Genomic DNA, 72089 nt, shown 5'->3' with positions numbered 1-72089 from the left:
CAAACAATATACATTCACACATGTGTCCAGGACATATTTCCCTTCTTGGGGTATTTTTGTCTCTCTTGAGGTCTTTGGGCCACATGTAGCTTGGAGCCTCAAGTTGTAGATTTGTGTTGTAGGCCCATAGGTATATAAGTAAAAAGACAGGTTGAAATGTTCACTGAGGGGCATTGGATGAAGGATTAGATCTTGTCATGCCCTTGGTGGCATTTAACATTGGACAGTAAGAATGCCATATCAACTTAATAAATTTGATAATTGAAATAAGAAGAGAAGTCTTGAATATTTCAGAGCCCCATCTTGACTCTGACTGATTTCTCAGCACTAAGAAAAAAAAGAGCATAATATTAAGAGGTGAAGGCCAATGGATTTAAGTGTAAATGTAATGTTCCCTTTTGCAAATGAATCATTGCTGATACCTATTGTTCTTGATAACTATTTTTAAAATTCCATAGTGTACCAGCTGCTACCCTGGACACAGAAGTGATATATTTTCTGTCCAATGGGAAAAAATGTAATTTAGCATAGAACCAGCAGAGATGTTCACATCTATGAACGAAATTTGTTCTTTCTACAATAAATTTATTTCCAATGAATATAACAAATTTTTTATTTGACTTCAAGGTTACATTTTTGGAGCATATTTTTCTTTAATATATTTTATTCTGAGGGCTCAAAATGCAATGTATTGTATTTCAGGAAATATGATACTGGTTTAGATTTATTTTAGTGGCTTATTTTTAAAACAGAAAGATAAGTACTTGTCTCATGTAGTTCAACTTTTAAATTGGAGTGCTATTGTAGTGACATTTAAAATAGGGGGTCTAATTCCACAATAACAATATTCTCCTGTTTAGTTCTTTACAGTAACAATATTTAGATTAACTTAAGATGTATTCTTAAATTATCCAGTTTGATGGCACTCTATATTATAATGCTCTCTGATTTATAATACAATAGCAGAGTTGGAAGGGACCTTGGAGGTCTTCTAGTCCAATCCCCTGCCTAGGCAGGAAATCCTATATCCTTTCAGACAGATGGCTATCCAATATCTTCTTAAAGACTTCCATTGTTGGGGTTTTCACAACTTCTGGAGGCAAGCTGTTCCACTGATTAATTGTTCTAACTGTCAGGAAATTTCTCCTCAGTTCTAAGTTGCTTCTCTCTTTGATTAGTTTCCACCCATTGCTTCTTGTTCTACCCTCCGGTGCCTTGGAGAGTAGTCTGACTCCCTCTTCTTTGTGGCAACCCCGAGATATTGGAACACTGCTATCATGTCTCCTCTAGTCCTTCTTTCTCTTAAACTAAACATACCCAGTTCCTGCAACCGTTCTTCATACATTTTAATCTCCAGTCCCCTAATCATCTTTGTTGCTCTTCTCTGCACTCTTTCCAGAGTCCCCACATCTTTTCTACATCATGGCAACCAGAACTGAATGCAGTATTCCAAGTGTGGCCTTACCAAGGCATTAAAAAGTGGTATTAACACTTCACATGATCTTGATTCTATCCCTCTATTTATGCAGCCTAGAACTGTGTTGGCTTTTTTGGCAGCTGCTGCACACTGCTGGCTCATATTTAAATGGTTGCCCACTAGGATTCCAAGATTCCTCTCACAGTTGCTACTATTGAGCAAGGTACCATCTATACTGTACCTGTGCATTTCATTTTTCTTACCTAAATGTAGAACCTTACCCTTTTCACCACTGAAGTTCATTTTATTAGATAGTGCTCAATGTTCAAGTTTGTCAAGATCCTTCTGTATTTTAAGCCTATCTTCTGGAGTGTTGGCTATTCCTGCCAGCTTGGTGTCATCTGCAAATTTGATGAGTTCCCCATTTATTCCCTCATTCAAATAATTGATGAAGATGTTAAAGAGTACTGGGCCTAAAACAGAGCCTTGGGGTACTCTACTGCATACTTCCCTCCATGTAGATGCAGTTCCATTGAGGACTACATGTTGAGTGCAGTTGGTCAGCCAGTTACGAATCCATCTGGTGGTGATGCTGTCTAACCCACATTCTTCTACTTTATCTAGTAGTAGGTTATGGTCTACCTTATCAAATGCCTTACTGAAGTCCAAGTAAACTGTATCGACGGCATTCCTCTGGTCCATTAATTTTGTCACATTATCAAAGAATGCAATAAGATTAGTCTGCCGTGATCTGTTTTTGTCAAACCCATGTTGGCTTTTACTTTGTTTGCTTCTAGGTGTTTGCTAATTCATTGCTTGATTATTTTTTCCAGAATCTTTCCTGGTATTGAGGTCAGGCTGATAGGTCTGTGGTTTCCTGGATCTATTTTTTTTCCCTTTTTTGAAGATGGGAACCACATCAGCTCTTTTCCAGTTCCCTGGTGCTCCAGGATCTCTGAAAGATATAGTTCAGTGGTTCTGAGATCTCGTCTGCCAGATTATTTATTTATTTATTTATTTATTTATTTATTTATTTATTTATTTATTTATTTATTTATTTATTATTTATTATTTATTATTTATTATTTATTATTTATTATTTATTATTTATTATTTATTATTTATTATTTATTATTTATTATTTATTATTTATTATTTATTATTTATTATTTATTATTTATTATTTATTATTTATTATTTATTATTTATTTATTATTTATTATTTATTATTTATTATTTATTATTTATTATTTATTATTTATTTATTATTATTTATTATTTATTATTTATTTATTATTTATTATTTATTATTTATTTATTTATTGTTTATTTATGCAGTTTTAAATTTGAATTCACTCCTATTCTAATATATTTTTTGTGCACTTTATTTCTCATGTCTCCCAGTAAACATGGGAGCTCAAAAGACATTCTTTGGAAAGAAAAGGGCCAAATGATGTCATTTGTATCATGATGCAAAAGATATAAAATACGTACTTGCATCAGATATCATAGTATCATTGCGTAATTTGTGTGATGTCTTAATGTACATATCATTGCATCTTACTACAGATGCCTCTATTAGAAATAATAAATTTTAAATGCATGTGTACAAAAACACACAAACACATAAAAGTGCATTTCAAGATATGCATAAATATAGAACCAGTTCAGTCCAGTGCTTAAAGCACCAGGTCAAAAAGTGGGGACCCTGAGTTCAAGTCCTACCTTACTTGTGAAAGCCAGCTGGGTGACCTTAGATTGATCACTCTCTCTCAGACCAGTGTACCTCAGAGGGTTGTTGTCATGGGGAAAATGAGAGGATATCCTGCATATGTATGTTGCCTTCAGTTATTTCTAAAATAATAAATAATAATACAAACAAACAAATAAAAATATGTTTCAATCTACGCATTAGTAAAAAAAAAGGGGGGGGGATTTCTTAAGCCTAAATATCCCTATAGACTTCAGTCATAGTCTGTTGAAGCATCCTGTTTATTTATTTTATTTACTTACTAGCTGATAACCTGCAGTTGCCCGGATATTATTTATCTTAATCCTGTATTAAACAGGAGAAGCCCTGATTTTTTTAAAATGTCCAGACCCAATGTAATTTCTAATGTTGGATTTTCCCAGTTACCAGAGGGAGACCCCTTGTGGAATACTGTGAAGCTGTTACCATGGCAAGTCCACTGCGCTGTATAGTAGAAGCCGTTTTACGGCAGTATGGTACAAGCCATTTTTAGGCAGAACAGGCTGTATCTTAACAGAACACATACCCTGAGGGGTGTTAGGGGTGTCTTACCACCACAGTATTTGTTTCCAGAGAGTAAGTCATCTGTGTACCAAGTGGGTGAGATTGCTCAAGGCATTCCAGAGTTATGCTGGAACACACACAGACACAAACACACACACACACACACACACACACGTGTGTGTGTGTGTGTGTGTGTGTGTGTGTGTGTGTGTATCAGGGGTGAGTTCCTGCCAGTTCTAACCTCTTCTATAGAAGAGGTTCCACAAATCTACCTTGCCATTTAGAACCTGTTCCAGCTCCCTCCCCCCACCCGTACGCACCACACTTGCCCCACCCGCCACTCACTGATTGGCTGGCTCACCAATCACCCTGCACACCTCTAAGAGTCCTTTCTAAACCTTAAAGTCCTAAAGCTGTCAAGTTTGAACATTCCTGGTTTTTTTTTCCCTAAAGGGTTAGGGGTGCAAGGGTCTTGTAACTTGACAGCTTTAAGACTTGCACGCTTCAATGCCAGAGTTCCTGAGCCAACATTACTGGAGGATGAATTCTGGTAGTTGAAGTCCACAAGTCTTAAAGCAGTCAATTTTTAACACCCCTGGTTTTTTTTTCTAAAGGGTTAGGAGTGCAAGGGTCTTGTAACTTGACAGCTTTAAGATTTGTGTGCTTCAAATGCCAGAGTTTCTGAGCCAACAATTTGGTTGCTAAGCAAGAGCGTTGTTAAGTGAGTTTCACCACATTTTACAAAATGGCTATGCCCACCCAGTCACGTGACTGCCAAGCCACTCCCGCTCGGTCATATGGCTGGTAAGCCACTCCCACCTGGTCACATGGCAGCAAGTCACTCCCACAAAGCAGGCCACACCTACTCCCACAAAGCAGGCCACACCTACAGAAGAGGTTCTAAAAAAAATTGAAATCCACCACTGATGTGTGTGTGTGTGTCTGTGTGTGTGTGTATGTGTGTGTGTGTGTGTGTGTGTGTGTGTGTGTGTGTGTGTGTGTAACAAAGGGAATCCTAAGCCAAGGGCAGACTGGAAACTAAATTCATCAAACCATGCTTTAAATCTTGGCCTAATTTCACAGCAAAGTCAGCATCTCTTCATCTGTGCTATATAAGTTGTGCTTGGAAAGAGATTGTACTTCATGCACCATATGGCTTGCATTTTAACTTTCCTATTCTGATCTTCCAAAAGCTTCCAAAGACTGAAGAAGTATTTTTAATGCTATCCTTAGGAAGATAATCATGACTTACAAAGAGTACAATTCACTAAGTGGTTTGTCATTTATTAGATTTTTTTTTCCCTGTAGAGAAGTGGACACAGGGTCTCTCCCTTGGAAAGAAATCTTTACTCTGCCAAGGAAATTCACTCAGAGAGCTCCAGACACACAAATTCAGAAATGCCTATAAATAAATAAGAGACATGGATTACAGCCATTATGTTATGTGTGGGATCAGTCTAATGAGTCTCTCTCTTGGAGAGAGAGAACCATTTGCTATAAATACAAATAATAATAACAACTCATTTCACATGTACAACACTTCTGAAGATGTGAGAATAATTCATAATGAATAATTTGCCTGGGCGATTGGAATTTCCTTTCCTGTCGTACAAATGTTTTAAAAGGCGATCACATTTTCCCAAGATGAATTTGCATGGTAGATTTCTTTTTTTCACAATCTGAATAAAGGGGAGAATTTCCATACAGTTGCTTTTGTCAACGTTTATTTTCATCGACTCAGAAATAAGAACATGGGCACTTGTAAAGCTTGAGCATCATGACCCTGTAATTCACCTCTCCTGTGGATTTTAATAGGAGCTAAGAAAGGAGTGGGCTAAGAAAGAACGCTAAAAAAGACAGCATTTTTTTCCTGCTTTCTCATTTCTTTTTTATCCTGCGCCTGTTTTTTTTTCTTTTCTCATCCAGATGTCTTGTTATCACTCATAAAAGCCATCACCATTCGTATCTCATTCAGCATATGAAAATAAATCACACCTTTTCTTTGTTACTGCTGGCCCAGAGGAGAAAGTACTTACTAAATTAAACATAATGAAGCACTTTGATTTTTTTCTGATAACATTTTTCCACGGTAGAGGCAAATAATCTGCAAGAATTCCTGAACTACAAAATACAAACAATCCCAAGCACTGTAAACTGTTAGTTACATAACATTTGGCAGCCTCTGTTTAATCCTTTATATATAGATCTCGAGAAAGAATGATTCTAAATCTTATAATGAGTTACAGCAGGTTATCAACCTATTCATAAAGGTTGATCTTTTCAAAAGTCCAAGAGAAGGATGTAATTAAAAGGAAACATTTGTTTCTTGTACTAGCCTGATTTTAGTGGCTAAAATCAAACTCTTAAAGCTTTCTGTCTACTTTTAATAGGTGAGATTCAATCAACTGCAGAGTCTGATATTTGCTTCCTGACATGTTTAACACCAGTGAAAAATATTTGTTCTTTTGGTTAGGTTTATATGGCTCCATTTCAAAGGAGTCAATTTATAATGCTGGGAAGCATCAGTGGGATGATTTGATTTGAGAAAGGTTTGATTAAATCATGCCCTTTGCAGCAAATTTGTGAATGAAAATGGAGACTTGCTTTGAAAGAACAAATTGAATCAAAAGTGTTTGGAGATATCATGGGAATTCTGGTACAATACACCTTGCTGAAGCTTCAGATCAGTGGTGAAATTCATTTTTTTTTACTACCAGTTCTGTGGGCATGGCTTGGTGGGCATGGCAGGGGAAGGATACTACAAAATCCCCATTCCTCCCCACTCCTAGGAGAAGGATATTGCAAAATCTCCATTCCCTCCAAATCAGTTGGGACTCGGGAGGCAGAGAATAGATAGGGGTGGGGCCAGCCAGAGGTGGTATTTGCCTGTTCTCTGAATTACTCAAAATTTCCACTACCGGTTGTCCAGAACCTGTCAGAACCTGCTGAATCTCACTTCTGCTTCAGATCCACTTATGAAGAACACCCCGGAGGAGGGATTGATCGATACAATGGACTCTGATTTGACCACTTGATTTCCCTCACCCCACTGAACAGAACAAATAACAACATAAAGTTAAAAAAAGAAGGAAAGTGGAAAAGAGTGGATGAGGAAAAAAATATCAGTAAATTAACAAAGGATTTACCATTCTTAAATTTAAAACTCATTATTTTGTTAATTAAATGTATAGAACTAGGTTCATCATATCATCTTAAGAAATAATTAAAATTCTATATTAAAGACTTAAACAGTAATATTATTATCACCCATTTTTGTCACTGCTCCAAAAATAAATTCACATAATCACGTAGAGTAAAGGGAAATAATACATCAAGGCAAACTCAGACACTATGGTTTTTGAAAGAGGAAAATTGAAATAAAAAACAGTTATTAGAAGCAATCTCAATGCTTATAAATATTTTGAGGCAATTACCAGTCAAGTACGCTGAAAAGTAATTTAGAATTTAATGTTGTTTTACTTACTTTTCATTTGATTTTTCCCCTCTTCACTTTCTTTCCTTTCTTTCCTTTCCCCCCTCCCTTTTCCCAGCTCTTTTAGATTGGAAAACCTAACTCACTTTGGGGTTCATTCACTTTCTCAACTCAATTCCTTCAATGTGACCAGACACAAACCTTATCTCTGTTCTTTCTTCTCTCCTCTCTTATGCTAATGGAATGTTACTCTTTTGTATTAAGTCTGCTGAAGAAATTGAATTCAGCTTAGGTTTCTGAATGGCCAGTTGGCTATACCGAGCTCTACATATTTAACACTTTTTGGAAGAAAGTCTATGGGCAACATTAGTCCAGTCCCACCAAAGCTGGTTTTGTTACCTCTAAGAACAGGAAGCCATGGCTACTTTTTCCTTTTTCTGCCTATTTACATGCTTACTCTCTCTGTGCCCCAGTGCCAAGGCTCAGGTGAGCTATTAGCAATAGCAGTTAGACTTATATACCACTTCATAGGGCTTTCAGCCCTCTCTAAGCAGTTTACAGAGTCAGCATATCGCCCCCACAGTTTGGGTCCTCATTTCACCCACCTCGGAAGGATGGAAGTCAACCTTGAGCCGGTGAGATTAGAACCACTGAACTGCAGATAACAATCAGCTGAAGTGGCCTGGAGTACTGCACCCTAACCACTGCGCCACCTTGGCTCTCAGCTATTGACTTCAATGTTCCTGTAAATAAATAGAATACAGAATAACAGAGTTGGAGATCTTCTAGTCAATTCCCATGATCAAGTAGGAGACCCTACACCATTCTGGATAAATAACTGTCCAATCCCTTCATATGTGCCACCTTTTGCTTCTCAAATGCACTCTGACAAGACTATTTCATCTGAATATTTTATTTCAACATTGACAAATTACTGTCAACTTCAAAATGGATGTAGGCTGCCGAAGCCATCTTTTTGTTTCTCAGATTGTCACATAGTATTGGGGGGGGGGAAGGGAAGAGGTTTGGGATGTCAGCCCAGACAATAACAACTCGCCATTCCATGGAAACCAAGGTAATCTTAACAGGTGCTGGCCAGAGATTGGAAGGAGTTGCTAGGGAGAAACCTAATTGGACAATGTGACAAGGGGGGGGGGTGACATCTATTATTTAATTTTACTAAAACTGGGGGAAATGGTTAGAGTTGGTTTTGCTTTCATGAGTGCCAAAATGATGTACTCAATGAAAAAAGTTCTTTGGTAAATCTAAATGTCTCGAAGTGCTGACTTGGTTGGATGGGTCAGTTGGAACCTTGACAATTACTTCTTTATGTGCTATATGGTCCATTCTGCCAAAGTCTGCTAGCCTGTTAGAATTTATAGCTTCTATCTGCATTCCCGCCTTTAAAGTTACTAAGAGAATAAATCATCTCAGAAGGGCATTGTTTCAAATCACTAAATTGAGGAGTCACAACTTTGGATGGTTATGTTATACTAAGACTTGTAATTGGTCACCTTCTGAAGTCATAAACACAAGGAACAATGTTCGTCACATGTAGGGAGGCTATGTCTAGTATGAAAGTCAATAAAATCAGTGGTCAGGGGACAGATAGTGGATTCATTTAATGTATCTTAGATGCAGAAACTCTAGGAAATGCATCTTCCACAGCAGTCATCCAAGGCTGGTCTTAGGATTTGTCACACTAGTTTGGGCTAATATCAGATGATTGGAGAACCTGTGAGAGCTGGAGTTTCCTAAGGCTGGAATGTAGAGATTGTAAATAAGCAGTTGTACTTTGTAGTATCTCTGATTCTTGGAAGTTCAAGCCATGGAAAAAATGGATTTTTTAAAAAAATATTGAAATTAAACATTTAGAACAAATGTCAGATAATTTATTATTCCACAGTTTTCACCCAAAATTGATGAGAGGCTAAACTAAGGTGGAACTGTGAAGGAGAGAGAAGCAAAGCAACATGATCACATTATTTCACTCTGAAATGGGAAAGTAATGTGGAAAATGTTACTTCAAGGAGTACTTTGCTCAGAATTTTCTACAGCCATTGTATGTTTCTTGACAACACTATAGAAATGTTTTGGTATTTTCTTGCTTTCAGATTCCAACTTATTTCTTTGAGAAAATCTAAGTGGTGTTAATGGCTACCTCCAGGCTTGTATTATCTGAGGCATAATTTGATATTAGAACAATACACAAGTATCTAAACTTTCACAGCTGTATTCAAAAGCATGCTTTGATTTTTACATATCAGAAGCCTCAGATTTTATCATTACATCAGTTAGATTTTATAATTGTATAAACAAAGAGCTGTATAATTCATCTAGACCTGTGATGGAGAACCAATGGCACACATGCCATTGCATGCAGCCCCTTCTCTGTGGACATATGAACCGTCGCCCCAGTTCAGTTCTGCCATTCATATGTGCACACCTCCCACTGGTCATCTGGTCTTTGAGTCTCTTCTGTGCATGGATGGGGGGTGGAGCGCATGTGGGAGTGCATGCATTCATGGGGTGTATATACAGGGGGCCACATGCACATTACATTTGTGAGTTTGGGTGCATGTATGCTTTGGGCTTTTGGTCCAGAAAATGTTAGCCATCACTGATCTAGACACTGCCAATTGTAAATTTGTAAATTCATTTTTCTCAGTTAACTTGTGACCCAACTGTGTGGAGTAAGACAATCTGGAGAATGATCTCTGTCTCTATAAATTGCTGTTGTCCTGTAATGGCTTCAAAGTAAGCACTATCTTCTGAATAAAATGGAGAATGAAGAACCTTGGAAATACTGTTATAGTAGAAACAAGATAAGTCTATGGTTGCTCATTGTCATCTACAGTGCTTCAGAAGACCACTGAGGATCAGACCTTGGCCCAAGGCATAGTATCTGTTTCTATAAGAAGAAGAAGGTAGATAAGGGTCTCTTTAGTAAAAGAGAATTGTCTGAAATGGAATCACACACACACACACACACAAAGTTGGATGATGTGGTTTCCCTAGCAACTGTGCCTTCACAAAAAATATACGAGGACATGATGACAAAATAATTCAGTTTCACATTATATTTCAGCTGTTATCCAGTTAGGATATTGATTCTTGAATGTGACTCAGAATGATATTAGTGTAATTCATTAATCGTTGTTATTAGGCTGCCCTTTTGCATGACAATCTGCAGACCTTGAATCTTCTTACATGTTCAAATTTATGTAACATGGAAAAGTCTTTATCTGAAAAGAGAAGCACTTATAGTTAATACTCCTATATGTGCACAAATAGATCCAATTCATATACTAATCAGAGGAGATCTATACAAGAGAATGGGGAAGAAATATGAATACTTAGCCTTTTCACACTTGGAAGTGTCTGTGTGTGTTTGTGTGTGTTTGTGTGTGTGTGTGTGTGTGTGTGTGTGTGTGTGTGACATGCCTACATGCAGAGGAAATTTACACCAGAAAACAGCAAGCTGTATTTTTTCTAAAGGATTCCATCCAGCCTGATAGTAGATGAGCAGCAATGGCATTAAAAACAACAACAACAACAAGGTGCACTCTCCACTTCCTCCTGCTTCTTCTGTCTTCCCAAACTGCACACAATCAGGTTAAGAGTTAGATAAATAATGCCAAGAGCTCCATGTTGGCATCATATTCTTATGTGTTACCCTTTACTGTGTCATCTGTCTCACTATACAGCACTGTGACCCCAGGGCATCATGGCATCCAGTGTCCTATTCACACAACAGAATAAACCTGTGTCCTGACGCATTGCAGAATCAGACAATAAGCAGCAAAATGAGCACATAAGGAGTCAATTTGCACCATCAGAATAAGCCTGGTATGATGCACTGTATATATTCAGCTTTAACCAAAGATGTTTCTTCTGCTCTGTGATTGTATCCATTCCTATAATTCCATTCTTGTACTCTAAATGGCAGCTATCATCCATCCATCCATCCATCCATCCATCCATCCATCCATCCATCCATCTATCTACCTACCTACCTACCTACCTACCTATCTTAATTATTAATGATTAATGATGAATTATTGTAACTATGATTTATGGTCTTTGACGTATTACTTGTTGCTTGCATGTACACTGATAACTTATGCACCAGAGAGAAATTCCTTCTGTATCCAATCACACACTATTAGAATTCTTCTAATAAAGAATTCTATTCTATTCTATTCTATTCCTATTCCTATTCCTATTCCTATTCCTATTCCTATTCCTATTCCTATTCCTATTCCTATTCCTATTCATCATCATCTTCCTTCCTTCCTTCCTTCCTTCCTTCCTTCCTTCCTTCCTTCCTCCTTCCCCCTTTCTCTCCCTCCCCCCCTCTCTCCATGTGGGACCCACAAACAAAGAGCGAGCGTGAGAGAAAAAGTTGGCAGTATATATAAAAAAGCATGATAAATGGGAAAATCCGGTCTAATCCAAATGAAGGGGTTCATTTTGTTTTGAAGCATTCTCTAGCCTTTTCTTCTATATATTTACCTCTGAATGGATGGCAGGCTCAGACCTGCACTCAGAAGGGACCAGTAATATTGTTTTAAGGTTATTGATTCTAAAGATGGCAAGGGAGAAATTCAGGGTCATTATGCCGCAGGCATCTGAAGTGAGAAAATCTGTGACAAGGAAATAGGCTTCTGGGAAGATATGAAAGGACTTTGGGATTGAAGGAGAGAAACGTTGCTCTGGCTAGGTATGCACTAGAGAGTTTGCAACATTACAGTTCAGTGAGCTCAAACTGTGAACCCAAAACCCAGCATTATCTTTAATAGCTTGAAGAAATGAAAATATTCCAGCCCAGGTGTCAAATCAACATTCCATAAAGGCAACTATGGACTAATTCCAGATGTTTAAGTTGCTTTGCCTCAATGCAATTCATAAAACAATATCAGCTTCTCTGCATTTAGGAGTAAAGCACTGCATTGGGACTCCCAAGCTTTCACTTGACATCATTAATGTGGTTTAAACTATAGCCTATCTTGCTCAGTGTATGTTTTCTGTGTTGTCTTTTTTTTTAGAAAAAAAATAAGAAAAAGGAAAACAAGAGCTGAAAAATTAAGTGATTCCTTTCTACATTTATGACCAAATATTGTGGAATAAATGTTTATGGGTATATGATTGTTCATTTCATACAATTATTTTAAATATTAACCATATGATTAATTAATAAATAAAATAGTTAATTTATTAATATTATTAATATATATTATTAATATATTTCTTGCTTTATTTTCATCTTGGAAAGGACTTAGGGTTTGGGTCACATAGAACTAGACATTTGAAGCCACCCAATCAAAGCTTCATAAATGTGAACAGCTATTTCTAAAGGTGATTGAGATATCCTGAAAAAATTATTTCTTGAACTAATCTGAAGTCAGATGATTCTGAAAGTTGGAATTTATCTATATGCCCACAAGGGACTTCTTGCATCTCTATTACTTTTGCTTTCAAATTATCAGACAAATTTTGATTTCAAATTATCAGACAAATTTAGGGAGGGATATTCCTCTGCAGTCATATGAGCATGAAAATAGAGAGAGTTGCTACTTCAATTAGTCAAAGACAAACACTCTATTCACCCTCCTGCAAATTGGAAAGTATCATTTTCCATTTAAATACAAACAATTAACAACCTTATTAATAATATAGTGATAATTAGGGGACTTGTAAGCCCATAAATCAAATCCCTTGCTCAGTATCAGAATCCAGATCATCCAATAAAGAGAAACCCATCATTTCTCTAGATAACTGATCCCATGTTGAAGTGGAATCACTTCAACTTACACATTAAATTTAAGCATGAAAAAAATCATTTGTAATCAAGACTTGACAGTTTAAACAATTTTTGAATGGACTTTACTTATAAATATGTTTTCAAGATCATTTTAATAGTCATCACAGACAGAGGCAACGCTTTACCTTTTGGGAAGAGATGGATCATAACCAGCTCTTACCTAACTAAGTTCTGAAGATGTTCTGAAACCACTGGCAGATTAATTCAAGTGCAAATATCTTAGACCCTAGACCCAAAGTCTTGGACATGAGGAATTACATTGAAAGCAAAATTATGGAGGCTGAGTAGGAAGAAGGGAATCACTTCATATATTCAGTCTTCTTAAATTACTAAACCACCCTTGTCCATCAGCATTCTGATATTGGTCCTTTCATCTGATTCCTTATCACATGATAATTTCTTTCTTTTTCTTTCCTTCTTTCTTTCTTTCTTTCTTTCTTTCTTTCTTTCTTTCTTTCTTTCTATCTATCTATCTATCTATCTATCTATCTGTCATCTATCTATCTATCTATCTATCTATCTATCTATCTATCTATCTATCATCTATCTATCTATCATCTATTTGGTGCATGGCAGCTGATAAAGCCTAGATAAAAAATAAACAGGCTTAAATTTAATCTTACCAAGGCAGAGAGGTTAGGAAATCTGAAACTGAATCCAGCAACAGTCTGTTTTGACTCTGGATGGTATAGTGATCCACCAGAGAGAATTGTAGAGTCTCCTAGACCTCTGAAGAACAGGCTATAACCAGGAAGGCCACTGCACAATTTCATCTTGTATCTTGGTTGCAGCTTTTCCTGGTTCAGGAGGAAAAATGTACTTACAATCTTTCATGGCCTTGTGACTTCACAACTATGGTTATTGGAAAGTGTTCTATAGAGAGCTGTCCTTGAAAACTACACAGAAGCTTAATTTAGTATAACATGGAACAGCTCAGATAATCAAAGAACATCAAGGGCTGCCAGTGTAGCAGAAGCACTATGGAAACTGTAAAGGCTGTGAGTTTAACTTCCTTGTGCAATTAAGAGCTGATTGTTACTTTTACAGATCTACATGGATAAGGACTGAAATGTTCATGACCACCTTCCCTCAGATTTGGGTGGTCCCAACCCAGTTAGCCTTTGGAAAGCCTACTCACTGCCCCCCCCCTGACATTGTTTGTTAAGGTGCTAGCTGAGCCTTTCTGAGGCATTGTTTTCGAATGTTAATGTGTTGTGATTTGGCCTCGGTTATGTTACAATGTGATGCGGTTGTGAGCTTTTGATGTACTTAGATTATTTTCTTCTGTGTTTTTAATTATGCCAGCCACCCAAGTTCTTAATTTACAAGTTGGGCGGCCATATAAATTGCCCCAACAAATTACCTAACAAGCAAGAGAATTAAATGTAGAGTTGGAGAAACATGAAAAATGGAGCACATCTGGATGTCAGATCTCTTGAGCTATTCTGCTGAATGCTTCTATTGTCTAACTAAATGAAGCCTCACAGGGGTAAAAATACAGATAGGTCACCCTGATCTTTTGGATTACAGTTCTAAAAAAGCAAAATGAATGGAAAAGGATTGTGGTAGATACAATCCAAAATATGTATAGATTACCAAATAGGACAGAGACTGATACCTAACACCACATCCAGGTTATCAGTATCAGGGCTATAGAGGCCTAATAGAGATTAATCTAGCAACCTCTATTTCCATGGCTCATACTTTCTGGAAAGGTATGTCTGAATCAGAGGTGGGTTCCTACCAGTTCGCACCTATTCGGTAGAACCGGTTCGTCAAATCTACTGAACCGGTTAGGAGAGGTTCCACCAGTGGACCCAGAAAGCAAGCCACAGCTACAGAAGAGGTTCCAAAATTTTTTGAAACCCACCACTGACACACAGACAGACAGACAGACAGACAGACAGACAGACACAGAGACAGAGAGAAAGAGAAAGAAAGGAAGAAATAAATAAAGAAAAAAGAAAAAAGAAAGAAAAAGAGTGTGTGAGAGAGAGATGAAAGAAAAAAAGAAAAACGGGACAGAGAGACAAAAGGAAGGAAAGACAGAGACAGAGAGAGAGAGAAAGAGAGAGAGAGAGAGAGAGAGAACACATGGTCAGCAAGCCCCTCCCACCAGGTCACATGGCCGGCAAGCCACTCCCACAAAGGAGGCCACACCCAGAGAGTAGGTTCCAAAAAATTTTGAAACCCACCACTGGTCTGAATGGTCCATAGATTATATGGTCCACTCCTTTTGTTTTTCTCCCATTGTTTATCTTCTTTGAGTTAAAGGATCTATATCCCTTATGGAGTAATGGGGAAATATCAGTACATATGCTAAAGACTAAGCACCAAAACATGAAACTACTATACAATTTGGAAGCAAAAAGAAATCTATTTTCATCCACCAACAAATCAGTGGTAGAAGTAATTTCTTTCTTCCTAAGAGAAAAGCATTTTATTTCATATCTATCTGAATGAGAATAATTTCTCTGACACATCATTGTACTATTGCCTTTGTGTTGTCATGGAATATTGTAATTTCGTAACAAATTTAATTTATTATTCATTGCAAAATTAATTATGTTAAAGATACTTAGGACAGATGTTTCTCATCTGTGACAAACTGAACAGGAGACAAGTCGCATTATATAAACATCCTTGTAACCATGTTAAATAGGGTATTTTGAGATTTTGCTTTCTATCATTCTGATAAATGAGAAATGTGTTTTAAATAAGAGCAGGTGTATAGAAAATCTGGAAACTGATTCACATTACAGCAGGAAAAAAAAAAGCAACCCCACCAAAAAAACCCTGAGGTTATTTTCCAGATGGACATAGAGTAACACCTCTTTTTAAAGTTTTCCCAATTTTCCATTTCTTTTTATTTTTCTTTCTAACATTCAGACAGATAAACAGATACTTTCATCATATCATCTTTAAGTAAGTTTAGAAATTTCTCATAAGAAGTGAGTTTTGTGACCATTTCTTGTATTATACTGTTTATCTCCATTTAGAAGGGATCCTCAAAATAACTCCTAATGGCAGAATTTAAATGGTAAAAGCTGCGAGGTCTGTTAGAATAAAGTGACTACATGTGTTTAAAAGGATGTTTGTGTACAGTTGGATAGAGAGGGAAAAATCTGAAACAATATATCCCATCCCTAGATCTAAACATGAAGTATACTTATGGATGCTAAAATAAGAACTTTGATAAGCTTTAAAAAATATATGGAAGGCATATATTGAAGAATAATGCATTGAAAATATATTAGGAAATTATATACCTCAAGATGTATAAGTCACCATTACAAAAGGATAACACTATTAAGGGAATAGAACCAGAGGTGGGCTGCACTTTCTTTAACAAAGGGTTCACTGGTTGTGAGCGCGTGCTCACCCACTTCACTCACATGCACCCTTTTGGGAAAGAAATGGAGCTTCAAAACAGGATCCTAATCAGCTCCGGCCACACAGCAGGGGTGGTGCAAAATACAGCTGGGCTAGCCAATGATCCAGAAAGTAAGTTATAAATGGATAGCATAGAACATGGGCAGGTTGGCAGGCCCAGCCAGCGATCAGACCTAAGCATTGTGACCATGCAGCAGCCCACCATTGAATAGAACTTACAATAACATAGAATAATAGAGTCGAAAGGGACCTTGGAGGTCTTCCAACCCCCCTGCTTAAACAGGAGACCATACAAATGATTACCTAATCTCTTCTTGAAAATCTCTGCAAATCACATCAAAGACTCAAAAGACTTTTTGCTTGCCAAAAGTTTTTTTTCCTGGTTGTGAATTTCACACACCAATCAATTATGTCTACAATGTCAGCCCTCAGACTGCCATCCAAGGGGAACCTGTCCATCACCATGCCCACTCGGCCATGCTTACACGCCACTAACGCTGCCACGTTGGTGTTGCCTCTCTGATGTCGATTGAGTCTGTAGCTGCATGTGGCTCTTCTACTCGGCTGCAACTGCCTACTCTGATGTAACTCTTTTGCTCAGGTGCGGCTAACCAGGAAAGAGGCTATGATGACACTGAGTGGGGGTGTGGCTGAGGGTGGGGGTCATGGTGATTGGTGATGGTGGGTGGGTATTTTGTATTTGTATTTGTATTTTATTATTTGTATGCTGCCCTTCTCCGGGAGGACTCAGGGCGGCGAACAATTCAAGGGGGAAAAAGGGGAACATAAAAAGACAAAATACAAATAATAAAAGTAGACAACAATCGCACAACCATACATGTCGAGAGGGGAGGGAACTCATCACCCCCAGGCCTGCCGGCAAAGCCAGGTTTTGACGGCTTTTCGGAAGGCCTGGAGAGAGGTGAGGGTCCGAATCCCTGCGGGGAGTTCATTCCAGAGGGCTGGAGCTGCCACAGAGAAGGCCCTCCCCCTGGTAATAGCCAGGTGGCATTGGCTGGTAGATGGCGCCCGGAGGAGGCCAACCCTGTGAGATCTAATGGGTCTGTGGGAGGTAATTGGCAGCAGGCGGTCTCTCAAGTACCCAGATCCAATACTATGAAGGGCTTTATAAGTTACGACTAGCACCTTGAAGCGTATCCGGAGACTGATCGGTAACCAGTGCAGCTCGCGGAGGATAGGTGTAACGTGGGTGTACCGAGGTGCACCCATAATCGCTCGTGCGGCTGCGTTCTGGACGAGTTGAAGTCTCCGAATACTCTTCAAGGGCTGCCCCATGTAGAGCGCATTGTAGTAGTCCAGTCTTGAGGTCACGAGGGCGTGAGTGACTGTTGCGAGCGCCTCCCGGTCCAGGTAGGGACGCAACTGGTGCACCAGGCAAACCTGGGCAAATGCCCCCCTGGTCACAGCTGACAAATGGTGTTCTAAAGTCAGCTGTGGATCCAGGAGGACCCCCAAGTTGCGAGCCCTGTCTGAGGGGCGTAGATTTTCACCCCCCAGCCTGAGTGATGGAATATTGACCAAGTTTTGGGAGGGAAACACAACAGCCACTCGGTCTTGTCTGGATTGAGTACAAGCTTGTTAAGCTTGTACTCCAGACCCTAACAGCCTCCAGGCACTGGCACATCATGTCAACTGCTTCACTGAGTTGGCACTGGGTGGACTGATACAATTGTGTATCGTCCGCATATTGATGGTGTTTTATCCCGTGCCGTCGAATGATCTCACCCAGTGGCTTCATGTAGATATTAAATAGCAGGGGGGACAGCACCGAACTCTGAGGAACCCCATATTTCAGGGGCCTAGGGGTCGACCTCTCCTCCCCAACTAACACCGACTGCAACCTGTCCGAGAGGTAGGAGGAGAACCACCGAAAAACGGTGCCTCCCATCCCCACCTCTCGCAACCGTCACAGAAGGATACCATGGTCGATGGTATCGAAGGCCGCTGAGAGGTCAAGGAGCACTAGGATGGAGGAATGACCTCCATCCCTGGCTCTCCAGAGATCATCGGTCAGTGTGACCAAAGCGGTTTCCGTGCTGTAGCCAGGCCTGAAACCTGACTGAAAGGAGTCTAGATAATCGGCTTCATCCAAGGACCGCCGGAGTTGCGAGGCCACCACTTTCTCAACAACCTTCCCAATAAAGGGGAGGTTGGAGACTGGACTGTAGTTGTTCAAACTGGCTGGGTCCAGTGATGGCTTCTTCAGGAGGGGTCTCACCACCGCTACCTTCAATGCCGGTGGGAAGAAACCCTCCCGAAGAGAGGCATTCACCATCACCTGGATCCAGCCCCGTGTCACCTCCCTGCTGTTCGCGACCAGCCAGGAGGGGCACGGGTCCAGTACACATGTGGAGGCACTCACCGCTCCCATGGCCTTGTCCACTTCATCAGGAGCAACAGGTTGAAAATCAGTCCAGAGGTGTCGTTCAAGACCTTCCCCCGGTACCTCGGCTGGCTCTGCGCAATTGGAGTCCAGGTCCATCCGAAGCCGAGTAACTTTGTCCGCGAGGAACTGGACATATTCCTCTGCTCTCCCTTGTAAAAGGTTCCCCGCAACCCTTGTGTTTAAGAGGGAGCGGGTCACCCTAAACAAGGCGGCAGGGGGGGACTCAGCGGACGCAATCAGAGTGGCAATGTGGTTGTTCTTGGCTGTCCGTAATGCCATCTGGGTGGAATTGTGGGTGGAACTGGGTGGGGTAATGGTATATATATATATATTTATACCATATATATATATATATATATATATATATATATATATATATATATATATATATATATATATATATATATATATATGTAGTATATATATATATATATATATATATATATATATATATATATATATATATATATATATATATATATATATATATGTAGTATATATATATATATATATATATATATGTAGTATATATAAATATATGGGTGATGGTGTTAACTTGGTTAGAACTGACTTGGATTTGATTACCTTTGTATCATTGTCATTTAGTGCTGGTTATCACGTAGTTTCTTAGATAGAGATAAAAGTTTTTCACCAAACAAACTTCATTTCTGTTTGTATGCAATGTGAACACCAGAACGTGATAGACGTATTTCACCTATCCTGTATTTTTTTCTTAGCAAAATGGTTTAAAGTTCGGTTATCTGTTGCTTACTTCTATGGATTAGTGTACCCACAAGGATATTACATCAATTTGGAAGGCAAAGATGCATTGGGGATGTGATATTTTAATACTAGTGACAGGGGGGGGGGGAAGAAGCAAGAGGAAATTATTATTATTTATTTGAATATGTATAAATTATGAAAAAGGTACCTAAAGTATACCTGAATATTATCTATTTCAAGAATGAATGTGGCTGATATTCTACATACACAATTCTTAATGTGCTACCTCATGAAGAATTGAACATGAAAAATCTCCACATCCAGACGATGCTAACACCTCTCTCTTTCTCTCTCCCTCCCTCCCTCCCTCCCTCCCTCCCTCTTTCTCTTTTCTTCACTCCGTCCCTCTCTCCACACTCACACAAGTTAGTGCCTTCTAACCACAAAGTGCAAAACGAAATCAAAATAACTGTAATATAATGCTAAGGCATCATAACATAAAGTACTCCGAAATTAGTACCTCTATATTGGGCTCAATTAACATCCCCGATCAGTTTCTGGGGGGAAAGCCAGATCTACATAGCCTTATAAAGGCCAAGATGATTTCAGGAGGAGGCAGTTCCATAGGGTATGGAATTTATGTAGGGGACTGTCTCCTATAACCCAACAAATAATATTATTTAATATAGAGAATGGTCCTGTCAGTGATGGTGGGATGGGTAAACATCTACAGGGAGAGCTGATCCTGTAAGCAACTTGGCTGCATGACATGCATAACTTTAAAAGTGAAAACCAGCACATTGCATTGCATCTGGGAGCATCTTGGGAGGCAGTGTAGCTTGCAGAACAGCAGTATAGCAGGTGCGAGGAGTCCATTAGGCCCCAAATTGCACATACTGCTGAATTCTGGATCAACTGAGACTTCTCAGTATTTTTCAAGGGCAGCCTCATGTAAAACACATCTAAGTAGTCAAAGTGGAAAGTGGCTGAAGCATGACTGACCATGGGCAGAGCCTCCCAGTTCAGGAAATTGGACACAATAGGTACATGAGATGGAATTGAGACATAGCTGCCACTTGTTCTTCAAGCACAATCTGTGAGTCCACGAACACTCCCAAGTTGTGCACCAAGCTATGAAGAGTTAAACACAATCCAGGAGGTGCCAAAACCTAATGTTATTTTGTCTTGCTGGGGTTGAGTTGCCTTCTCTTTCTCTCCACTCAGACCCTCACAACCTCCAGGCCTTGGGTAAACACATCAAAAGCATAATTTGTCTGGTCAGGGGTATAAATGTATAACTGAATGTCATTGGCATACTGATGATCTAGTGCTGACAAATGACTTCACCCAGCAGTTTCATCTATATGTTAAATAGGAGTGGAGACAGAATTGAGCCCAGAAGCACCTTGCATAGAAGTCCCCTAGAGTAATGTCCTCTCCCCTCACTGATTCTTATGGGACAGGGAGTTAAGTAATGGCCCAGATTGTTCCTGACTCTTCTCTTCTGAGCCCCCCCCCCCTTCCTGGTCACATGTCCCAGAGCATAATGTACACAATCTGCCTTTGCTTCCTAGCTTCACAAATGCATAGAAATACAGGCAGAGGCAACAGAGGGTGAAAACATGTATACATACACATTCACACACGGTATTGCTATGTTACACAGAAAAAAATATAGAGATGATAAACCCTCTTTTGTAGTCACTGCTGGTAAATGGGGATTAGAGGGAATTTCAGAAGTCAAGCCCAGCATGCTTTCTTTATCTTGTTTCCTTCTGAATTTGAAAACCAGTGCAAATTTATTGGATTGGAATAATTGAAACTGTACATTAATTGGATTGGCATAAACACATGGCTGTGAAGATAAGAAAATGAAAACCATAGCGGGATTTTCATGAATTTATTTTTCTTCTGTTCAATTTTGTCCAGTTCTAGGAAATTGCCTAGACAAATGCAGTTGTCTTGGCAAGTTTTTTTTCAGAATTGTTTTGCCATTACTTCCTTGTTATGGCTGAGAGAGATTGACTGGTCCACGATCATGCAATTTCCCCAAGGTTGGACTAGAACTCACAATCTCCCATAATAATCTCCTAAATAATAATAATAATAATAATAATAATAATAATAATAATAACTCCGCCGTTGCCGGTCCCAAGCCCGGATGAGAAAGGAGGAGGGTTGGGGTCAGGTTGGCATCTGGTCCCGTAAAAAACCCCCCGCCAACCCATACAATATGGTGAAAAAAACGAATAAGAATTCCATACCGCATCGGTCGTCGCGCGGGTTAACAAGGGCCGCGGCGGATGTTGGGGTCCCTGGACATCCGTCGACAAGTGGGCTACAAGTGGACCAGCCAACAAAACGACAAAAATATAGTGCAGATGAAAACCGTGCCATAATGGCCTGTTACTACAACTCAGAGCCAGAAAAAAGAGGCTATTTAAAGCGAATGTATGAATTATGGAAACAACAATATCCAGATTCAAATGTTAGTGAACAACGACTAGCAGATCAAAGGCGATTTATTATACGGAATAAAGTGTTTAGTGAAGTTGAACATGAGGAAATTCAGGCAAATTGCAAAACCCAAAAAACAATATCACAAGCGGAAATACAAGACACAACTAAAGACATTATAGTAGAACTCCCAGAAGAAGCTCTCGGGGAGGAAATAACATCACCACCACTAGAACCAGTTATCACTGAACCAACTGATGAACTAACTCAAAAACAAAAAGAATTGAAGGATAAGATCATGGAGCATTTTCTGCTTAATGAGGAAAGGCAACGTTTACCATCACTAAAAACTGTGCCTAAGAAAATTTTGGCCCCTATCATGAAAATGGTTAATGCAGTGTTTTCAACAATTGAACCGGGATCCATCTTGGAAACAAACCAGTTAATGTACAGCGCAGCTGTAATAGTCACTAATGAACTAGGCATTAAAATTAAAGTACCTAGTCACACAACAGAAAAAGCATCAAAGCCAAAGTGGAAAATCCGTTTAGAACAAAAAATCAAAAATTAAGGGCAGATGCTAGTAACTTAAAGAACATGCATGAGCAACGGCTTAAAAACAACAAAATCATAGATCGGCTAATCAGACGATATAGATTGGATACAAGAAACATCAATGAAGCTGTAGAGATTGTAAAACAGCAGATAACAGCAACAGCTAGAAAAATTGAAAGATATGAGGCACGAATCATCCAATATAAACAAAATCAGCAATTTCGATCAGACCAACGGCGTTTTTATCAAAGTCTTAATGTAAATGGTGACACCAAAAGTGAAAAACCAGAAAAACAGGCCACAGTTGAATTCTGGAAAGAATTGTGGGAAAATGCAAAGGACTACAACAAGGAAGCAAAGTGGATACATGACTTTGAGAAAAGCATTGGCAACAAGCAAATGCAAGTATTAGAAATAACAACTGAGATGGTCAAAAATCGAGTTAAAAAGGTAAAGAATTGGACATCACCTGGAAAGGACCAATTACATGGTTTCTGGCTCAAATATCTGACCAGTTTACATGCAATATTGGCCAGGCAACTGAATGAAATTTTACAAAAGGGCCAAATTGATGAATGGCTGACAACTGGAAAAACATACTTGATTCAGAAAGATGCAGCTAAAGGAACAACACCTGAAAACTACAGACCAATAACATGCTTGCCAACAACCTTCAAATTACTCACAGGCATTATTGCAGATAACATGATGGATTATTTGGAAACAAACAACATCTTGCCAGTAGAGCAAAAAGGCAACAAAAGAAGGAGCAGGGGCACCAAAGATCAGCTTCTAATTGATAAAATGATATTAGAAAATTGTAAGAACAGAAAAACAAACTTGAATATGGTCTGGATTGATTACAAAAAGGCATTTGACTCACTGCCACATAGTTGGATCATAAAATGCTTAGAAACAACTGGTATTAGCAAAAATATTACATCCTTTACTGAAAAGGCGATGAAACAATGGAGAACTGAGTTGGCAGTAAGGAATGAGATCTACGGAATAGTTAATATCAAGCGAGGAATTTTCCAGGGTGATTCACTTTCACCTCTTCTCTTCATCATCGCAATGATCCCACTATCAGTAATCTTAAAAAAAATGAAATTAGGCTACCAAACAGCCAAAGAAGCTGAAAAAATTTCACATTTACTATATATGGATGATTTGAAACTCTATGGAAAGTCAGAAATAGAAATCCAATCATTGACAAACACAGTCCGAGTATTCAGCACCGATATTTCAATGCAGTTTGGCATGGAAAAATGCGCCACTGTATCCATAAAAAGGGGCAAAATCACTGCATGTGAGGGAATTGAAATGCCCAATGGCCAATTAATTAAATGCAAAAAAAATGAAGCCTACAAATACTTAGGCATTCTGCAGTTGGATAACATCAAGCATGGAGAAGTAAAAACTATTGTCAGGCGAGAGTACACCAACAGAGTTAGGAAAATTTTGAAATCTAAATTGAATGGTGGAAATACAATCAAGGCCATAAATACCTGGGCAATACCAGTTATAAGATACACAGCTGGTATAGTTAACTGGACACAAGCTGATTTGGACCTTTTGGACCGAAAAACCAGGAAACTAATGACAATGCACTACAGTTTACATCCACGTGGTGATACTGATAGACTGTACCTGCCCCGAAAATCAGGTGGCAGAGGATTATTACAAGTGAAGCAAACAGTTGAAGAAGAAAAACGTGCACTGGCTGATTATTTAAAAGAAAGTCAAGAACATCTATTAATCGAAGTAAAGAACAAAAATCTACTGAAGGCCCAACAGACGAAACAAGAATACAGAAAAGATGTGATAAAATCAAGAATGGAGAGTTGGCAGAACAAAGCACTGCATGGCCAATTTCTGGAAAAAATAAAAGATAAAGTGGACAGTGAACAAACTTGGTTATGGCTAACAACAGGTACATTAAAGAAAGAAACAGAGTCACTAATCCTGGCTGCGCAAGAACAAGCTATCCGCACAAATGCCATTAAGGCCAAAATCGAAAAATCCTCTGATGATGCCAAATGCAGACTTTGCAAAGAAGCTGATGAAACTTGTTGTGTATTGAAGAAAGTCCTCGCTGTTACGAATGACAGCTCGGAAGCAGCCAGGTGCGTCTTAGCCAATCAGACGTGCCTGTCAGTTGCCGAGCTGTCATCAGCGCGAGCTGTAACACGAGCCAGGTGATTGCAGTATAAAAGGCAAGCCGTTTAAACAGTTAACTGTCTTGTTAAAGCAACAACCTTGCTGATTGCTCTATTGTTTCAGCTGTTCCTGCAGCCGCCCAGCCGGCTTCATTTAATACATTGTTGCGAGTTTTGTTACACTACTTCAGCTACTGAATAAAAGGTTACAGTGTTTTAAAGGACCTGCCTGGTTTTTTCAGTTATAATACTGGCGACGAAGACTGGGGACCTGTAACCTGAAGAAAATCAACTGCAATTTTCTTCTCTCAGTTGTTTAGAGTTCTCCTCACCGTCATGGCTGGTATGCCTACTTTTGCACCTTTTGGAGTCGGAGGTGAGACTTGGGAAGCATTCCTGGAAAGGTTTGAGTGCTTCCTGATCGCAAATAACCGCCAGGGTTATTCTCAAGCGCGAAAGTGCGGATTTTTTCTTACAGCTTGCGGTCCGGAAATGTTTGCAACTGCAAGGTCTTTTGCCGCCCCAAGAGCGGTTTATGACCTCTCGTGGCAAGAGCTCACAGATGGGCTTCAGGCTTACTATGCCCCTACCCCCTCCCAAATAGCAAGACGTTTTGCTTACCGCAGGCGCGTCCAAAAGCCTGCAGAGAATGTCAATCAGTTTTTGCAAGCTTTAAGAGTTGCTGCAGCACAGTGCGATTTCCCTGACTTAGAGGCTAATCTTGCAGAACAATTTGTCTGTGGATTAAAAGACATTTTCCTCAGACGCCGGCTTTTGGGCAAGCCTAAAGTCACGTTAGTTTATGCCATAGATGAGGCTCGTGCTGCGGAGTTGGCAGATTCATCATCCAGCGAGATAGAACGTTACCTCGCGCAGATGACAGTTGCTGGCAGTTTACCAACGGGTCAAGCCTCAACTGCCTTGGTTCCTCCTCCACTACAACAGCCAACGTACATCACCAATTTAATTGATGAGCTTGCCCCTCTTCCAGACTATTTACTTAATTTACAGGTGGACAAGATTGGGGCACAGCCCCGCAGACAGCAACCGCGTCAGCAGCAGTCTATCAGCCGTCCACTTTCTAATTCAAATGCCTGTTTTAGCTGCGGTGGTCCGCATGCCAGGGCTTCCTGCCCCTTTAAGGCTGCAGAGTGCCGCCGTTGCGGAAAAAAAGGACATTTGGCCAAAGTTTGTAGAGCTGCTCAGCCTGCTACAGCTGCATCGTCTGCTCCTCCACCTCCTTATGGGGCAGCTGCTTCAAACAGAAGTCCTCAGCCCCGCGCGTCTGCTCAGCGACAGGATAATTGCTTCAACGTCAAGCAAGCTGGCCTGCCACTTCCTGATGTCTCCATCAATTCTTCCTCAGAGGGTACGAACAAGATAATTGTCACTCCATTGATCGAAGGTCAACCTTGCAACATGGAAGTAGACTCTGGAGCTTCCAAATCCTTGTTATCGTGGGACAAATTTTCTCTTTTGTGCCCCCATGTTAAACGCTGTCACCTTTCTCCTCCTGACTCTATCTTAAAGGACTATCAGGGGTCTAGCATTTCTATTGTTGGTTCCTATAATGTCAGAGTTTCTTATGGGCAGCATTGTACAACTTTGCCTGTTTTAATTGTGCTTAAGCCCTTGCCATCCATTCTAGGTTTGGATTGGTTCAGCCCACTGGGTCTCTCAATACATGGAATTCATTCCATGACAGACACTTCTGCTGATGTGGCATTAGTTTTGTCAGATTACGCTGACATTTTTGATGGCCAGCTGGGCCGGTACAAGGGTAACCCTATCTCTCTCAACTTGGATCCCCAGGTTGCTCCCATCAGACTGAAGGCCCGCAGGGTGCCTTTTGCTTTAAGGCCCAAGGTTGAAGCCGAGCTCGACAAGCTCGTGGCACAGGGCATACTGGAGCCAGTCGACCATTCACCGTGGGAGACCCAATTCCTGGTTTTTTCAGTTATAATAAAACTGTTGATCACATACTCAGCTGCTGTAAAAAAATCGCGCAGACTGATTATAAATTGCGGCACAATTCAGTAGCACAAATGATCCATTGGAATTTGTGCAAAAATTATAATATTAAAACAGCAACAAACTGGTGGGAACATCAGCCTGAAAAAGTCACCGAAAATCAGATGGTCAAGATCTTGTGGGATTTCCGTATACAAACGGACAAAATACTGGCGCATAATACACCAGACATCACACTGGTTGAGAAAAATAAGGTCACAATCATAGACATCGCAATACCAGGTGATAGCAGGGTCGCCGAGAAGGAACATGAAAAAATCGCAAGATACCAGGACTTAAAAATCGAAATTCAACGACTATGGCACAAACCAGCAGTGGTAATTCCAGTGGTAATTGGCACACTGGGTGCTATTCCAAAAGCACTGGAATTACATTTAAAACAGTTAAAAATTGACAAAATCACCATCAGTCAAATGCAAAAAGCCGCACTGCTTGGATCTGCACGCATATTACGAAAATACGTTACGACGTCCTAGGCCCCTGGGTGGGGCCCGACTAGTAACCAATGCCAAATCCGGCGAAACAACTGGCCGCTGTGATACAATTGTACAATAATAATAATAATAATAATAATAATAATAATATCACATCGCAATACCAGGTAATAGCAGGGTCGGCGAGAAGGAACATAAAAAAATCGCAAAATACCAGGACTTAAAAATTGAAATTCAACTACTATGGCACAAACCAGCAGTGGTAATTCCAGTGGTAATTGGCACACTGGGTGCTATTCCAAAAGCACTGGAATTACATTTAAAACAGTTAAAAATTGACAAAATCACCATCAGTCAAATGCAAAAAGCTGCACTGCTTGGATCTGCATGCATATTATGAAAATAAGTTACAACGTCCTAGGCCTCTGGGTGGGGCCCGACTAGTAACCAATGCCAAATCCGGCGAAACAACTGGCCGCTGTGATACAATTGTATAATAATAACAACAACAATAACAACAATCACAATCACAATCATAATGACTATGGCAAAGACAAGCAAGGGTAGTTCCTTGGGTGCAGTCCCTAAACAACTGGAGCACCATTTGAACACCATAGGCCTTGACAGATTTGCCATCAGTCAGTTGCAGAATGTGGCTTTATTTGGAACTGCTTTCATCCTGCAACGATATCTGTAACACCATCCAACATCCAGATTTGCCTATTCTGGTCCTTGGTAATAATAATAGCCTTTATTGTTATTGTACATCATGTATACAACAAAATTGGTTTAGCCTCTGCTGATGCAATCCATAACAGAACATACAAATTCTAGCTTAAGGTATAAATCACTGCACCAAACTGACTGTCACCACATGAATAGAATTTATAACTTTGGCGAATGGGAATGATTTCAATATATGTGAGCTTTAGCCCTACTCATTGCTCAATGTTCCCCTCATTTTTATCCTGAGCAAATAGGGATCTCAGCCATAAAAGAGCCTTCACCATTTGTATAAAGACTTAGGGTGACTTTTAGAAAGGCTGATGTAATTTTGCTAGGGGAACAATGAATTTTTCCATTTTTGCAAAAACACTACAGCACAATCAGTCCATCATGAGTTCAGCATTTTTTATTTAAATAACATCTAAAGCAAACTACTTATAAAAATCTACTGCCTTTATGTTGAGAATGATCAACAGAGTGCTCACCATTGTGTTCCCTCATGTTGTTAATCTTGTATTATGTCTAATTTCTGCCTATTAACGCAATTTGTCATTTCTCCGATTCTTGTCTGAACCAGTACTTACTATTTCACGGTCCCATGGTTTCATTCATTTTCAAAGTAGACCCATTTTTGTTTGTGACAAATATAAACTACCTATTATGAGGGATATGTGCTTAAATGATTAACGAGTTAGAAACAACCATGCTTCTTCCATCCCTCAGCCATTGTTTATATTTGATTTTAAACCTGTAAAAAACATTTCCTTCTAATCCCTTGATCTGTACAGTAATTTCCCTTTGTTCCAAGTTGTTAAAGGTGTCTTTGAACTACTTTAAGAGGCACCCTTCATCTGTTCGCTTCAGAGAGGGCCGCTTTCATCATAAAAAATGAACATCATAAAAAATGAATGCTGAAATCAAAGCAAAAAAAAACAAAAAAAACACCAAAGGTGAGAGAACTGTGCCCTGCAATAGGATAAAAGTCAGAATAGCTACCAAAAACTATCAGTCATTATTAATACTGTACCTTACTAAACTGAATCCTTTCCTAAAGGCATCTTTCAGTGTTTTTTATTTCTTCCATTTTAGCTTTATGAATTTTCATTCACTATTCTATGCAGCTGAGAACCAGTCGGTTAAAACCCCCATCTCGTTGATAAGATGGTGTCGTTGCTTATGGCTCTCCTGCTGTGATAGCCTCCTAGCATCTTGAATTTTCCTGTTGTTCAGGCTATGCTGATTTCAGGGCAGCATTCATGAGGAAATTCAACAATGTAGCCTCAAAAGCTTGTCAATATAGAATCCCAATAGCTTCAGCATTAGTGACTGCAAATCACTTAATATTGCTTTGTATTACCCCCCCCCCCATATAAACATAAAAGCAGCTAAAAAAAAAACCCCATCCTTTTCAAAAAACGGACAAAGGAAAGGAGTGTTCAGAACGGAAGCTTGCTGGATAATTGAGTAAACAGCAATAGAAGCCATCCGTATTTCAAGTACAATGTGAATAGGCAATGAGGATTAAAGTTGATACATTTGAATTGGCAGAGGTTGACTGCATAATTCAGACTTCTGTTCAAGCCAAACAACTGCATAAAAACTGGAGTAGGGTTTAGGAGACATCCAAAGGCTTGCCTAGAGAGGAAAATTCTTCAGGAAGGTAATTTTACAGGCTGCCTATAAAATTAAATTCAAATGTATTAAATTTAAAATGCACAATTGTTGGTATTCAATGGCAAATTTCTGTTGCATTTCATTTGTTGCAACAGAACAGCTGGGTGGCACAAATTTCATGGTGGTTTTAGGTGGAACATCTACCTTAATATGTTGAAGTGCGTGTTTTACATATAAAGACTTCAGATGAAATTTATGGCATCTCCAAAAAAAAGCATCTAGATGTTGATAGAAGATGGTGTTAAAAACCTTTATTTTGCAACTCTTTGAACCAATGACAATCAGAATAAAAGTGATTAATCAGAAGTTACAGGACTACAAGTAATGCCTGAAATTCTTGAATAAATTTAAAATCCTCTTCCCTAGCTTGAAAGCTGCCATCAAAACAGGAATTTCTAAGGTGAAAGATGGGAAATTGCATGGAATGTAACTTCTATGCAGAATTTAGAAGAGAACAGAAACAGAACAGAACAGAATAGAACAGAATGTTTTATTTGGCCAAATGTGATTAGACACACAAGGAATTTGCCTCCAGTGCAGAAGCTCTCAGTGAACACACAAAGCAATGGGGTAATAATAATCATAATAATGATACCAATAAGAGGGCATAGTAGAGAAGATAAGAAGGATAATAATAATACTGCGGCTATACAACATGGGTGAATATACTTAGACATAAGACAGTACTGTGAGGATTAGGTATTCAGCAGAGTGATGTCATGAGGATACAAAACCCATTCTCTGTATATATTTCCTCTATCCTTTCCTTGTATGCTTTATTATCTTAACTTGCAAATTTGGAGGCTGGACTTGCTTCTTTGACCATAATCCAGTAGCTTTGGATGAACTGGATACAAGTATGGGTGAGAGAAAATAAATATAATTTTATGAAGAACATTTACATCTAGATAATCTCTAGATTGATTCATCTGAGATAATTGTTGATCTTGAAAGATCAATATTTTTACCACAGAAAGAAAATTGATATACTTTTGAAAATTCCCTCCTAGCCCCTCAAAATCCTAGAAGAATTATTGGAAGAGCAGAAAATCTCAAACAGAGAACTCTCAGTGCTATTGTGCCTCTGTATCTTTCTTTCCTCTCACCTTCCTGAAGCCACTTTCACCCAAAAAACATTTTGATTAGGCAAATTATTTCCTTTTCACCTCCTTTCCATTGCATTGCATTGCATTGCATTGCATTGCATTCCGTTCTACTGCTCCACTGTTCCACTGTCCCACTCTATTCCACACCATTGAGTTCAGTGGTGGGTTGCAGGCAGAGCCTGCCTGGAGCACCAGATACCATTCCAGTACGGTGCTCCAGGGGAGCCACTTGCTCGCCCAGGCTCCTTATTGGTCATTAAGTCTTTGGTGCTTCTACGCACACACACGGCAAGTACAGCGCCTGCGTGATTCTCCACTGAACAGCTGGAGTGTCGCGGAGGCGCTAAGACGCATGTGCACATCCATGTGCACGCCGCTGGGCCTGTTCCAACCGTACTGGTTGGAAAGAGATCCAGAACCCATGACTGATTCAGTTCTACTCCATTCCACTATTCCATTCCACTTTTCCACTATTCCACTATTCCATTCCACTATTCCACTACATTCCATTCCACAATTCCACTGTTCCACTATTCCACTCCAGGCCATTTCACTATTCCACTATTCCATTCCATTTTTCCACCGTTCCACTCCACTCCATTCTAGAACTGGACTTGTTCTTGAAAAAAAAATGTTTCTAGGAGTGAAGGTATGAGGAAACATAAAGTATCTTCATGAGTGTGAAAGTTTAAATACTTTCAAAGTAAATTGCCTCAAAGTTTTGGAACTGTTTGATATGGATGTACTGTAGCTTAAACCTACCCTTGGGAAGAACAGTTTTGAGATGCTTTTTCACATGATGGATGCGAGTGATTTTGTGAGCAAAAGCCACTATCCTTTTTGTATTACATTTTGGCAAGGCTGGGGGAAGAAAGTAAAGGCATTTTTTTCTCTTATCCTGTATCTTTCATAAACTCAAAGCTGGACATTGCCACTTTAATATACTATACACCTGGCTAAACATTCTTTTTCTGGTCAAATCAAACCACTCTCATTACTCCTGCATATTAGGCAGGCTTACAGTTATATTGACAGAATCAGTCACTGTAGCATGCAAAATTTTGAACAGGAAAAGTGCACAGAGTCATACTTTTGACAGAAACTAATATTTCACACCAAAGAATGGGGTTGATCTCTAAGTGCAAGGAAAGACAGTACCTAGTAAAGCAAAACAGCTGACTGTCAGCAGGTCCATATGAAGGTGAACGTAGAAATCAAATAACTATAGTTTCTGTTAGATAAACAAATCTTAAGCAAAATTATACAACATGGCTGATATTTTCTAAAAATATCTCGCTTCACAGGGTATAAAAATACATCTGGAGAGCTAGCTGATGAAGAATTTGGCATTGGATTAATTAACAAGTGTTGGGCTCTGAATGAATCTTTTTTTTTAAGAGAAGTGATCCATAAGTTATTAATCGTGGAGGTTGACTGAAAACCATCATCCATTCGACTTTCTTTTCAGTACTAAAAAAAGCTCTTTTGAAATGTATATTTACAGATAAGAGGAAAGAAAAAATATTTTTTACAATTTCAGCAGAATTAGATGGTAATAAATAGAGAGGCATACATCTGTCTGTTTTGCTTTCTAAATGTTCACTTTTTTTCCAAGCATATTCTAGCTGAGCCTGGTAATTTGGAACAGATTTTCATTTCTCTGGGATAGTTCAAATAGTTATGCACCTATTCCATTCTGATTTAGCTCTCCAGAAAGTTCTTGTCTTCATTTAGTTAGAAACACAAAACTTCTCATGTACAATTTTTAAAATTTATGACAATGGTCACTGAAGCAAAAGAGGGGGACAGAAATCAGCAATTGCAAGTCTCAGTTCTAAGTTACCTTTGCATCCAGGTTACAATTGATCCTTACAACCAAGTTTATTGGAAGTTGCAAGGTTATCTGTGCTGATGGGGAAAATATAATCTCAGGCCCTGTCCCTACTTGTGAAATCATATCTTAATAACAGCAATTTCAATCTTCCTCCTCATATCCTTATCTTGCCTGGTGTTGTCATTAGGTGCATGAATATCAAAGTAGCATTTTTCCACTGATTCCATCTCAAAACAGCCTCAAAATGCCCAGTATTTGTGACAGTTTACCATTCATTGCTACAACAAGTAAATATTAGTGGTGGTATGCAAATATGTATTGGGAGGCCTACATGTAGGTGCAGATGTGCAGCGGGAAGCCTATGTATAGATGCAGATGTAGATGTAGAGCAAAAGAAGAAGGGAATGATAGATCCTGACAGATCCTGAAGATGAAACTCAAATACTTTGGCCACCTAATGAGAAGGAAGGACTCACTGGAGAAGAGCCTAATGCTGGGAATGATTGAGGGCAAAAGAAGGGGATGACAAAAAATAAGGTGGCTGGATGGAGTCACTGAAGCAGTTGGCATGAGCTTAAATGGACTCCAAAGGATGGTAAAGGACAGGAAGGCCTGGAGGAACATTGTCCATGGGGTCGCAATGGGTTGGACATGACTTCACAACTAACAACTAACAACAACAACAACAACAACAACAACATGTAGATGCCTACACACACACACACACACACACACACATAAACACTTTTAGATATAAAATTTTGTATCTCTTTCCTGTCCCGAAGGTGATTTTTCAGGAGGCAACTGAACTTTCTTTGTTTTTTCATTGAAGACATTTTGCTTTTCATCCAAGAAGCTTCTTCAGCTCTGATAGGATAGTGGGGAAAGAGCTTGTTGGATGAAAAATGTAATGTCTTCAAAGAAGAAAAAAGAAGCCCGGTTGCCTCCTGAAAAAGCATCTTTGGGACATCCATGACCTGGATGACTGAGAATCTCAACAGACTTTTATCTCTTTCCTGTCATCTAGTGTCTATTTGGAGTTTGGCAATCCAAATATAGCAATCCTAACACTTCCCAACACCTGAAGCAATAAAAGAATATGAGTACAGTTTCATAATGGTTGAGTAATCCAGATGTTTTAATTTCTTTTTATGATATCGTATCCCGTTAGAAAACTTTAATAAAATTTCATAGCAAATATTTATTTCCTAAGCTAAGCTTTCTATGGATGCAGTGCAACACCTTAAAAGGAATCAGCCCTTTGGATGCTTGTTTTACCATAGGCATTTTTTAAATAAAAAAGTGAAATACTCCAGTGTGGCAGGTAAGCACAGATTCTTGGGAAGTCATGGCTTCAGAAACCCTAGGTGGTTAGATGTTCAAACAATCGCATTACAATGGATTTATTGATGAAACAGTGGGAAGCGCTCCTGTCCTGTTCTTTCATAGTATGTTCAGCTAGCCCTGGAGCGGGCTTCCAGCAGTGGTCCTTTGCTTTCAAAATATTATTTCAAGCTGTAAGTTCCAGAATTATGCCAACATTCTTAGGCTGTTTGTAGTAGAATGAAGCATGGCAGTTCCAAAATAAAAAAGAAATAATTTGTTGGTGGGATATAGTTTTAGAACTTTTCTGAAACCGGGAATGCATGTTTCTATCTATTGAACTTTGATACACAACACAAAAGTGTGTATGCCTCTTTAACGTTCAAAAATAAAACCGTAAAACATATCCAGCACTCTTCAAAAATAGGGCTTTGCTGCTTTATTCTAAAATATTTTACATTTAAAATATATATTTTATTGGTCAAGGCACTCATTTGGACATGATGGATATTTTGATAGGGCAATGAAAAAAGGGATGAGTGTCTGTTTCCATATTTGTTTACTTACATTTTAGCACATTTGCCAATCCGTTAAAACCCAGAGAGACTTGACAGATATTTTCTGAAAACCACATCTTTGAACTGTAGTCTTATGCAAGTGGATTGCTATGAGTCCACCAATTTACCATTCACCCCATGATTGCACAACTAACACAAGCTACACACACACTACCACACATCAAAAACATCTCAGAAATGACCTCAGATATTACAACCGCATAACATTATTGTAGCACAAAAATCAACTAAAGTCATCCAAAACAACTTAAGAAAACCAAAAGACCTAGTACCCATGAAGAAAAAACAAGACTTAGCTCCAACATACAGTATAAAGACCATAACAGCTGCTATGTAGGACAACCATATAGAAGACTAGCAGAGTCTATGAATACTAATTAGCAGTCAAAAGACACAATGACAACTCCTTAATCTCATAAACAAGGCAGACTGAATCATAACTGTGGAGTTCACTAAGGACTCCAATCGTCTAAATTCACAGTTCTGCGTGATGGAATTGTATTAAGATTTACATTTTTACTTCCTTCTCCTAATGACACCTAAGTAAAATTGATGTCAGGATTATAATTGTAATTATACAATGGACATACATTGAAATCTTAAGTATTATATATCTTGATGTAATTTTCATTGACAAAATCTGAGTTACTGAGTTTGCATTAGGAATAAAAATTCGCTTGAATTTTTATTTAGTAGCAAGCACAAACTTTTGTTGCCCTGCTTTTCATTAATCATTATCATAAAGTTTGACTCTGTGATAGGTCATGTCACCACATATCATAGTAGAGATCAACATCTAAGAAACCTTTGAAATTGAATCAAGAGAATTCATCAGTACTGTCTTAAGTAGAAAGCAGCTTTACTCATCAAGCTACAGAGTGCAAATGTATTTTCAAACATCTGATTAGGTTTCAGTGCACACACAGAGCACATTTACCATAATATCAGCTGTTCTTGTTTTAAACAGCTTGGCTATTTGAAATAGCTGTTCCAGACTTAAAAGAAATATATGCCTGTGGTCATTACCATCTCTTTCCAAGAGAGAGCAGCAAAGAATCATTGTATTACAATAGGAATCTCTTTTCACTGGTAAATAGTGCCACTAACACAGTTTCAACTTTATAACCTTTCAACCTATTGACCATGAAAAATAGTCTGACATGATGTGACACATATAAATGTTTAAAGTCCAAAGGGTAATTATCTACATTCATTGTTAAAACTTGATTTTAAAATAGAAAACACATGTTTCCCCAAAACACTTTCTTTCAATAAGCTGAATAACACCCAGACTCAGTCTGAGTAAGTACACTGGTTAAAATAATAGCAGCATCTTCTTTAATTCAGAAGTTCATTTATCATTTTGAATCAGGGGGTCTGGAGGTGAAGTTTCAATACTTGAAGGCTTAGTTTGAAAAATAAACCAAAGGTGAAGGCAGATATTCTGTAGATGTTTAAAGCTGTCATTTAGAGTATACAGGTGAAAATGCTGTAGTTTTTATTTATTTTTTTAAAAAATCAACCAAATAAACATGTGTACAAGTATGCAAAATTATTAGCATTAAGCTGCAGAGATTAGTCAGTAGAGTTGATTAGCCTGAAAATCTTAGACTTAGGCCTCCCACTTTGTTGATGGTAAAAAGAGATTGGGGGGGGGGGACATAAGCGGGCAAACTTCAAATGAAATGTATATGTTGATTCCTAATCCACATGAATAAAAAATATAAAATCTTTCGGTTTCAGAAGAACATGAATGGGAAACTATCAGCCACCTCATTATTCATTTCTCCAAGCAAGTATTTCCACAAATCCATATGAACATATTTTGTCCACATGCATTCTCTTTCTTTTTCATGGCGATTGTTCCTATCAGTTTAGCCAGTGACATCTGGAAAAGTGTAATCATAATCATGGCTTAATCACAGCTTATCTAAAAGTGAAACCAATATGCCAGTTTATAGTTCAGTGATGATTATTTTGAATAGTGATTAAGATTACACTGATCAAAAATAAATTTAAAGTCTCCAAGTCAAACACCATTCCTGGCTATCATATGAAACCATATCTTTTCAGCATATAAAATGCCTTCTTATGGAGGGAAAAACAACAACAAACTAAACAAAACAAATCCCAAAACCTTCAATGTAACTTCAACCCTGGGATTTCCATTTCCTGATGATTTTTCCATTGAAGTAATCATTTCTACCCATGTTTAGCTTTTTGAGATTCGACAATGTTGGCTGACAAAATTGGGGTTTTAGATTACTCTCTACCCAAATACTAAAAGAACATTTGAAAGAGAAGTCAGATCCTAACTCTTTCCCCCATTCTGACATGATCCGTAGTCAGTTTCAATCTTTATGCATGGTAAAAAGCACTACATATACAGTGTATTCAGAAAGTATTCACATCGTCTTCACTTTTGTCAATTCTGTTATTCTTCAGCCAGATTCTAAAGTTGTTGAAATTCATTTTTTCCTCCTTAACCTACATTCAGTACCCCACAATGATGACATTTAGAAATGTCTTTAAATTTATTGCAAAGAAAAAATTGAAATATCACATTGGCATAAGTATTCAGATCCTTTGCAACAACACTTGAAATTTAGCTCAGATGCCTCCCATTTCTCTTGATAGTTGGTGATATGTTTCTACTCTTTGATTGGAGTTGACCTGTGGTAAATTAAATTCATTGGACATGATTTGGAAAGGCACACACCTCTGTATAGAAGGCTTCACAGCTGACAATGCATACTGTAGCAGAACAAAACCATGAGGTGAATGAAACTGCCTGCACAAGTCAGAGACAGAATTACTGCACAGATCCGGGGGAAAGCACAAGAAAATTTCTGCTGCACTGAACATATGCCAGTTGCCAACTGCTCAAATTTTGATTTATATGACCATGGGGATGGTGCAATGGTCGTAAGTGTGAAAACAAGTCATAAGTCACTTTTTTCAATACCATTATAAACTTTAAACAGTCACTAAACAAACTGTTGTAAATTAAGGACGATCTATACTTTAAACTGAACCATACTCTTATATTTACCTTCAGGTGTAAAACAAACAAACAATAACAACAACAAAAGAGTTAGTAATGAAGCAAAAGATTTTTGAGCTGAAATGTTCTTAAAGGGAGCTTAATTTCAATTTCTAAAAACCTGCTTTTAACACACTGTTACAGCAGTACCATTACTACTTGATTTATTCTTGGAGTCATGATGGGTACTAAAAACTATGTATGCCAAACAAACCATACTTACCATGTCATCCTTTGTTTTGGCTGGGAAAACATTCTGTCTGTCCTTTATCCTATGACAGTGATCTTCCCAGTATGGCTGATTTCCTATCAATCCTCTGCAGCTACTTTCCTTTTGCAATGCGCCGAGTACCGAAGAAACTATGAATACCAGAACAACATTTACACATCAAAATGCATCAAGTAGCTAATTCAACGAGTTCTGAAGCAGAGAAATACTGAGATGCCACTGTACCTTTGGCTGGTTAGTAAAGTAAAACAGTTTATTTTAAACCTTGTTTGAGACTACTGCGATAAAGAATTACAAGCAACAGAGTAAATTGTACATTTCTAGAATAATGAGAAGTCAAAGGAATGAGTAAGTATTTTTCTTTCTCTTAATGGCAAATGTGAAAATGACTTTTTAATGACTGCCAAGTGCATATATTAATCTGTCTGAAACTTTATTTCACTCTTTGCATGTCATGTCATATATATATATGTATAGCTGCAATAGTGCATGCCCATTTAGTACAGAAAGATTTATTAAAAACAAAACAAGGGAAACATGTTCTTTGTCTAGAAATTTGATTTGACACTTTCCCAAAGTATATTACAGAAGGACTGGAGAAAAAAAGACAAGAGAGCATTGCCAAGTTACGTGAGAAATTCCCAAGCTCTCTGGAAGATTGGCTTTATTACAGTGTGATTTTTTAAAATCCCTTTTTATTGAATTGCTTTTCTTAATATAAAATACAAACGAAAATAAAGACAATAGGAAAGAGGTCAAGGAGAAAAGGAAAGGGGAATGGAAATGAGGAAGAGGAAAGGACAGGAGAGGGGAAGCAGTGATTCTCAACTTTTTTGGTGCATTACACAATAAATTACACAATAAAATTATAATCTCACCTTTTAACAGTACATGGTCATTACTGAACACTGATATCACGGCTAATAATAACAATGTAAATATATGTTTACATTTGTATCAGCTGTAGGATACAATAATGGATTTGTTCTACCTTTTCAAAGAAAACTTTATTTTCTATAAGGTTTGCTTGGGGTCATATGTTTGTTCTGATCCACAGTGCATTAATTTTGAAGAACTGTCCATTTCATCAATACAAAGTTCATTTAACTTTAACATCTAAATGGGTTTTTTTACAGCATAAATCTGCTTGTCCAGTTTTTATTTTAACCCAGAAAGTTTATAATAGTTTAGAAAAAATATTTAATGATAATCTTCAATCAAAGCTTTATATTCAAATGAAATAAGTAATGTATATAAATTAAGCATCAGATTGGCTTCCTCCTGGAAAGTAGGGTCTGTCGATAGAAATGCAACAGGCTTTTTCATGATAAGAGAGAGGATTTAACTCTTAAAACAGAGAATATAAATGCCAGTTAGAAACTGGGCATGGTTTGGAAATGATAAATTCCTCCTGAAATGCATGCAGAAGTGGCATTCAGCCAGTTCGCACCAATGTGTGCAAACCGGTGGCAGCCATTTCCCTGAGGCCAAAGAACTGATAGAGATGGCTGGCTGGCCACACCCCCAAACCAGTCCCCCATCGCCGCTTGCTCGCCCCACCAGCCCACCTGCTCAATGCTTGCTTTTCCTACCCACCCGACTCTCACTTGGTAACTTGGAGTCACCGTTCTCTTGCTACCCACCTCGGCCATGTCATGGAATGCACCATTCTCTGGCTCCAGCCTTGCCTCTAAGCCTCTGCCCTCTAGCCGCCCACCTCGGCTGGGATGTGGAATGCACCATTCTCCAGCTCCGGCCTTGTCCCACTGCCCTCTCACTGCCCCGCCTTCCCTATGGTCCTGGCCCTAGCCCCACTTCCTCCTCTTCTACCACCTCTTTCTTCAGGCTGCTTACCTTCTGGCTGGTCCAGAGTCTGGAAGGCAAGCTGGAACTCCTAGCCAGACACCACTGCTGGGAAGCATCTGGCAGGCAAATAAGCCTTCCAGCTGCTGGCTTTCAAATAGGTGGCTGGAAGGCTTGTCACTTGCCACATGCCTCTGAAAAGTCATCCAGTCAATGAGAAACTTGCAGCCATTGCCACCATGTTCTTCGAGCATGCACATCCCTTGGACTGGCAAGTCCAATGGATGTGCATGCATGAAGAACATGAAAGAGATGGCAGCAGTTTTTTCACCAACTAGAGCACTTTTTGGCAGCCTGCGGCTAGTGGCTGGCAGGCAAAGAAGCCTCCCAGTGGCTCTCAAAGAGCCAGCAACGGGAAGTCTTCGTTGCTAGCCAGCAACTTCATGTAGGCAGCCGAAAAGTCCTGAAAGATTTTGCAGCCAGTTCAGTGGGTGTGACTTGGTGGAGAGGTCATGTGACTGAGTAGGTGTGCACATGGGCGTGAGTGACATCAAGTTGACAATGTCCAATCAGTCACATGGCCCCCACCTAGCCACGTCCACTGAAACGGTGGTGAAAATTTTCGAAACCCATCACTGAATGCATGTATATATATTTAAACACATGTAAAATAAATTGCTTTTCAAAGGTGCTTTTTCCAAAAGGCATCTAGACTTTCTTGGGTTTTTTCCCCCCTTTGAAGCCATTTTACTTCTCATCCAAGAAGCTTCTTTAGTTGACCTTTGGGGCCACCATGACCTCGATGATTGAAAATCTCCATAGACATGCCTTGCTTCCACTTTGTAGTACTCTAGTTGTTTCTATATTGTTGCTGTTGTTATTATTGGTGCATGTTGTTATTTGCCTAGCATGTTTCCAGTTTCCAGTTCATAACCTGGCATAACCATTTGTCTTTTCCTAAGTAAACTGGTTTCCTCCCAGAGCTTTAAATAAAGCATATACACTGCTGCACTGTTTCAGCATTTTCTCAGTCAGCTATTTAGTTGTGTCAATAAAACTCTTTTACCTCAGTTGACTGGAAAAATAACAACATGAATCACTGTAGACTTATATTAAAAAAAAAAGCCAAGAGAAAACATTATCGTATTTTTTGCTCCATAAGACACACTTTTTTACCCCCCAAGGTGGGTGGAAATGTTTGTGCCTCTTTGGTGAATAGCAGCTGGGCTGCGGTAGTGGGGTCCTTCTACAGTGCTGAACATCTTCTGTCTTTGTCATTTCCCACCTCTTCTTTCTCTTTTCCTCAGTGCAGGAGTCAATAGGCAGCGCTGGCACATGAAAGGACACCTATCTATGGTTCTCTCAGGCTCTACCTGAAAGTTTTTTCTCTTGTTTTCCTCCTCTAAACCTATGTGCGTCTTATGGTCAGCTGCCTCCTATGGAGCAAAAAATACTATAGCTTGCTTATGAAAAGAGAAATAATTTAAAAAGGGCTGTTTGAATTGGCCAAACCTTCTTTTTGCTAGGACAGCTAGGTGAACATCTTCAGATAAAGGGATATGTTGAAGTCATTAGAAAGGATGGTAAACATGGACTCCACTGAATGAATGTTCTTTCATCTGCAAAGTAGCTAGTGAACTGCTGGTGCTAGTCTGCAACAAATTGAAGCACATTATCCAAAAAATGCTTAAGGTAACTTAACATGGAACACAGTCATTTAGAAGTGGAGCAGGAAAATATCCTTGTGAAAAGCTGAAAAATATTTATTTTGACAATGAATAGGTCATTAGCAGAAGGTGCCATTTTACATTTCTGTCTTCCATTCTGTCTGTTTATGGAGATTATTGGAACTGAAGAAACTTTTTGGATGAGAAGCGAAACATCTTCAAGGAAAAACAAAGAAAATCCAGTTGCCTTTAAAAAAAACACCACCTTTAATGGTGCTTCCATTCTGTCCTTCACCAATATGATGGTGACAAGGCAACTAGGCTGGACAGAGAGTCCTAAATCAAGTTGTTTATTTTAGTCTTCAAATGGTTTGAGAGCAGGACATATTAAAGACCTACTGAGTGTACAACATAAACATTGATGACTGTTATTGTTTATCTCAGATGCCTTTCTTCAGCTTTCCATATTATCTGCAATAAATAATGACATCAAACTGCAGAATCACTTTAATTGTAATGTATTGACTTTGGAATTTTTTCTCCCAAGGCTCATACATCAAAAATTCTAATGCTTAATGTATTCTTGGTTCTTGGACTTCATTACATTAGGATGGAAACCTATAACCCTACAAAAATTTCTGAATTAAATACCAACAATCCTGGGCAGTGTAAGGAACAGAAAGGCATTTGTAATTCAGAAACAGCTAGAGAACCAAAAAAAATCCAACCTTGTTGGGGAGAAATTTTAGGTTAGATCTTAGCTTAGCTTAATCAAGTATTTTCCACTTCAGTAAAAAACACTCCCTGAAAAGAGTTCTATTCAATAATTTCTCATTTTCCTATACCTGTGATTCCTAACATCAACAACTCTTAATTCTTGTGAAATTTATCTGGGTGGATAATATTGCTAAAGATACTCTGTTTTTCTTTTTTACTCCACTAATTCTGTGTGATGACCCCGGACCAGACACGAAGGCAACACAGTCAGCTGATCAGTCAAAACTTCCCTTTATTGCTCCAACTTTCCCCCAAATGCTCCCACATTTCTGGCAAGTCCTGGAGCAAAGTCCAGCAAAATGCTGCTAGCACAACGGCTTCAAAGCAAGAAGTCTAGCGAGGCAAAGAAGCAAGGAAGAAAACAATCAGTCCACGAAGCAAGGAACAAGACAAAGTCCATGAAGCAAGGAACAAAGTAAGAAGTCTTGCAAACTCCAGATGTCAGCAATGGCCCACCAAACTCCACAAATTCAGTGTTTGTTCCCGATAAACACCCCTCCCCACAACATCTTCTTAAATTTCAGTCCCCAGGTATGCCTTTTGAAGAGGGGGTGGGAAGATCTCCTCCCAAGTCTTCAGGTCAGCCTGCACTGTTTCCGCTTCCTCTCTACTCTCCATGCTTGGGGATCAGGAGGGGGTAGTCCTTGCTCACCGCCTGACCTCTGTCGCTCTTCATCTCCACTGCTTGCCCTCTCTCAGTTGTCCTGCCCCCATTCCTCCTGGCTGGCAAGCCGTCTGAAGCCTGAGGGGCCCAGGGCTGCCTGATCCTGTTCAACCTCATGTTCCTCCGAAGCCAACGAGGCTGCTCCCTCAATCTCTGTCGGCCCCAGCTCTGGCCCATCCTCCTCTGTGGATTCAGGCTCTGACAGTGGCATGACATTTTGTGGTTTTCCATGATGTGATCTGTTCTGTCTGTATTTCCGTTTGCAAAAGACAATGCCAGTTCTAAGCATCCATGTTTCATCTCCCCATTTCATGTCTTGTTACCACTATTGTATACATTTCAAAAGTGTTATTCTTTTCCATTCTGGTTAGATATGATTGTTAGATATATTAGTATTCTTCTTTTCCTTTCTAATTTTCAAATAAGAGTTGAAGCATTGTGAAGAAAAAGAAGCATACTTGCATTATATCAGTTGGCTAATAGGAAGTTTTAAATGGAAACAATATTATCTTGTATTATGACATTTCTGCATTAACCAACAATAGGAATGATCTCTGCCAGTTTCAGAATAATGGTTAGGACATTTCTATGGGAGTTTACATTGTCCCATGCTGTTCAATGATACATATTGCCTAATAACTGGTATTTAGGACTATAGCCTTTATCTTTGATGCTATCTTTATGTCTTTGTGGATTTTTTCTTTTACAAGCTGTCTCTCATTTATGTATCCAGACAAGAATGGCTTCATTTCTGATTCTGCCAAAATGTTTTGCAGCATAAACACTTGGTTGTGATCAGCTTGAGATTCTCCTGCATAAAAACAGGCCTAGTTATCATCAACCTTTCTTCACTTTATAAATATATCCAATTTTGTATTTCTATACTTCTGAGAGAAATGGTAACAGCTTTTAAGAGTCCAGCTGTTCAGAATGTTCATAACTGTAAATGTCTTTTAGATCTAGTTGTAGAATATCATCTGTGGGATTATAAGCAAAACTTCAAAAAACAAACACAAGTACATTTACTGTTAGAGCAGAAGTCCAGATGATTGCTGGCCAAAAATGAAGAGAGAATGAAGTAACAGAAGGCTACATTATAATTTCAGAGCAATGATTGATCATAACTGTGCTCTAGAGCACAGTTTGTATGGCATTGTTGTATACAGCATCTGAGTTTTTCTGAATAAATGCAAAGGACACTTCCTTTTAAACAGCTCACAAAATATGAAAGATTTTTGCCACAAAGGATACCGGAAAAGCATGCGAGGATGAGAGAGAGAATTGAGTGAATGCTAGGCACAAAAAAAGTTCAGCTAATTTTCAGGAAACCAATTAATCAATTGATTAATCAATTGAAAGTGAGATTGGTGAAATGAGCCTCTTTTTTTTTTTTTTAAAAGAAAATTTATAAATTTTAGCCAAGGTTTTCCAGCTTTGTTTAACAGTTGAAAAGCCCTGTGTAATTTCAGCAGCACTTCTTCACGCTTCTGTCCTTCTCCAACACTTGCTGGAATGCATGACCTGACAAAAGCGCGAATGTCATAAGCGTGCCGACAACACCGCAGCGCTAAAACCGCGATGTCAAAAGCGCGCCGACAACAGCGCACCGACAACAGCGCGCCGACAGAAGCGCGATTTATTTTAAGGTAAGGTTTACGATTAGGTTTAGGGTTAGGTTTAGGTTTAGGTTTAGGGTTAGGGTTAGGGTTAGGGTTAGGGTTAGGGTTAGGGTTAGGTTTAGGGTTAGGTTTAGGGTTAGGTTTAGGGTTAGGTTTAGGGTTAGGTTTAGGGTTAGGTTTAGGGTTAGGTTTAGGGTTTCGTTACAGCGCGCTTCTGTCGGCGCGCTTTTGTCGGCGTGCTTTAGGGCTAATTTGTCGCTCATTCATCACGCAGTTTTGTCACCGCGCTTTAGTCACTGCGGTTTAGTCAGGCGCGCTTTTGTTGTGCGCGCATTTGTGGTGGAACCGCTGGAATGAGTAGATGACAGAAGAAATTGGTTTTTCATACAGCCATTCCAGGAAATGCTGGAGAACCAAAGATGCCTCTGTGCAAAGAGACCAAAACTTCTGAAAGAGTGTCAAGCCTTTTAAAGGTTAAACAAAGCTAAAATGAATCCCTTTCCTACTTTAATAATTTTTTTAAAAAACTCAGAGTAATCCCTGTGCAACTTCACTCTGGCAAATTTTTTTATTACATGTGAACTTAAAACTTTTTTTTTTTTTTTTAGCATCAACACATCTCTAATTGGAATGGAGGGAAGTACCTGGCTTAAAAAGAGAGATGCAACTAATGAGATCTAATTGAGTAGGACAGGAAGGTCAATTCTTCTTGCTTTGACATGATCTATCCAACATAGGGAAATGATTTTTGATAGCAATTACTTCACAGACAAATGTTTGATCTGGCCACATGAACATTGGCTAGGAGATTCAAATGACACCTCTTGTGACATGAGGCCATCACACAAATCATAAGAGTCATGCACATGTTCATGCTATATTGATATTTTGTGATTTCAATAGCATTGGGACTTGTAAGAGAGGCCTCTGCTTCCAAGAAGTATGAAGTATAAGTTTTAAATGTATCTGCGATCAGAAGTGTGTTTCTGATTCATGTGCCACGGAATACTACAGACATTACCTATCATGAGGATGTTAATGAAGCCTAGTTATTATTTATAGATCCAAGAGCTTCATAAGCAGAAAAATATGACAATGAATGGAGGGAAAAGTTTGAAAATTGTCACCATGCAGCTTTTCTCTCTTTTTCTACCTTTTTCTGCAAGCGCTTGTAAGGACAAGGATACATTTCTATCCTTCACTATGTCTGTATAGTCAGAAGGTGGCAAAAGGTGATCACACTGCAACCATCACAATTATGAGTCAGCCGCCAAGCATCTGAATTTTGATCACCTGACCATGGGAATCCTGCAACAATCATAAGTGTGAAAAATCATCATAAGTCACTTTTTTCAGTGCCATTGTAACGTTGAAAGGTCGCTAAATGAACTGTTATAAGTCAAGGACTACCTGTACTGCTGTTTGGCATCAGTTTATAGTGCTGGGGGGGGGGGGAGGGCAACTATTCATAAAGAATACCTGGAAATGGATGTGCAAAAGGCTTGACTGCAGCAGCAAAAATAATTGAATCATTTGAGTTATTTACAAGCTTTATAATTTACTGAAGTGCTGTAATTTATTATTTCCGTGGTTAATGTTGATTTAGAAAGCCATCAGTCTGCTTAAAAATGTGTGTTATTCATGTCACAGTTAATGATCCTTAAGTGATTATTCACAAGACACATCCAAACAAGAATGCAATTCTACAAAGGAAAAAATGTAATCACATAGCAGAGATTATATAAAAGTGCTACTGTTTTTTTTTTTAATTTTTAAATGTCAAAGAAGAGATTTATGAATGGATTAACTTCATGTATTTTCTGTAATTTTCCATTCTCCCTACACAAATAAGAATGTAGCGTAAAAGGAAAAGACTTTCAGTTTACTGAATATATAATTTAGTCATCTCGTTATTCTGTGAATTTTTCCTCTGGTGAAAAATAATTGTTTGATTACTTTTTTTAACTGAGTATCTCAATTCACTTCCTATATCTCATGGTTGGTAGAAGACAAGCAACTAGGTTTCAAGGTAGATTCCAGGTTACATATTCTTCTCAAAGCATGACCAGACCTTGAGTAAAATTGTACTTGTCATATATTGGCAAACTATGTGTCCAAACTGAGCAATATTCTCTTAATGATTCATAGAAAATACTATATATGACTAGCATACAACTACTCTAATCTAAAGGGAAATATTAGACTAGAGCATGGGTGAAATCTACTTACTTTCACTACTGGTTCACAAATTTGAGTGTGCACATGTGCAGGATATTCCGCACATGCGTGGAGCGTCAAAAATGGATGTGATGACATCTGGGCAGGTGCCGAAGTGGCTCAGTGGTTAGGGTGCAGTACTGCAGGACACTTCAGCTGACTGTTATCTGCAGTTCAGCAGTTCTAATTTCACCGGCTCAAGGTTGACTCAGCCTTCCATCCTTCCGAGGTGGGTGAAATGAGGACTGTGGGGGCGATATGCTGACTCCGTAAACCGCTTAGAGAGGGCTGAAAGCCCTATGAAGCGGTATATAAGTCTAACTGCTATTGCTATTGCTATGGGTGGAGCCCTCTACTGAGCGTGCCTGCAAAGATAAGTAGAACAACAAGGGGGAATCCGCTATAGCATGTGATTTAGATTAGCTAGAAAACAGGAAATCCTGCTTTCTAGCTAATATACTAAATCCCATGTTACAGCTGATTGTTGGAAATACCGGTTCGCCTGAACTGGTAGCATTTTTTACTACCTGTTTTGGCAAACCTGTAGCATTTTTTACTACTGGTTTGGGTGAATTGGTTTGAGCCGGTAGCATTTCACTCCTGAGCTATAGTGTATAATCTTTTCTTGTTCAAAAGTATTATGTGACCAAAACTTGATGGGTTATGGAATGCATCTATGGGCCCTGTGATGATGATATGACATATGGTAGAATGTAATTTAGTATGTAATAAAAACAGATGGTAAAAGAGTATAAATTAACAACTAATATGAATGAAATAAAAATAGATATGGTTAGATAATTAATAGAAAGGAGAAAGACATAATTGTTCTCATCTGTAGTAGAAAAGATAAATTCATACATGAAAGTGAAAGTATATACTTAATTATTAGTAAAAGTAGAAATCAACCTTTTGAAATATAAGATGGATAATTTTTGGTAATCAAGAATAAATTTATGAAAAATGGATATATAAATGGAAATAAATGAAAGCAACAAATGTTAAGCAGAGGATGGTGGTGTACAAATCCTCCATGAAAAAGGGTTAAAAGACAAATAGTTCTTCCACATAAATTAAATATTGCTTAAAAATTAAAAGAATATTATAAAGTATCACAGAAATGTGTAGAATTGCACTAATTTTCTAGGTTTATAATCACATTGCACACATACTCCAAAGGTACAATATGATGGATGCTGCTGGTCAGGAGAAATATAAAAGTATGTTCAGAGTAGTGGGGCAGATTACTTAAGAAGTGTATATAGTTAAAAAAAGTATAGATAGATCTAAGAATGAATAATTATTAAATGAATGTGGAGTAATTGCAATATTGAATGATAAATCTGAAAGAAGGGTGTTTGGACATATATAGAGAATGTATGAAGAAAGAAGAAATGGGTTGAGAAAAAGGAGAAGAGCAAGAAAGTTACAAAGTTCAGATCCTGGAAAAAAGAGAGGTGAGAATTGTAAAGACTAGAAGGCAAATTTCAAATAGGATGCAAAGATGTTTGCAAAAGTAGAAAAGTATGAGGAGATATAGTGAATGGTGTAGGGCATAGGGTTAAAACAAATTTAATTAGATTTCGTATCTTTTGCCTCCAGCATCTTTTGCTTACTGTGCTTTGCCTACTGATTTCATCTCAAAAGAGAATGGTGTGATAAATACGATATGTATACATGTAGATTGACCAGTTCTTAGGCTTCCAGTGATGTTATATTTGCAATGAATTGATTAAAAATAATCATGTCCAAATCCAATTATCTGGAAGAAGCTCACTGAATTCAAGAAAGCTTAATTTTGAATTCTTGTGTTCTAAACGAGTTGATGTCTTGTCATGCCAGGAAGTATCTCCTCTGACCCCTGCTTTGGAGTAGCAATCTTCCAGAGATATGCATAGCTCTCAGTCTCTCTGGTTTCTCAAAGTCTCAAAGGCTTTGGTTTCTCAAAGTTCTCAAAGTCTCAAAGGCTGATGAGTTCCCAGCCCCACTCGAATTGTTGCGGCTGTTGATGAGTTTTTAATCTGTTTGTATTTGTCTGTCTTTTCATTTTTTGTATTTCCCCTTTCCCCTATTTAGTTTGTTAGCCGCCCTGAGTCCCCTCGGGGAATAGGGCAGCATACAAGTTCAATAAAACTAAACTAAACTCTTAAAACCTGACTTTGTTCTCAGCCATGGGATTATGATGTCTCTGGAACCTCTGTTAAGTCTTCCTTGCGTGTTAATAAGTCTTGTTTTTGTCCAGATAATCATGAGAATTTTAATTGTGTTTTTAATTTATGTATTGGACATATCCTAAGCCATTCAAAGTCTTTGTGGAGCTGGGTAGCCTTAACAAATCCAATAAATAGAGCTAGATAGATGATAGATGGATAGAGAGAGATATATATTTCTGAAATCTTATTTCTTGGTAGCCTTCATATTGTGTCTCTGCTCCACCGCTTTTATCAGTTCTTATAAATTCTATATTATAATATTAGATGTTTTATAATTTTTAAATAAAGGCTGCTGACGCTACTGGCCCACTTTTGATGAGTTTGAATGGAATGTGGAAACTCTGCCCTAAGATATATAGGTAAGTATGAAGATGAGCATTTTCAAAAAGCATTTAACCCACTTTAAGGTAGATAATGCGTTGAAAGTTAATGACACTTACACTTGTGAGTGACTTAGATGCTTTTAAACCCACCCCCCTACCTTCCATGTTCAGGAAAGCATTTCAGAAAGTGTGCTTAAAGCTAAGCACAAGCATAATTGCTTTTCATAAATAAGGCCTTCAGGAATAAACCCAGTAGAACAGCCTTGACAGAACCAGCTCCTAGAGCAGAAAGGAGCATCACAAGTGTAGAAAGCTTACATTCAACCAAAATCATTTAGCAAACAAAGAAATGTTTGTTTGCTTTTTTAACAAGCCAACTTTCCTCTAGGAAGCCATTCACTTTTTCCGGTAGGCTGCAATGTTTTTTTTTTTGTCTTTATGCTTGCTTGATACATTTTTTATGCATAGTAATTTTAGGTGAGGATAAATTGTTCAACAGTGTCTCTGAATCTTATGGCAAGTTCATTTTATAGCATCCCTTCTTTCTTCAGTGCTTCTATTAGGTAGAAGACAGCTTCACTATGTCTGTGGCAGATTAGATTTTATGTATGGCAGTTAAATTCCCCTCTGAATCAACTTGTTTATAGGTTTATAGATTTAAATTTCATCTTGTCCTTCTAATTTACTTCCTCTAATGCTAGTTTAGTTGTTTCTCTAAAATTCATCTATATTTATCCATCACAAATATAATAATGGTTACTTCTGCCTGAGTTGGTTAATAATCTCAAGGCAATGTTTTCAAACATTGAAATTTACATTTACAAAGAAAATTAGCTATAGCATTTCATGTTCTTCCCAGGATTTCAAAGAAAATGAATCTAGAGCATTAAATAAATGCTTTGAACAGATTAGACAAACGGCCCACTGTTAAAATGAAATATTGTTATCAACCTAGAAGCATATGCCATATTTTTATTATAGTTATTAGTACTAGATTTCATTATAAGAAAACAATAACTTAAATATTTATTGCAGATAGTGCTAGCATCAAAAAAACATAACAGCCGCCTAAAGCCATATTCAAGCATGTGGTAAATCTACACAGAGCAGGTCGGTTGATATATTCAATTAAACAAATAGCTTGGAAAGGAATAAATTACTTCATGATCATGGAGCTGCTATCTTTGCCTCATGATCCAAAATGAAACATGCTGGCCCTTGAAAAAAGAAGTATAAACTCCAAGATTGGCCATTATTTTTTAGTGTGTATATATATATATCAGCACAAATATAACAAATGTAACAAAAAGGCAACAGTAAAAAATATTGGGTTTCTGTCTGGATGGTCTCTTGTGACAAGCCAAAGGACAGAGAATGGAAGTGTGACCTTCCTCCCATACTTGGGCATACCAGGGGTTGTGACTTTAAGTATATATATATATATATATATATATATATATATATATATATATATATATATATATATATATATATATATATATATATATATATATATATATACACACACACACACACACACACACACACACACACACACACACAATATATATATATACATATTTGGGCATACCAGGGGTTGTGACTTTAAATATATACCTCTCACCCTGGCTGGCTGATAAGGAGTCGAGCTCTGTAGCTCAATGGTTAACACATCTGCCTGAGAGGCAATAGAGCACAGGTTCGATTCCCAACAAGGGTGTGGCTAGCTGATGAGAGCTAAATAGCTTGAAATAGATCTATACTAGTCTCCCTTTATTTATTTATCAGCATAAATATAACACATTATATATATATATGTATACATACATACATACATACATACATTATATATATATATATATATATATATATATATATATATATATATATATATATATATATATATATAGTATATATATATAGTATATATAAATATATAATTATTGTGAGCAAACCTTCACAACTCAGATGTCTACACCTGGCAGGAGCTTGCAAAAGTTTAAATGGGAATAATGAAAAATACAATAAGTTTTTAAAAAAATCACAAATGTAAATAAACATCTAAACACACCATTCAGAAGGATAATGACTGAAAGCATATGTTGATTATAAATGATGAAAGCTATAATAATAATATATCATACAATGTGATTTAGGCATTTTATGACTATCCTTCATCTGTAATTACAAGAATAGCAATAGTAACGCCAAAATCTAATAAAAATGAATCTGAATTAATTGTTAGCATGGCTCTCCCTGCAAATCAGGTTTACTTCTCCCCAACCAGAAACTATGATTATCTAGGTATTAAATACTACTGTAGTGTTATTAATATTTAACTGTGCTCCACTATGTATAAAAACATATTCATATATCCTACCTGAACAAAAAGCAACAGTACATAGAGATAGTCTTTCGATTTAGGCACTGATTAAAACCAAAATTCCCTTTTCAACTTCTTATCTTGATTGTGAAGGTATAAAGTGGATTATTTTTCGCTTGTGCTCTTTGAATGCAAGGAATTCACTTAATAAAGCACAATCATATAGAGTTTGTACTTCTGTTCAGGAAATATGAAATTCTCCCATCAGAACTTCTTGCTCAATGCTGCAAAGTTAGGGAAAAAGAAGATGGACTGGAATATGTGAGGATGTTTGATAGTGAGGTTGGCATTCATGGTCCCATGCATCCATGCATCCAATCTATATCCGATCTTCAGACTCCAAGCAATTCATGTTTGAAGAAGTCTATGCTAAAAAGGTTCAGTCCATGAGCTTGATGATTCCAACTAAAAGAAGTCTTTTAATGGTGTAGTTGCCTTGGTAGCAATATGAAAGTGGGTTGCTTTGAGGATCTTACAAAAAAGGAAAGTACAAGTGATCTAAGGTTTTGGTTTGTGTTAATCTAGTCAACTGCAACATTTAATTGTCATCAAATTCAATTGCAATATTTTTTGTGTACCAGCTTGTTCCTCTAAGAAAGCCACACAATGTATAACAAAACATAAAGGAAAATGGCAACAAACTTAGATGTGATCATAAAAAACATATTGAACTAGAAACTTTGCATAGAAACTTCTATTTCAGAAGTTAGCTTTTCGGAAGAAGTACTTCTATTTGCACATTTTATCCTAACTTGCTAACACATTAATATCTTGTGGGTATTCTGTGATGACTTCATGCACACCTCTCATTACAGACAATGAAGAATATCTTATGGTTATCTAAATGTCCATTATATAGATAAACTTCTTTAAAGGTGGTTCTTCTGGACAAGCACATCATTGCATGCTCCATATTAAAGTCACCAAAAAAGGATTAGAATCATAAAAGACCTTAAGAATGAATATGACCACATGTATGTATGAACTTGTTTGGCTTTTAAAAATGCAAGGAAGCAACACAATTGAACACTTGTTCATCTGTATCTCAGACATTTCTAATTTGTAAAAGAGGTGGTATTCTCCTGGTTCACCCCGTTTCAGCCAAACTGGTAGTGGTGGTGGCAGGAGGCTCCACTCACCTGCCCAGATGTCATCACAGACACTCTTTGCATGCGGAGAACAATGGTGGGTTCTGGATCCTGTTGCAACTGGTATGCTGCAACGAAGCCCAGTGTCCACCATGTGCATGTGTACTTACCATCTGCAATGTTCCAGCTGCTTGGCGGAGCGTCACATAGGCGCCATATGCTTTGTGTGCATGTGTGAAAGCCCCAATCGGCTCAAATACAGGTAAGGAGGGCGGGTGGGTGGGCCCTCCGGAGCACCATGCCAGAACGGTACCTGGTGCTCCCAGCAGGCACCTGTATGCCTGTACCAGGGAATACCGGTTGTATCCCACCACTGCACAAATGCTCCTGGTTCTGAACCAGTAGCAAAGGTAAGAGGATTTCATGCCTGATTTGTAGCTATATTTTCTATTTTGGCAATCACTAAAACCAACAGGATGCATTCATTGTTTATTACAGTAGAAATGTGAAACCTTTCTGGAAGCCTTGCTATTAAGGCTTTATCAATAGATATTCTCTTCACCAGATGCTTTTTTTTTTTAGTCAAAAGCCTCATAAACAACCTCTTGTAAAAGTTACACTGAGCTGAAATCCTTCAATCATTTCCCCGTTTTTTTCATCATAGGCAGAAAAGTTTTCTAATTAGTTTGCTGTCACTCTCTTCCTTAAGGAGTGAGGTTTCTACTAATATAACTCAGTAGAGCTGCTAATAAAAAAGGGGAACTATTAGCATGCTTTGAGGCAGAATTTATAGGAAGGAAGGAAGGAAGGAAGGAAGGAAGGAAGGAAGGAAGGAAGGAAGGAAGGAAAGAAAGAAAGAAGGAAAAAAGAAAGAAGGAAAGAAAGAAAACAGGGCCAATTAATCAGTCTTCACATTGACTAGAACTGGGGTAGAAGTTGAATTTTGAGCACTGGCAAAATGAAAGAGTTTAGTTATTTGCCAAATGTCATTCCGGTTTTATACATATTCTGCACAGATAAGTTTAAAACAAGTCCAACTATGATAAGATAACTTAAAAGTTATTCTCTAGACTAGATTTATATATTGTCTAAACTATTTTAAGGTTAATGTAAATTACTTGGTTCATTTCCTTGTAGAAATATTGTTATTGATTCTAAATTTCTATTTTACACATAAAAAGAAATAGTCACTTCTTTAAGCTGATAGTGATGTTACTGGTCAGAGAAAAAGGTTGTATTAGATGAGTGTGGGTGACTTTGATCAACCTCACCAAGGAAATGTATGTTATTGAGATTTCTCATTCTGCTTTGAAAGCAACAAAGAGATGGGATGAGCTCATTCTAATCTCATTAAGTTCCTCATTTCAATGAAGTGACTTTTATCCAAGTATTATACATGTGTTCTAGGTATTCAGACAAGGCATATTGCTGAGCAAAGAACCAAAGCCAGTGCTACAATATTTGGGAGAAATCTTATGAAAGGCATATATTCCTTGAACTTCCCTGCAGCAAAACAGTCTTTTCAAGATTTGGATATTTGTACCAAATAGTTTATTTTCCCCTTCATTATGGAAATGGGCTATCAAATTTTGCCTGAATAATATGGAAACAAGGAATGATGTTAAAAAAATAATAATCCAAAGATCTAAATTTCACCCTTCAAACTAAACTATTAATAGCAAATGCAATTATTACATAAATAAGGAAAAGGTAAATGTTCCCTTGCACATGCATGCTAGTCGTTTCCGGCTCTAGGGGTGGTGCTCATCTTGGTTTCTAAGCCAAAGAGCCAGCACTGTCCAGAGACAACTCCATGGTATGTGGCTGGCATGATTAAATGCCAAAGTCATAGGGAGTGGTGTTACCTTCCCACCAAAGTGGTCCCTAATTTTCTACTTGCATTTTTTACATGCTTTCAAACTGCTAAGTTGGCAGAAGCTTTGAGAAGTAACGGGAGCTCACTCTATTACACAGTGCTAGGGATTCGAACTGCTGAACTGCCGACCTTCAGATTGACAAGCTCAGGGTCTTATCCACTGAGCCACTGCGTCCCATATTACAGAAATAGAATAATCTTAAAACTGTTCAGCATTTGGTAATAATAACCCCAGATTTGCTCTGTGTAAGGGCCATAAAGAGTTGCTATAATTTAAAATGAACTTAGTTTCTTTGCTTGTCTATTATGTTTCCAAGGTTATTGGCCTGCTTCTCTGAACTTCTGCTCTAGTCTACAGCATTTTACAGAGCAAACTGAAGTGTACCTAGTTGGTATTAAATACAAGTTGAAGGGAATATTGGTTTTGGTAGAATATGCAAGTTTCAATTGCTGAACACTTTCTGAAGGACGTATGCTGTCACTTGGTTGCTGTGCCCACAAATTCTTAATTACATACATGGATAAGTCAATAAATAGTTTCTCTCATCTATTCTTTGCTAGGATGGATAGCAACATGTCTTAGTTTATTCTCATCTATAACAGTTGCCACACATTAGAGAATATCCACTATCTCAGCTTTTAAATGGAAGAAATAAAAGTGTATACTTTTATAGTGGCACAGTGGTTAGAATGCAGTACTGCAGGCTCCTTTTGCTGACTCCTGGCTTTCAGCAGTTCAGCAGTTCGATTCTCACCAAACACAAGATTGCCCCAGCTTTCCATCCTTCTGAGGTTGGTAAAATGAGGAGCCAGATTGTTGGGGGCAATATGGTAACCCTATAAACTGCTTAGAGAAGGCTGTAAAGCACTGTGAAGCAGTCTATAAATCTAAGTGCTATTGCTATGTGAAATGGTAGCCATGATAGAAAGGTTTATGAAAAAAATAAATTGAACAAACATTGGATAAAGCAAGAATGTCCCTTAAATGGTAATACAGGAAAAAAGTGGAAGAAATGTAACTATTTTTTTAAAAATATAATATTTATTAAATGGATATGATAAGAACATAAACAGAGAGCCAGCTTACTGTAGTGATCAATGAATCAGGCTAGAAATCTGGAGATCATGAGTTCTAGTTTTGTCTTGGGTACAAAATCAGGTGGGTGACCCTGGGCAATCCCCTCTCTCTTAGCCAATGAGAGAAACGGTCAATGGCAAATCACTTTTAAAATCTTGCAAAAAAAAAAAATTCAGGGCCTTGTCAACACTGACTCAAAGATAATGGAGGAGGAGGGAGAAGCAGGATGGGGGAGAAAGAGAAGGATGGAAAATATCCACCTTTACTTATAAAAGGCGATGGTAGCCTTTTTGTTGCCATTTGATAACCTTAAACATACAGAAAGGCAGGAACATTAGTCTGCCGCAGAAAATAAGAGTTGTCCCTCTACACATAAGCAGTATAACTGATTGTGGTCTTATATTCATTACAATGCAATCTTGATTTCCTAACTCTCCATCCATGTGATGGACAAAACATTATTTTGCATTTTACTTTCAAATAATGGACAAGGGATGTTAATTCCAAAGCAGCTTGGACATTTGACATAATTTGCTTAATTTAACCCATTAGCATAATTTTCAGAGTGATGTTTTTAGGTTGTTGGAATTACTTGATGCTGTTTTCATGAGGCAAATGACAGCAGTTGCTGCAAATGATGTAAAAATAGCAATCATGTAATTACGCAAATGACATAAATTACATCAATGATCTTAAATTGGATTTAACAGATACCCCCACCCCTAATGACCTGTTAAACTGAGGTATTACTTTATAGCTAAAATCAGTCAAGAAGGTACACTTCCCAGGAGGCATCTTCTAGAAGAAAGTTAGCAAATTATATATTGTTGTATGTAAATGTGAATATTTATGCCACTTCTTTATTGGATATTAACTACGGTGCATGTATGTATGATTGAAATACAGTGACAGATATTTCTACACCCCTAAATCCCCAAAGTTCCTTAGTTAGTTCAAAAAAGAATAATTATATGGTAAGGTTAATGTTGTAACCCTGCCTATGGCAGGAAAAGAATAATGTCATGTATATGACCCATTTTTTAAAATTCAAAATGTTCTGAAAACATAACATAACCTCATTTCTTTTCATGAGTAAAGTTTTTTCTTTCTTTCTAAAGTTCCTTCCATAGCAAATTCCTTCAGAAGAATTCAAGGAATGGTCAATTACTCCAATTAATATTAACTGTTTTCCAAACCACTGCCCTTTTGAATTGATCTTTGAGTGACTTACTAGAGATCACAGTCCCAAGAATGGATATGGCTAGGACCAAAACTCAATTGGATTGTTCTTTCACTTTAAATTAATCTAATGAATTAATCATAGCTAATATGATTAAACCCACATATTTATAACATTCCCATTATATCATATTAAACTTTACATTTCAGCTTTAACTTTTGAGGGACTTTGGGAGCCCTCAAAACTGGCTCCTGCAGATTTCCTGCCACCCCTGGTTCTGCATCCTTACTTTTATGACACACATTTTTGTGCTGTATTCCTTGTGATGCTGAGCACAAAGAAATTATTAACTTGGGATGGGTCTCTATCAGTTGACTATCAATAACGAGTACATTGGGATCCATGCTACAGAGATTTGATTTCTCCATTTTGATACCTTTCCCAATAAACTGGGTGTTGGTTATTTATTAGACAAACCTCTTCCTTAGGTAAGGCTCTTTTTTAAGTGACTGAAAAGTCAACTTCACAGGAACTAGATAACAGAACAAGAAAAAGTGACTAGGGATTGAACAACTTCAGAGCTGGTGGACCTGGCCCACCATCAGTGAATGTAAAAGGAAACATGCTTCTTATCCATGAGTGGGTTCCATTTTTTCTTCGTCTAAGACCCAATGAGGTGTAGTGGTTTCCACCTAGGACTAATAAAAAACAACTTCCTTTCTCAGTAATTTAAATTCCCTTTGGGTCGGTCACTCCCCTTTAGTCAAATATACTTCACAGAGTCATTGTGAGGATAAAAGAAAAAAAAGTGTTCCTTTAGCTTCTGGATAAAAGGCTGCAAATGTAACACAAAATAATAAAATACATAGTCTAAAAATGGTCAAGGTTCCAGAACTCTGTGAATGTGAGCTTGAAAGAAGCTAAGATCATCTCCCTATGCTGGATTTTGACTTTTTTTCCCCTTACATATAATGTTGGAAGATAAATATAATATTTCTATACAAGTTTGTGTGTGTGTGTGTGTGTGTGAGTGTGAGTGTGAGTGTGAGTTGTGTGTGTGTGTGTGTGTGTGTGTGTGTGTGAAAGAGAGAGAGGGGTAGGGAGTAAAGATAGTGACCAAGACTTTGTAAGCAAAGCTCTCTCCCCTCCACCTTTTTACAGGCAATGCATGTATGCTACATGTAAATAAGGGGTGGGACATCAACTTTATGTTTGCTTGCTGTAATTAATAAGGTTTTTTCCCCTTTATTAAACCAGCACAACAGAATACAATACATTTTTGTGCTGTCTTGAGTTTTCTTTTGGGCCTGCGATACTTGTTGATGTCTTCAATCCATCTTTTAGGTCTATTTTGGGATGCCTTTTATTAAGTGGGATCCATTCTATGCAGTGGTGGTTGCCAATTTTTTTACTACCAGTTTGGGCATGCACAATGCTTCTGCACATGCGCAGAAGCATCTGGGAAGGTGGGTGGAGCCTCCTGCCACTGCTACTACCGGTTCACCCGATCTGGACTGAACCAGGAACAACCCACCTCTGATTCTATGACTGTCTTTGTTCACCTGCCATCAGCTCTTCTTGCTGTGTGACCAGCCCATTTCCATTTGAATTCTTTTACTCTCTGGTAATAATATATGTTATTAAAAATAATAGGTAGTTTCTCACATCTTTTTGTCTTTCCCTAACACTTAATGTTGCCAGTAAACTAGAGACTAGGACAAACATTAGATCTGATTTCATTTTAGTTGCATTTACACGTAGTTAATAGCATGTTCCTCTTGTATTTATTTTTCCTTTTCTATCATGTAAAAATATTGGAGATGTTCTAGGAAGAAAACTCTAATGAGATGCTGCTTTGTAATAAAGTTTGGATTTGAATACTTTAATGACATATAATTCTGACCATGTGAAAAGGAATCTCATCCAATATTCTTGGATTCTGGAATACTGCACCAAAAGGAACTGTGCCTATTAAATGCTCAGCTTAGCTTTCAACACAAATGTGAAAGGATAGTTATAGTTCATAGTCCAACTTTTATGTTGTTTACTCAAAAAGCACTACTATAAATTGTTGCTGTAGGCTTGAGAAAAATCCTCACAAGTAGTATAATTTAGGCTCATAGCCCTTTAATGCCTCACTAAAATTGGGATCGAGAGGATAAAGTTATAGTGGAGTTTTCACAACAACAAAACATTTTTTACCTTATACTGACTCTAACATTAATTGTATAAGTAATGTCACTTTTATATCTATACTTATATAAGTTTAATTTTTTGTTTATAACTAGTTTGATAATCGGTATAGAATTGCTGGGAATTAGGTAGCATATAAATTTAAACAACTATTTTTATCAAAAATAAAAAAGAACACAGTAAGATACACAGAAAAATTCTGTCCTTGGAAGGAATAGAAATAAAATTGTAGTTGACTTGAAATAAACTGAACTGAACTGAAATGAAACATACTTGAGATTCAGGCTAGGAGAGCACCAAAAGTCTTGAGGACAATATAGAGCACTAGATTCTTATGCCGTGTCCCTATGTTCTATATTTGTGTTGTATTTATATTATTTGTTTATTAAGTATAGCTTTTGATCTAATTGCATTATGAAGCTCATGTTTAATTCAATGTCTGATTGCTGAATAATTAGGATGGTTGTTAAGGCAGGCAACAATTACTAGCCTTGTCTAGCTTTGAACCTGGAATGTTAGACTTTCAAACTTAATGATTAAGATCATTTATAGATTGCTTCACCAGGCAATGAACTGACCACTCCAGTCAATATAACTCTTCACCTATATATTGTGGAACACCATCCTTAATTATTTAAATGCACCATCCAGCCAATATTTCATTTATTCTTTAATTTGTAAGAAAACATAAAAATATTGTTGAGATGCAATTTGAAAAATGGACTAGGATAGCTTTCCTGCCTTCAAAATCAGGTCTGTGCACAGCTGGCTGCCACTTCTAACTTGTAAAAGTCTAGAGAGACAAAGGTATTAAATAGGCAGTGAAGTTCAGTCAGATCAGCATCAGCTTCTAAAATTGCTATGTATGTCTTCACCTTCTGATTCATAGCTGGCTTCTTCATCCTGCTGAGACAAAAAATAGACCTCCGGTGAGCCTCCTCAGCTAACCATACCACACCGAAGGTTGTTCCAGGTGCCACTTAAGATACAGAATAGACACTGTCAATTACTTATTCTGCTCCTTCATTGTTTGGTGGTTGCTAAAATTCTATTTAACTGGGTAATTTTGGCCAACCCGTACAGTAGGGCAGCTGACAAGGGAAGCAGGAGATCTTCATTTTTGCACTGTTGCTGTGTGTCGTAGAACTGGTATTTTTCCTTGGTAATGGGCATTCACAGCAGGGCACCATTTTTGACTGGATGAATGGCTTAGCTTCCCACAGTGTCTCAAACCAGAAACTTTCATTGCCTGAAAATTATGCCATGGCTGATTGTATACTCTGTAACAACACAATGTTTAACCTGGGTCTCTTTCTCACTAAGACCGGCTATCCATTTCGTTTTGTCATACAAAGGAGCTAGTGAGTTAGCTCAGTTCAGTCTAGTAATAGCTATAGAATAAATTGAACATCTGAAATAAGGAAAGTTGCTTCCATATTACTCATTGCTATAGCTAAGGATCAAATATAAAAAGGCAAGTTCACAGAACGGCAGTATTCTACTGCTCAGTGTGTTGAATATATTTGTTGCACCCAAAATTGGACCAATATAATATTAAGATGTCTATGCTAGTAACTGCTATTAGTTTTATAGCCTTGGTATTTTAAACATAAAGTGAAATTTGACAATATTTGAGGTTTCCTAAGGTAGGTATCACACTTTGGGTTATAGTCAAAGTAGAACTAAAGATTTGGAGGTATGATATTACGGTTCCACCACAAAACCGCATTCGACTAAAGGGCGCTCGACGAAACCGCGTAGCTGACGTCATCACAGCATGACAACAGCGCAGAGAAAAAAGCACGCTGTAAATGCTGAACCTAAAATTAACCCCTAAACCTAAACCTAACCCCCCTAAACCTAATCCTAAACCTAACCCTAAATCTAACCCTTAACCTAACCCTAAACCTAACCCTTAACCTAACGCTAAACCTAATCCTAACCCTTAACCTAACCCTAACCCTAACCCTAACCCTAACCCTTAACCTAACCCTAAATCTAACCCTAACCTAACCCTAAACCTAACCCTAAACCTAACCCTTACCTTAACTTGAATCGGCTTGCTTTCAAAGCGCTATTTAAAGCGCCCTTCTTATTCCGCGCTCGCTGTTGTCGCCCTGCTGATGACGTCAGCGATGCGGTTTAATCAGGCGCGCTTTAGTCGAGCGCGGTTTTGTCGTGCCACGTGATATTACTGCTGTTTGCTTTCATCAAATGCCTTGTTAAAAAACAACAAAGATTGCACTGGGAAGCTGAGCATTTCTTTCTCTCAAATGATTGTGCCCCTCTTTTGTATGAAGGGTTTATAATTCCGAATTAAACTGCAACCAGTTTGCATCTTCAGAATGTTTGCACTCTGTGAAAACTTTTGGATCTTTATCTTTTGAGCTAAATTCTAGAAGGTGGTACTTTGTTTGTGCTGATATTCTGTCTTTTTCTTAAGGAGATTTTAAGTAAAAAAGAGAAAATCTGGAATTGCAAGGTCATGTATTTTATAATGCTTGGCTGATGGAAAGATCTAAATTTGAGAAGAACTATGACTTTGAAAATGGTAAGACTGAAGTTGATTTACAAATGTGTACAAATGATGACCATATAATTGCTAAGGCGTATATACTTTTATTGAAAATGGAAACAGAGGATGAACAAGTTAAAGACTATATGGGCAAAATATTTTGGATATAATATACCACTGGACCAATAGGAGAATATACGAAAGAAAGAGTTGAAATTCTTGTTGAATTATAACCTTAAAGATCATTTTTATAAAAAACATGTATTGCTGGCATTTGATCCCAGATAAATGATCAAAAATGTATAATGGAATTTCAAATATTTGTTGGAAACATAATCATTTTGAAGGTACTTTTTCATCTTTGATGGAATACAATAAAGCTGGAAAATATTAGGACCAGATATGTATTTTGATCTTAAGATCTTAAAGATAAATTTACAATGGAAACCAGAGGTTATTGGAAGGGGCAGTTAATGAACAAACAGATTGAAATATCTCATGTAACTTTGTTTAATATATAATAGTGGTGAGACTCTTATATGCACAATGGTGAAAGGACTTACAAATACCTACACTGGAAGAATGGATAGATAAATTGATAGAATATCAGTACAAAATGTTGACTCTAGAACCTGCCCATGGGATCCTCTGTGAAGTAAAACCTTCCTGGTTAAATGAGTGTAATATTTCCACATGATTGCTTAGACCAGAGGTGTCAAACTCAAGGCCCAGCCCCTGGGGTGCTTCTATCAGGCCCGCGGAGGCCCCCTTGAAACAGTGAATGAATGGCCCACAATGCGTCTACATGCAGTCCTCCTGAGCTACGTTTTCACTGGAAGAGAGTTGCAGAAAGCTGTCTCAGCTGAAAACGGAGCTCAGGAGCCCATTTCTGCTGGCAGCGTGCTCAGGCCACCACAGGTCCCACCGACAAGAGTGATGTTGAGCTGGCCATGCCCACCCTGGTACCCCAAGACATAACTGTGATGTGGCCCTCAATGAAATCAAGTTTGACACCCCTGGTTTAGACTTCCACTTCTCTTCAATGATGAAGGTATAATTATTCTGAGTTGGTTTTTTTTTAATAGTTATTGATAGCTTGCCTTATTTTGTGAAATATAGTCTATTACCCAAAATGCATATAATAATACAGTGATCATGCATTCATTTTGTATTTTACCCTAATATAGTCAAAAACCTAATAATCAAATAGTCTTTTCATGGCTCAGAGAGAGAATCTAGGCACTTTAGCTAAATACTTCAAATATACCTAATAAGCGAGATATATTGAGCATTCCAGGATGCTTCACATAGCCTGACAAAGGGGCACTGCAGAGAAGGAAGGGGGAGGGAGAAAGGGAAGAGTGATAATGGCCCTTTCAACTGTCTTTATACACTAAATCTACTTTCTGCCATTTCCCCTTGAGGAGATACCTGGACAGCAAAGAGAAGTGACAGGCAGGTCACAGCAGGAGCTTACAAAACGTTGAGTTGCTTAATGCAGAAGAATGGTTTATCATTTGAACAGTAAAATGTTCAATTTTATGGCATTATGAGCAAATGGTTTATTACATGGCTAAACACATCAATGGTTCTCGGGACCCCCAGAATATTTCAGCTCAACTCTCTGCATTTGCTTATAATCATCTCCTAGCTGGTCACCTATTGCAATTCCACAATAATCTGACCTAATCCACGACGTCCTAGAATAATATGACTGGTATGTCCTTGTTGGCTGGGTTTTGCCAGGTGTTTCAACTCAGATAAAAAGCCTGTATCTAAATATGCTCTACATATACATTCAATGTGAAATAGGTAGGAATACTGAAAAAAATATGCTTGGACTGTATTTTGAACAGAAAAGAAGATTTAGAAAAAAGGTTGCACTTTAGATTCAGCCATTTTGTGGGATTATTGTGTTTTGTTTTGTTTTGCTTTAATATTGATTACTGTATATAAGAATGCAAGATTTATTGAGGATTATAAATTGGGGAATGATGTACCCAGTGGATAAGTAAAAGAAATATGATTTTTTTAAAAATAACATGGTAAACAATGTATGCTAAGTATGATTTCTGGAATTTCTTCTATGCAATTTACTAGCAGTAACTATACATTTGATCACATGTGTACACCAGGAAACATAAGGGAGATTGTTGCCTACATTCCAAACTGGGTCACATGACCAAGAAGGAAGAAAAAATGGCTGTCAAGGTTCCGACTAATGAACGCAAGCAAATCAGAAATCTGAGACTAGAATACTCCTCAAAGAACTTCTTTACTGAGTACATTATATCGGCATTGCTTTAAAGGAAAATCAACTCTAAATCTTTCCCATGATTTCAGTATAATTTAATAGGAAAAAAAAGCCAATCCCCAAGTGTCACAAGTCATGTTGGCCAATTAGGTCAATTGGCAGGCTCTCCAGGCACTCCTTCCCTGACCTTATCCATTGCCAGTAGAGATGACCTTGGTTCTCACAAGAACACTGTCTGTTGTGTCTAGCAAGGCATTCTAACCTCCTTCCCCTCTTCCCCCACTGTGTGGCAATTGAGGAACAGGAAAATATCTGTTGTCAGGTTCTGTTCAAAATTGACCATGGCTTAGAATGGAGAAGTTATCAGTGTTCTGAGCCACTATCGAACTGCTTCATCCATGAGGAAGGGGGTGAAGTCATGCTGATTCACCCCCTTGCCAGTATTAAGTTGCGCCTCTAATCTATTTTTAATTTCAGTCTTTCTTTTATTTGTTTCTTTCTTTCTCCATTGCAAATTTTATCTTAACAGAATAACAGAGTTGAAGGGATCTTGGAGGTCTTCTAGTCCAATTCCTTCTCAAGCAGGAAACTGTATACTACTCCAGACAAATGGCTGTCCAATTTCTTTTTTAAACTCTCCAGGGTTTGAGCAACCACGATTTCTAGAGGCAACTCATTCCACAGATTAATTGCTCTAACTGTCAGGAAATTTCTCTTTAGTTTTAGGTTGCTTCTCTTCTTGATCAGTTTCCATCCATTCTTCCTGTTTTACCTTCAGGTGCTTTGGAGAACAGGTTGACCTTTCCCCCCACTTCCTTGTAGAATCCCCTCAAATATTAGAACACTGCTATCATGACACCTCTAGTCCCTCTTCTCATTAAACTAGGCACATCCAATTCGTGCAACCATTGTTCATATGTTTTAGCCTCCAATCCCCTAATCATCTTTGTTGTTCTTCTCCACACACAGTCCTGTTCAGTTCAGTTTCTGGACTTAGTGTACTGAAAGCCCAAGTTCTGATAACTTCATGTAATTTCTTTCCAATTACCATTTGGTTGGTAAGAATAAAAAAGATTACAGAATGGTGCAGGAATGCAATCTAATGGTCCTTATGTAGCCTGAACAATGCTGGAAATAGATTTGAAAGTGCTTAAAATGTATTTTAAGGACAATTTGGCATTAAGGATTTTTTTTAATGTACTTTTTAATGCAGACATTTTACGTAGACATTTTATGCAAGTGTGTGTGTGTGTGTGTGTGTGTTTGTGTTTGTGTTTGTGTTTGTTTGTGTTTGTGTATAAACACATACACATGTACAAAGAGAATATAAGAAGTTGTTGCTGGAGGTATGGACTAAATGAGCTTTCACGGACATGGGAAGGTGTTTATGGGAAGGAACCCCTCCCCCATGTACTTCCAGTGGTAAAATCACAACAACAATTTACCTTAAAAAACAAAAGATCTCCTGTCCAATGATCCTGAATATTCTGTTCAGTTATTTGCATGCTGTGCTCATCCAGCAAACCTTGATGCCTGAAAGTCACAGGGATTGATGTAGCAGAAACAAATCAACAGGCTTTTCAGACTGCCTGCACAGATACTATTAAGCAAATATGTTATTACAAGAATACTCTTTGGATGATGTAGTTAAATCATTATCTTTGTACAAACTTGTGGCATTGGAGATTGGAAAAGAAATCAAACCATCTGTAATAGATACTTCCTGATTTAATGAGCACATTGTTTTAGAGATACATGATCTGAAAATAAATTTGAGATATTTTTTTTTTGAAAGACTGGAGCACAATGGTTTAAATCCATCCAGTGCTAATGAAAGGAAATAGCAGGGCAATTTGTTTTCAAGCCATTAATCTTGCTAAATTATCTCTAATGGGAAGTCTATGCATGTTTGCACTCCTCCCCACCCAAAGAAATATCAAATGAAAAGAATATAAGGCAAGGACAAGGAGCAGAAATATATCCATAGCAATGGTAATATTTTATTTTATATTTTCTTCCTCTCAAAGCTCTTACAAGTCAAATAATGTTATAAAAAGGGCAGAAAAGTAGCAGCAAGAATTATGAGATTTCTTTGCCCTGGATGATAATATTAATCATCAGTGCTGAAGTTGAGAGATTTGCATTACAAAGCTATCCTTTATTACGGTTTTACCTCATTCATTGCAATTAGCAATAGTGGGCAACGTATTTTGTAACTCCTTCAAGAACAAAATTGAGGAGCAGTGTGTTTTTAATTCAATAAATCAAAATCAAAAGTTAGCTTCATACCTTATGAAGTTTTCTGATACTTAAATTCTGCATCTATCTTGTCAGAATGATTTTTTTTCAAAAGTGCACAAGAACACATATGTGCATTTGCATGTGCATTCCAATTCACTGTCAACCTTAAAGTCATTTTGGAGCATCTTCAGGGCTGCCACAGCAAGGCTGGTTGTAGCTGTGGGAATGGGAGGGAGGAGTAGAGATAGCTGGGGACTGGAAGCCAAAATAAAATTCTTTCTCCCGGGAACCAAGGACGTTTTCACCAGGTGCTGGAGAGGCATGGATTGAAATCAACTGGAATAGGAACTGTGACCTGGTGGGTCATGTGATGGACATGTGGACTGGGGGGGAAGAACTTTGATTTTTAATTTGGGTGGGAAAACTCTGGGACCTTCAGAATCAGGTTTTCACCAAATGTGCCAATATGACATGCCTAATAAATTTGGACTTTGAGGAGCACCTTGGCCTCGAGTTTTGATTGCATAGGGTCTGTTACTTGGAATGCTGGCACTTATCTTTATATTGAAAAATGCTATTTTTATTTAATAGCAATAGCACTTAGACTTATATACCACTTCATAGTGCTTTACAGCCCTCTCTAAGCAGTTTACAGGGTCAGCATATTCCCAACCTAGGTCCTCATTTTAACAATGGAGGGCTGAGTCAACATTGAGCCAGGGAGAATCAAACTGCTGGCAGTTGGCAGAATTAGCCTAACATACTGCATTCTAATCACTGTGCCACCATGGCTCTTTATATTCTTCATGATGCTACATATAGATTAAATTGTACATGCCCCAGAGCCCCTCTGTGAACGGAGATTGGTGGTTAAAATTTTTGATAAATAATTGAATAGATGAATGAATGAATGAATGAAACAAAGTGTCATTTTTCCTCCTCCCCCTCCTTCTCTATAAAAGCTTTCTTCACAGTATCACCATTTTTGTTTTGGAAAATATGAATTCATTTAAGTGACAGGCAATCTGTCAATAGACAGAATCTGATAGCAGTAATTGAAAATGCCAACCTTAGAGTTTTGTTTTTACTAAAATGTTTTACTATGTAATGAAAATTAGAGCAGAAAAGGAATGACAATGTGTTCTAGATTTAGATTTTGTGCTGAAAGAGAAAGGGCTATGTTTGTCCATTTAGTCTAATTTAGCAATTCTTATTCAGTAGAGCTTCTGGGAACCATGGTTAATTTCTTTTTTTTTTATTGAAAATTTTAGAAAAAAAAAACTTTTACAAATGTTTACCTCCCCCCCTGCCCTCCCCACCCAACCCCCCCAACCTCCCCCCCCCCCTGACTTCCCAGAACAAATACAGGGTATAAATCTTTAACAAAGATGTTCTAAAATAGACTTAAAGAAAGTTAGTATCATCTTTCATTTGAGCTTTAACTCCTCTTTGCTAGGCTAACTCTTAACAGATTATATCATTCCTTGTTTCTTCAGTCATGAACTATCTGGAATTTCTTAGTCCCGTATTTATTTTGAGCATAGTCAATCCATCTTCTCCACTCCAGTTTATATTTCTCATTTGAGTGGTCTTTGAGATATGCTGATATTTTAGCCATCTCTGCTAAGTTTGTTACTTTTAATGTCCATTCTTGAATAGTAGGCAAATCTTCCTTCTTCCAGTATTGCGCCACCAACAGTCTTGCTGCGGTTATTAAATGCAAAATCAGGTTAGTCTCTATAACAGTACAATCAGTAGTTATACCTAACAGGAAATTGGTTAATTGGTTAATTGGTTAATTTCAAATGGCAGTTTCATCTCCCTGCTGTTTTGGTTCTCTAGCTCAGACATACTAGACTGTCGTAGTACTGTATATACTCGAGTATAAGCCGAGTTTTTCAGCCCACTTTTTGGGCTGAAAAAAGCCGCCTCGGCTTATACTCGAGTCGTAGGACTCCAAGTCCCATCCCCTCCGCCCGTCCCCGCCAGCTCAGCCCCTGCCGCATCAGCCGGAATCTAATTCAAGAGATCTTAATCTTGACAGCGTTGTTGGGATCTGCGGGTGAAATTACTTTAATCAGTGGGGTAAAGTTCTTTCTTTCGCTCGCCCGAGCTCTGATGAGGGGGAAAGAGAGGACTTTCCTTACGCCCGCATCAGAGCTGGGGTGGGTGGGAGAAAGGACTTTATCCCATTGATTAAAGTAATTTCACCTGCAGATCCCAACAACACTGTCAAGATTAAGATCTCTTGAATTAGATTCCGCTGATGAGGTGGGCGGTGCAGGGATGACCACCGATTGCAGCCTGGCTGCGCTGGCGGGGACGGGCGGGGTGGGATGGGACTCCCCACTCACCAAGATCGTAGGACTCCAAGTCCCATGCCCTCTGCCCGTCCCCGCCAGCGCAGCCCCTGCCACATCAGCTGGAATGTAATTCAAGAGATCTTCATCTTGACAGCGTTGTTGGGATCTGCGGGTGAAATTACTTTAATCAGTGGGATAAAGTTCTTTCTTTCGCTCGCCCGAGCTCTGATGAGGGGGAAAGAGAGGACTTTCCTTACGCCTGCATCAGAGCTTGGGGGGGGGGGAGAGAAAGGACTTTACCCCATTGATTAAAGTAATTTCACCCGCAGATCCCAACAACGCTGTCAAGATGAAGATCTCTTGAATTACATTCCGCTGATGAGGCAGGCGGCGCGGATTGTAGCAGGGATGACCTCCGATTGCAGCCAGCGCAGCCCCTGGCGCAATTGGGCTGCGATCACCTCCATTTAGTTGCAGAAATTTAGTATCAGCTATTCAGTAGGAATATGTTGCTACTACCAAATATAATTTTTGGCAGGCCATGCGTTGATATCAGCAGGAAATAAATAGGAAAACATTAACAAGCAAAAGACTTTAGAACATCAGCTGAAGATGTTTTACAAAGCACAGATGGCTTATGCTATTCAAGTGTATGAAAAATAGTGTGTGGAGGATATGTTGTATACATGTTTGGCATGTGTCACTTATATAGATTGAGATTGAGATTGAGATTTGTTTTATTTATATGCCGCCCTATTCCCTGCAGGGACTCAGGGCGGCGAACAACTCAAGGGGGAAGGGAACACACAAGTACAAAACAAGCATTTAAAATAGCCAACAGTCACACAAGTCGAGAGGGGAAGGGAGCTCATCAACCCCAGGCCTGCCGAAACAGCCAGGTTTTAACGGCTTTTCGAAAGGCCTGGAGAGAGGTGAGGGTCCGGATCTCTGTGGGGAGTTCGTTCCAAAGGGCCGGAGCTGCCACAGAGAAGGCCCTCCCCCGGGTCGTAGCCAGATGGCATTGGCTGGCAGACGGAACCCGGAGGAGGCCAATCCTGTGCGATCTAATGGGTCTTTGGGAGGTAATTGGCAGCAGGCGGTCTCTCAAGTACCCAGGTCCAATACCATGAAGGGCTTTATAAGTGATAACTAGCACCTTGAAGCGTATCCGGAGACCGATCGGAAGCCAGTGCAGCTCGCGGAGGATAGGTGTAACGTGGGTGTATCGAGGTACACCCACAATTGCTCGCGCGGCTGCATTCTGGACGAGTTGAAGTCTCCGAATGCTTTTCAAGGGCTGCCCCATGTAGAGCGCATTGCATATACTGAGTGTGGCAGGAAAAATTTTTAGGAATGATTCCTCCTATCAATATGAATCAGAAATAATTTATTTGGCACATACGTTATATTCATACAAAATAGATGCAATGGGGGGGGGGGGAAACTGATAACAACTATTCCCAGGTTGAAGAACTAGTTTTGACCAACTATTGCATAAAGGCCTTCATCACCATACATTTGCTGTTGCCGCCAGCAAAGAAGGCTGGGAGAGAATGGCAGGGGGGATCTTGCATGGTGGGGGCCATCCCTCATGCCTGGCATTCCTCCTCCCTCATCAGTGGGGCCAAGCGAAAGAAGGGGGTGGCATGGAGAAGCATTCCCCTCCCCCAGCCAAGCACTGAGTGGAGAGGCCTGGCCCATCTCTCGCAGCTGTTCCACTGTTTGGCACCTCCAGACAAGAGCTGCCTTTGAGGAAGCCAGGCAGCAATGGCTGGGGCTGGCGGGGGGCAGCAGAGGTGTCAGGGCTATTTCTCTCTCCATAGCTAACTGGTCATGGAGGAGCACAGTGAGTTGCAGGCTGAGCACTGGAAGGTCAGAAGGTGCGCTCCCACATCGCCCCAACACACATTTCTAGCACATGCTCCTCTGCCCCGAAGTGGGGAGTAGGGAGCAAGAGGAAGGGTAGGAGGGATTCTAGGAGGAGAATCCTGGCTGGCTTTCCTTTTGGCTTGGCGGAGGGAGAAGACCCAATAAAAATCCATTTTCCCCAATAAATGGGGAAAATAAAGGCCTGGCAATCTAGAATCCAAAAATTGAGGTGGGGTCTGTTCATCGGAGGATTGGAGAGGAAATCAGTTGAAATCTGGGCGAGGGGCTATTCAGAGAGGGATCTGCCTGTGTCTCTTCCTTCCTCCCCCTAAGATTCCCCCCTCCTGGCTTTCTACTCTAGCCTCGTTTTAACAGGAGGGGGAAGCAAGGTGGAACAATAGTAGATAAGAAGCTGTAAGGGGAGTGGATAGAGAACCCCTTCTTTGGTATTAATTGGCACCCGCTTTAGAGCATTTTCCGTGGGGAAGTGAAGGGCCTTGGTTGGAAGCAATGGGCATAAAACACAGCATCAGCTCCAGACCTCATCAAGTTCTCAGACTGGTAGCCCTCCAACCTCCCCCCCTCTCTCTGCTCCCCTAAGTCCAGAGGGGACACCACCTTGGGTTTCCTGGATTATGTTTCTGAATCCTGTTTTTTTTCTGGGTGTGGGGAAGAGAGACACTCTGCAAAATGTGTGCTTAAATCTCATGCTGTGGCAAAGTCTTGATTATTAAAGACGGAGAGGGGGGGAAGATACCATTCCTTTCCCAGGGATCTAGGGAAAGTAGAATAAAAATCGGTGTGTGTGTGTGTGTGTCTGTGTGTCTGTGTGTCTGTGTGTGTATTTGTGTGTGTGTAAATAACAGCCTGGGATAACTTCAACTACAAACAACAGCTGCTGTTATTTTTGCTTAGAACTTCTAAGCTACACAGCATTCTTTAGTAAATATTAACAATAACAAATCATAATATACAAGATTAAAGAAGGAAGGAAGGTGAAATCAGAGGATGGGGGAAGATATGAAGGAAGGGAGGGAGGGAGTAAGGAAGGAAGGAAGGAAGGAATCAGAGGAAGAGGTAGGAAGGAAGGAAGGAAAAAGAAGGAAGGAAGAAATAAGGATGTGATGGCCTTCCAGAGGCTACTACACTACACTCTCATCATTTCCGAGTTGTGTTGTTGAAGAAATCCAGTGCCACCAGGAGGAAGTCAAGTTGTGAAAGAGTGATTGAAATTCCTCACAAAACCTCATTATTCAGATTAAATTGCCATGTTGGCACTTTGTGATAAATAAGTGGGTTTTGGGTTGCAGTTTGGGCACTCAGTCCCTAAAAGGTTTGCCATCATTGCTATAGCGTAGAACAATTAGTTTCTTCCTTATCTCTAACACTCTGCTATGTTAGAAATCATTGCATTCTGGAGATTTCTATTTCCTTTTTTGGGGGGGGGAGGGGGTGGTCAAACATCTAGGACCTTTATTTACACAACAGGCAAGTTTTCATTAAAGAACAACCTTTTTTTGCTGAAAAGAACCTCTTAATTTCTTTCCCAGGTATTCTGGCTTTGAAAGAGGGAAATGGTTTTGTTTCAGTAATGTCAAAAGAGGGTTAAACAACATAGGAATGGAATAGATTCCATTGAAGACTTAAAATTGGTCTTCAACTCCCCAATTATATTCTTCACTTTCCAAGAGAAAATTACTGTAGACAACTCTGCAACTACAATTACTGGACACAGCAGCTAATCAATGCTTTTTATCTCCCAGCTGCCGTTTTTCTTTTTCATGTTAGATTTATGTGAGGAAAATAATCAAACTCATGAGTCGTGATTTCTACCTCCCGTAGCTAGTGAAATGCATAGGTCCAGTATCTAGTTGTTGGCTTTTTTTTTTTGCATGTAAGTGAGGATTGGTAAGTAAGCTGCACTTAGCAATCAGTGAAAGAACCTATATTATAGTGAAGGGTTTTCTCAAGCAGGTTTTTTTTGGGTGTGTGTGTGTGTGTGTTTAGAAATAAGCATTTGATAGGGAGAATGATTGATTTTATTTTTAAAGACAGTCTATTTGCAAATAATAATTGGAAAGAATTCCAAACTCTGGAGATACTGATGCTAGGAGATTAACTCTTTCTCATGGAATGAATCATAAACTTCATACTTTACATTTTCATTTAAAACTTGGCAACTTTGGTATCTAGCATATAGTACACTCTTGGTACAGTATATAGTGC

The sequence above is a fragment of the Thamnophis elegans genome, chromosome 5, assembly GCF_009769535.1.
Source record: "Thamnophis elegans isolate rThaEle1 chromosome 5, rThaEle1.pri, whole genome shotgun sequence".
Lineage (NCBI taxonomy): Eukaryota > Metazoa > Chordata > Lepidosauria > Squamata > Colubridae > Thamnophis > Thamnophis elegans.
The sequence above is the reverse complement of the archived record's forward strand: the minus strand, read 5'-3'. Positions refer to the sequence as shown.